At 35.0% G+C, this 72,089-nt stretch overlaps 8 protein-coding genes and 1 pseudogene across 9 annotated transcripts in view; 6 read left to right on the top strand and 3 right to left on the bottom strand.

The window, feature by feature from the left end:
• Positions 1–244: 244 nt before the first annotated feature.
• LOC132547311 (uncharacterized) lies at positions 245–2,094 on the bottom strand (annotated as a pseudogene).
• A 74-nt stretch (positions 2,095–2,168) lies between these two features.
• On the top strand, positions 2,169–6,183 carry LOC132547282 (zinc finger protein 239-like). Its single transcript, XM_060211048.1, has 2 exons — positions 2,169–2,219; positions 4,270–6,183. Exon 2 carries the CDS (start codon positions 4,888–4,890, stop codon positions 6,043–6,045), a length of 1,158 nt encoding a protein of 385 aa, XP_060067031.1. The 5' UTR covers positions 2,169–2,219; positions 4,270–4,887; the 3' UTR covers positions 6,046–6,183.
• Positions 6,184–8,399: 2,216 nt separating this feature from the next.
• On the top strand, positions 8,400–11,287 carry LOC132547312 (perlucin-like protein). The gene is made up of 5 exons (XM_060211079.1): positions 8,400–8,500; positions 9,326–9,344; positions 9,687–9,776; positions 10,151–10,377; positions 11,255–11,287. Exons 1-5 carry the CDS (start codon positions 8,405–8,407, stop codon positions 11,285–11,287), a joined length of 465 nt encoding a protein of 154 aa, XP_060067062.1. The 5' UTR covers positions 8,400–8,404.
• Positions 11,288–16,506: 5,219 nt separating this feature from the next.
• Positions 16,507–19,161, bottom strand: LOC132547330 (perlucin-like protein). Its single transcript, XM_060211097.1, has 5 exons — positions 19,110–19,161; positions 18,431–18,522; positions 18,074–18,171; positions 17,480–17,702; positions 16,507–16,539 (listed from the first exon to the last, which is right to left on the bottom strand). The coding sequence occupies exons 1-5, from the start codon at positions 19,159–19,161 to the stop codon at positions 16,507–16,509; spliced, it is 498 nt and encodes a 165-aa protein (XP_060067080.1).
• Positions 19,162–20,556: 1,395 nt separating this feature from the next.
• Positions 20,557–23,309, top strand: LOC132547313 (uncharacterized). The gene is made up of 3 exons (XM_060211080.1): positions 20,557–20,718; positions 22,172–22,535; positions 22,849–23,309. Exons 1-3 carry the CDS (start codon positions 20,557–20,559, stop codon positions 23,307–23,309), a joined length of 987 nt encoding a protein of 328 aa, XP_060067063.1.
• Positions 23,310–27,239: 3,930 nt separating this feature from the next.
• LOC132547283 (gastrula zinc finger protein XlCGF8.2DB-like) lies at positions 27,240–31,501 on the top strand. The gene is made up of 2 exons (XM_060211049.1): positions 27,240–27,292; positions 28,218–31,501. Exon 2 carries the CDS (start codon positions 28,237–28,239, stop codon positions 29,155–29,157), a length of 921 nt encoding a protein of 306 aa, XP_060067032.1. The 5' UTR covers positions 27,240–27,292; positions 28,218–28,236; the 3' UTR covers positions 29,158–31,501.
• A 4,230-nt stretch (positions 31,502–35,731) lies between these two features.
• LOC132547285 (guanine nucleotide-binding protein G(i) subunit alpha-like) lies at positions 35,732–46,040 on the bottom strand. The gene is made up of 8 exons (XM_060211050.1): positions 45,598–46,040; positions 41,125–41,167; positions 40,465–40,606; positions 39,833–39,984; positions 39,012–39,140; positions 38,473–38,602; positions 37,271–37,424; positions 35,732–36,477 (listed from the first exon to the last, which is right to left on the bottom strand). Exons 1-8 carry the CDS (start codon positions 45,713–45,715, stop codon positions 36,290–36,292), a joined length of 1,056 nt encoding a protein of 351 aa, XP_060067033.1. The 5' UTR covers positions 45,716–46,040; the 3' UTR covers positions 35,732–36,289.
• Positions 46,041–46,454: 414 nt separating this feature from the next.
• LOC132547292 (MOB-like protein phocein) lies at positions 46,455–60,445 on the top strand. 2 transcript variants are annotated; one of them, XM_060211057.1, is made up of 8 exons: positions 46,455–46,813; positions 55,059–55,121; positions 56,491–56,591; positions 56,997–57,045; positions 57,415–57,501; positions 58,545–58,624; positions 58,797–58,908; positions 59,141–60,445. In XM_060211057.1, exons 1-8 carry the CDS (start codon positions 46,811–46,813, stop codon positions 59,264–59,266), a joined length of 621 nt encoding a protein of 206 aa, XP_060067040.1. In that variant the 5' UTR covers positions 46,455–46,810; the 3' UTR covers positions 59,267–60,445. The 2 variants fall into 2 exon arrangements, with proteins under 2 accessions (XP_060067040.1, XP_060067039.1); XM_060211056.1 differs by lacking the exon at positions 46,455–46,813 and adding an exon at positions 54,531–54,599.
• Positions 60,446–65,170: 4,725 nt separating this feature from the next.
• Positions 65,171–72,089, top strand: part of LOC132547331 (monocarboxylate transporter 12-like) — a 7,772-nt gene continuing 853 nt past the window's right edge. Inside the window, exons 1-6 of the mRNA XM_060211098.1 lie at positions 65,171–65,237; positions 67,699–67,803; positions 68,361–68,504; positions 69,298–69,441; positions 70,235–71,053; positions 71,556–72,089. The exon at positions 71,556–72,089 is cut by the window's right edge and continues 853 nt beyond it. Of these exons, the coding sequence (XP_060067081.1) occupies positions 67,743–67,803; positions 68,361–68,504; positions 69,298–69,441; positions 70,235–71,053; positions 71,556–71,890 (1,503 nt within the window). The 5' untranslated portion in view covers positions 65,171–65,237; positions 67,699–67,742 and the 3' untranslated portion in view covers positions 71,891–72,089. The remainder of the gene's footprint in view (positions 65,238–67,698; positions 67,804–68,360; positions 68,505–69,297; positions 69,442–70,234; positions 71,054–71,555) is intronic.

Raw genomic sequence — 72,089 nt, forward strand, 5'->3', positions numbered from 1 at the left:
ACACACACACACACACACACACACACACTCACCATATATATATATATATATATATATATAAAACATACAGAGAGAGAGAGAGAGAGAGAGAGAGAGAGAGAGAGAGAGAGAGAGAGAGAGAGAGAGAGAGAGAGAGGATGGCATAATAATTAAAATACTAAAAACAAAACAAACAAATTATTTTCAAAATACTGTATATAGTTTATCGGCACTTCATTAGTGGGTCAGTATATTTTTCTTGAAATCACAAATTACAAACTTTCTCCCATTTTTTCCATTTCTTTTTGAAATTTTCCATGGCAATTTCACCTTGACTATTAGCAGTGTATTTTTGTGAATTATAATGGTATTTTATTGTGATAATAAGACTATTAATGTTCAGAGAGTTGTGAAGGCATCGCATCTTGTATATATATTGTTTGATTAGAAGAAGTGTTTCATTGTCAACTTTGTGTATATTGAGATTTGGTGATGTCAGTCCAAAAATGAAAGATTGTTTATTGAAATCAAATGGAATGAATAGAGCTTCTAGTAAAATTTTAAAGCTATCAAGTATTTTTTTAACTTCTTTACACTCCCACAAAGTATGTATTATTGTTTCAGTTTCTGCATTACATAAAGTACACAACGGAGAAATAACAAGATGTTATTTGAAAAGAAAGAATTTCTTGTTAAGATATGGTGGTCAACTCTGTACTGAAACCATTGTAGCTTTGTGCTTCTAGTAACAGAGAAAGGAATTTTGTATATTTGATCCCAAGTTAAATCATTCAGATCAAAAACTTTGTTCCATTTCCTTTTCCCTGTTGGTATAGTGTTGTTTTTTTTATCAAAATGTTGTAAAAATCTTTGGAGCCTTTTCTTTTCATCATAAATATTTCTAAATTTGTTGGTATAAAAGGATATGGGGGTTTTGAGTTTGGGATTTCATTGGAAGATAGAAACTTTTTCACAGCTCATAAAATGCTGTGGTAATGAAGGAAGTTTGTTGTCACATCATATGTGTGAAGAATTTCCTGATAACTGTAAAAACTCCCTAATTCATGATTTTTTATCAAGTCATTTATGACAATAATATTTTTTTCAAAAAGATTTTTAGAGAAAACTGATTTCTTACCAACAGTTATATTTCTGTTGTACCAAATAGGTGTTTTTAAAATAGAATCTCCTTTTGGGGTATTTTTTTTCATTAATCAATGTTAATTTGTTCCAGGCTTTAAAAACATCAATCCAAAACTTACTTTTAATTTTTTGCTGTACAAAGTCAACACTACAGTTTGCTAATAGGTCTATATTAACAGTATTTTTCAGAATTACTTGCCATTTAGCTGTGGTCTGAAAAAGCCTTCAAATCCAACCTAGTTTTAAAGAAGTCTGCAAAGTTACAAATGAAATATATAACTTATGAGTACAAATGAATAGACTGTAATTCTAATGAAAATATCAGAATGTAGATTTAAATAAATGACATTCAAGAAGATCCAAATAGATTAATTTGAAATAACGCAACATCGTAAAGATATGAAAATACAGGTAAGTATAATCGTAATGTTTACAATACCTAGATCATAGTGCCCATACTAATGATCAAATACAATAACATTAGGTGGGAGTGTAAAGGATATTAGAATAACAAAACTTACTTTACTGACTTGCAGGTATTTCACGATTACTATTACCAAAGCGTCCGATCCATCCGTCGGTCAGTCAAACAATGACCGGAACTTACAAAAACCGTGAAATCAAAAGAACCAATAAAATAAGGCATAAGACTGTGACGTACGACAAAATTAAGCTGACCAATGACCACACGACACTATTTAAAAAGGCAATAACGAGACTAACCACTTAAGTCTACACGTGACGAATGAACAAGATACAGTATAGACGTAAACTAATGAATAAGATTTATTAGTTACGGAGACAATACAATTCACATTATATTAAAAGTCGGTCCTGCCACACAATCTTTGTTTTATGCGTGCCATTGCAATAAGATAATTAGAACTCTGAGACCTGTCCAGCATTTGTTTTGATAGAAAATGCAGCTCTTCGAACGCGCCCTATACAAACTATTTCCACACGAATGCGCATAATTGTATCAACATCCGGTACGAGAGAAAGCGAACAAAAGGAAGAAGATATGCGATAATCCGGAGATAAACGCGTGTATGAAGGCTAAATCAGGGTACGAATGTGATCAGATGATTTGCATCACGGTAAGTTTGCCATACGTTGTGTTATATGATACATTAAATCCGTTATTGAGGCCTAGCTACTACATGAACTTTTTAGGAGATGGACAAACCGTGTATATCCGTCTTTATAAAGCTACAGCAAATATGTTAAAATGATCAAGCCGGCTATATCTTAGCATCGTCCCATTTGGGAAAGTTAAAACATACATCGAAAATGCTAAAATGTGTCCCTCGTAAGTTCCATATGAATTTATAAATGTTTTAGAGGAAATAACTCTTATATAAATCATAGACCGGACTAGAGCTCTACCGTAGTATTTTGGTGTCATCATTTATTAATAATTATTATCATTATTAATGTCATTCATGTACAACGTGCACCATGAGTGTTTTAAATTATATTTTTAAGAAAATTGTTTATAGAAAGTATAGTTTAGTCTGACAATTGCGGGTCCGAGTGATATATAGAGCGACGATAATTCATTGTATAGTGGGGCATTATATAGTACGATACACTTATATATTTCTTTAGTACTATTTTGATTTACGTTATGAAAGGGTTTCTTTGGGAAAATCAACAAGGAAAAGGGGGTTAGGGACATCTTTAGGGGGACACATACAGAAATAAAGATTTTTTAGTGGGACGATGGTCGGAGTAGAGCGACGACCATTCGTGGTATAATTCACAGAACATAATTATGATAATTGGCGCTATATTTGATTCTATAACCCCTGCAAGTAATGGTATGTTACATGTCCATTAACAAATCGAATATCATGTACTATTAAAACCACTGTCCCACTAAAAATCTCTATGTGAGATTGTCGTTGTGTGATAAGTCTACAGATCAATTTAACATTTGTTCAGTCAAATAACTTATCAACAATGTAAGTATGAAAAAATGTCTATTCTATGAAGAGAAACTGAGTTTTATTTCGTCAACCATATTCGCAATATAGAATGAAGCAATAAATACTACTCCGACCATTGTCCCACTAAAACAAATTTTTGCCTTCCCCCCTCCGCTTTCCCTCAAAAATATGTTCCTAGCCTCAATTTCCTTGTCGATACCCCCAAAAGTAAGACCTTTCAAATTGTAGAATGAGAAAAGAAAGTAAAGAAATATTGAACTGTATCGTAGTATAGAATGAAGCGTATAAAAAGCAATGATTGTCGCTCTGTATACTACTCCGACCATTGTCCAACTAAAAAAATCACTATAAGATTGTCATACTGTGAAAAGTCTTTTGCATAGTACCATTTATGGACTGATCCTTGAAAAAACATAGCCAAAAGGCGGCCATCTTGGATTTTTACAATAATAGTTATCACAATTTTCATATGTAGATTTCCTTTGGTTCTTAGTTGTGTGTCACTATCGGCTGCATTACCAGAAATAAATAGGTCGGTTTTTGACGAGTAATTGCTGCAATACATAAATAAAAAATATTCAGTTCTAGAATTAGTTTATTGAAAAATAGTATACGAATAATAATAACAATGTGTTGTCAATAACTAAGATAGACCGTAGGACCCATGAAATAGACCGTGCGACCCCATGAAGTAGACCGTGCGACCCCATGAAAATACGACTGATGTCACCTGTGCTATAGACTCTTGTGTAGCATTCATTGACATTTAATTAAAACTTACCGATGGAATGCATCAGCTGGTAACATTGTTGGTCCAATTCGATTTTTTATCTCTGTATCAGCGCACGGTTATAGTTATTTTTGAGGATAGGACTGAAGTTTTTCCGATCTTACTAAATTAAGTACAGCTTCCCAAAAGTTGGTAAATGTGTACGCTGTGTGCCAAAATTGCATCTGAAGCCTGAGAAACCCTATGTTTTTAGTGCATATTGCTCAAATTAACAACTTTGATGGTATGTAAATATCAACATCTGACACATATCTGTTAATATGATTTGGATATAACTCTTTGAAATTACCCATCCAAATTATTTGTCACTTTTTGGTTGAATCAGGCGTTTACACGCATACCCTTTTCACATCTTTAACGAAGTTCAGAGTGTTTCAATAATAACATCATGTATTTCTTTTGTTTCAGCACATACGTATATACGTCTGGCATCGACGTTAAGGAGCAAATACTCGACGACAGAGATAAGGAGACGTGCCCCATTATATTTACAATATCTGAATTATTGTTCCAGGAACGTGAAATCTATAGCTTGAATCTTATAAATTAGAGTATCAAAACCTTTGCCGTAATCCCCATTATTCGGGAACATAGGAAACATTGTGAGCATCTGAATGCACATCATGCAAGAATTGACAATAAGAAATCAAAGACGCCAGCAGTACAAATAATAATTCAAAAATATATAAGCCTTATACAATAGGATATTTTTGTTGTAGAAATAAGTAAAATTGATGACAAATAATCGGGATTGACCAAAACATAATCGTGTTCCATGACGGGTTCGGTGAATAGACAGCCTGGGGCTGGGGCAATGATGAAACAAGTCAAGATTCATCGTATAACAGGGGTAGCACTGAAGTTACACAGCATCAGGACACACAAACAAATAAGAATTCGTATGATACTCAACCAAACGTAGGAGTGAACAGTCACAGAGACATATCTTTATCAGATAAAATTACGTCGACTGATTTAGGAAACGGAAGGACAAGGATTGAGTATACCGATGACGTTAATCCTAGTATGCTTGTTAATATGTCAAGACATGACTTACAAATTTCAACAATGAAAAACAATCCGATTGAAGATTTCCAGGAAAGAACAGATCTGATCAATAAACTACCAGACATTTTAGAAGCAAATACTAATGAATTACAGCAGTGTCCAAGTGATTTACATAGTGTCACAGGGAAGGTATGTCAACGACTTGAAACGTTGACCAGTGAAAGTCCAATCAAATGCAAAATTTGTGGAAAAGTTTTTACCAAGAAGAAGAGTTTAGAAACACACCTTAGGACACACACAGAAGAAACTCCCTTCAATTGTGATATATGTGGAAAAGGATTTAAGTTTTCTGCAGCTTTAAAGAGACATCTACGAGTTCACACAGGTGAAAAACCTCACGGATGTGATGTATGTGGGAAGAAATTTGGTAGCAAAGGACATCTAAAGGAACATTTGATAACCCATACGGGAATAAAACCTCATAAGTGTGAAGTGTGTGGCAAGGAATTCGGCCAAACAGGAGACTTAAAGAAACACGCCAAGATTCACACAGGGGAAAGACCATATGTATGTGAAATATGTGGAAGGGGTTTCGGTCGATCTGGGCATCTGAAAACACATCGCATTATACATACTGGAGAAAAACCATATACATGTGATTTTTGTGGAAAAAACTTCAGTCGAGCAAGTCATTTAAAAGGACATTTGACGATTCACACGGGTGAAAAACCATTTGTATGTAAAATTTGTGGGAAGGATTTCAACCAGTCTGAAAATCTTAATCAACACTTAAAGATACACACAGGCGAAAAACCCTTCAAGTGTGATGTTTGTGGAAAGGAAGTGAGTCAGAAAAATACACTGATTGCTCACCTTCGCATACATACAGGAGAAAAACCTTTCAAGTGTGATATTTGTGAAAAAGAATTCGCTTGGCAGGACAATTTGAAACGACACCTGATGGTACATGCTGAGGTGAAAACATTTAAGTGTGAAACATGTGGAAAAGGTTTCAACAGAAAGGAACATCTGAAACGACATATTGTTTGGAGACATCAGGGAAAGAAGATGTTTAAATGTGGTATCTGTCAGCAAGAGTTTACAGAAAGTGGAAACTTAAAACGACATCACATCAGAAAGCATTCTGCTAAGACACATAATGACATTGGACATTAGGAGCTATTGATGCAACCATTAAGATACCTCATAGATAATTTCACTTAATTCATAATAATGTATTATAATTTTCTGAATTGACCCTAAGAATTTATAACTCACGTTGAAGGCAGTAATATTTACGTAATGTTATCAACCCCTGGCATGAATGTTATAACATAATTACAAAATTCCACATATACATACAAGTAGGTAGATATGCATTTACTGATTTAGCTATCACTGCATGAGTCTGTTGTTAAGAATTTGCGTATAATATAATTTGAAAGTATTGATATTGGTCAATACAAATGAATTATTCATAACCCTTTAACAATTTTTTAAACTTGATAGGTATTTATGTAAGTGAAAGTTAAAAGAGAAGAGAAACATTGAATCGAAATACTAAGCATACATTCAACTTACTTTGCCAGGAACACAAAATTGATACATGTACATTAGAAGATCAGTGTTAAGGGTGGACTCCGCTGATGTTTAACAGGAAGTAGGACATAATTAAATGTAAAAAAATTCCAACGTAATATCCTGGCCTCTCGTTTTTAGGATTTTAGGATACGTTATCTATGGTTGTACTTACAAGTTGAAAACGGATGTTTTAAACGGCGTCTTAAAGAAATTTCGTTTGTATATTTTTGGCAAATACTGTTAGCAATGATTCTGGTAAATGTGTTCAATTTCCGTTTAGTACCTTATCGATTCTGTCAGGACCTAGCCATTAATACTTCAACGACGGAAGTTAATGATGGTCAGTTCACGATCATCAATTGCGTCTCTACCACCACTTAGTCTGAACTCCCCCCACCACCACCACACACAGAGTAAAACTCACGAAAAAAATATGCATGGCCTACACTTCATGTGGTTGTGTCCACATTTATTAGGTACAGTGTAATCCCCATTTAAGTGATTCAAGTTTTGTAACATTTGATATGATTATTTTCGTATGATTTACACTATACAGATAAAAACTACTAACAATGAAGTAGTTGTACACTGTATTTCATTAAGGTATATAGAGGGCACCTCTACAAATCAGCGAAAAACACACCATATGTGAGGTATTTGTCTTCATATGAACGATATCCACATAAAATATCGTATCATACGTTTTAAATAAACTGTATCCATAAGTTTTGTTCTGTTTTCTACATTGCTCTTTTTATCTCATCACTCATTTCCACTCTTGGTGTTCCTCTTGACACTGTCCTTTTGTTCTGAAGGGGTATGCCATTTACAAGATGGATTTAAGAATAAATCACATCGCATTTAATATTAACGGTAAAGATGAAAATCTGAAATCGACGCCTGTCAAAATATATACATAAATAGGTGCGAAAGTACAGGTAGTATAAGTAAATCCCAGGAACAATCAGAACAATTAACAACTTCCATGGTATTACAAATAATGACAATAGGAAACAACTACGGAGCAGATAACAGATACATACAATCTTATAATCTTGTCTGAGTAAAAATCAATTAATGACAGTGAATTCTTGTATAAATTACAGAAATAAATCAATATTAAGTTCATGTGAATAGGGATACACACATATTTAAAAGTTTACAAAGTATAAATGAACTTCGACTATTTTCATGTTTTTTCTGTCGTTAATGCAGTGTAATATTTCCTGTAAATGTTACCAGACTCGAGATAAATATAAAAATAACTATTGAATAAACATGAGGACAATGATAAAAGTACATTTAAGATTATGTATTAAAAAAAAAAAGATATTTAATGTATTTTATAAACATTGTTATTTTATGAAATGCTAATTTAACTAGTACATGGGTATGCTCTAATGCATGCCAATGTCGGGACAAATTAAAACATGGCATGCAAGTCCACCAGCAGTATCCACCACCTGGATATAGAAAATTGTATAAAAGACAAGAGAAGGGCATCTTTCACTATATATTGATAGTTTACTACAGCAGAGCCAAATAATGAATTAAACTGCATCACACAGCAGTCTTTGCAGGCTCATCAATGAAGTGCTCCAATGTTACAGATTTAGCAAGGTTTTCCTTCAGAAATGTATATTTTCGATATTTGATCGAATAGTTACACATGAAAAAATAAGTTTGACAAGTAAATAATAAGTACGGGTAACAGGTGTAGTTATGTACACAGGGAATTACAACTCTACTACACGTCACCTTTGTAGTTCGTGAGTTGTAAATGATAAAACCTATTTAGGTATTAAGGAAATGACATGATTTATATATACTTGGAAGCACATTTACATGTAATAATGCCGCCCACAGATGTAAGAACGCAATCGCAAGACTATGAAATAGGTTCCCTGTGTGTTTACATTGCATTCCTCTGGACAGCATCTAGATACATTCAAAGATGAACGTCGTGTTGATTTCTTTGCTGTTTGGTGCCGTATTGTACACAGAAGGTATGATAAATATCATAGAAACCAAACAGACAAATGGAACTTTTGTAACCTATTTTACATTGTAGATATGTAGGGTAATGAAAAATTGATTAACACGATTCAGGAAAGGTTTTGACGGATAAAAGTAGTATGTTACATAGTTGTAACCTACATATAGGTTTTCTCCTGAATTTTATCTTCCACTTTACGGAAAGTCACACATCCAATCTAGAGTATTTCGACATCTTCTATAGACCCAGTGGTTTCCTTTTTCTTTTGATTCCCTTTTTTCTATAGTCTGTGTAGTTTGTCCCTTTTATCAGCGACTATTTTGGTCTTTTTGTTTGCTAGTTTTTGACATGTCCTTTCCTTGGGTTTTAGTATAGTATTTGTTTCAAAGTGACAAGAAAGGACTTTGAAATGTATTTGTTATCTGTTCTGATAAATTCTACATATTTTGCTATCAGACTCAACACAAAGATAATGACAACTCGAAATGCCATCATTTTGCATGGCTTTGGACGTACAAATCACATCTGTCATGTAGATATGTGCAAACTTAACATGACTTTACATGCCTGTGCTTAACTGACTGCAATTGGTCAGCATTGCGTTTGTGGTGCAACAGGAATCATTTTCCTCTTCAAGAATATATCATTTCTTCAGAAGAATCTTGTGTTATGACTTTCATTGTGCTTTTTGCTATTACCCCAAATGTTATAGCTGTCACATCAATATTGCACAAATGCGAGTAATTAATAAAAGGAGATGATTAATTATGTTGAAAATTTCATTTTCATTTATATTAATGAAAAACCCAAAGTGAAAAATATGTCTTGGTTTCGTAACCTTTAAGCTATATAGGCTTGTTGACACGCTTTCCATTTCAGTGGCTGGCTGGCAGACACCGTGAAAAAATCCTGGTATGAAGCAACGGTAAGATAATTTCACGCTGAAGGAAATGTTCATGGTGCTGTGAATTTTGATTACTAAACTAAGCTTGTAATATAATTGACAAAGGAAAATATCAATTAAATCAATTGTTCGTGTAATTGCGGATTTATGCACGAATTATAATAATTACAAACATGTGCAAAAAAAAGAGTAAATGCCTATGTTTCTGTGATGAAATAAAATGAAAATCTGCATTTAAATTCTTTTCGTATTATATAATATGTTTAAGCGACGTTACGAGTTTTTCCGGTCAAAAACATTCTTTTACAAAGTGATCTTTTTTTATTACACAGTAAGAATGTGCCAGACTCGGAGGAGCTCTTGTCTCCTTTAACTCTCAAAAGGAGTTATGGTGGGTCAAAGGTTACGTCAAAGAGCTATGTAATAGTAAATATTTTACCAAGACCACGATTTTTAAATATATTTTATACATTGATGATGGTTCTACAAACCCTACAAACTCAACGTGAAAAGTTTATCACTATTGAAAATTGAAGATATAACTTAATGCAATGAGACAACCATCAGTAATTTGATTTTCTTGGAATGGGATTGGGGTTGAATGGATGTTGGTGGCTGGATGATAAGTAGTAATTGGTGGTACAATAACAAGGACGTCGTAAAACAGATCTTATGGAAAACGTATTAGGTATTTTCTCAAGGGTTTCCATCAAGATCTGCTAAGTATAAGTGAGGCGTATCGAGTGGAAATTACCTTGCTTTAACAAATCCATTAAATAACACTTGGTACTTATATCTAGAAAGAAATTACTGGTTCAGTGGAAATGACGTCAGACATGAAGGGATATGGTCGTGGAACCCTAACACTGGAGAAATAAACCGAGACTGTAGAGACTGGGCACATGGCGAGCCAAACAGCTGGAGAGGACTCGAACAGGACTGCGCTCTAATGTGGGCTAGCAGGGGCTACAGTTGGGACGACGAACAGTGTCATCTACCTAAGGAGTACATCTGTGAACGACACATGGTAAATATACTAAAACTAACATATTCTTGGTGTTTGTAATATACCGAGAGAATTGGTCATACGTTTTCTTTGTGAACTGAACCGAATACTCATACAGTCGTTGGTTAGGTTTGGTTGGCTGTTTACATGTTTACAGCCTATTCATTTTCACGGCCGACACACGTCAGTGTCCAGGCTTCATGCGATTATATGTGATTCTCATCATAGTGTGAAACCGTCTTACCGATGTACCAATATAGAGTAGATTTTGCAATTGATTCCAGCCCTTATGTGGCTATATCCTGATAAATACTGGAAATCTTAGGTAGCCTCGTCACATCCACGTCTAGATTTCCCGGAAAGGGAGTCAAAGGATTGGGCGTGGTCTTAACAATTTGAAACAATCAAAATAAATTTTGAAGTCCATCTTATTTCCTAATAACAAATATATATTATTTGTATATCGGGCCTATCCCTTTTAATGTGCTCACTTACGTCACATTTTATGACTGTGTATATGCAGCAGTGTAAACATACATGATTCTTTGGTTGTTCTGGAAGATAAGATAGGATGATTTAAGATAATACTGGATAATTGAGATTACTTACGGATTACGGTAAAGTGTGTTAGATTATGTTATTATATTAACTCTTAGCAGTTGTTTTAATAAGTTTCAACCAAATTCTCAAGCATTTTTACGTTTTTGTCTCAAATTTTTGTCATATTCTTTTGTCAACTTTCATCATTCTATTATTTTATTTGTACTTGAGAAAATGAGTCTGAAAATCACAAATATAATTGTTATCAAAAATCTACATATCAGTATTCCTAGTAAGTCACTTCCTTAATTTAGTAATGTTTTCACACCACGTAATAAACCAATCCGTTGTTTTTCAGTTTTCAGAGACAGTATGCTCCTGTCGGATCTAAAAGGACTGCAATTTCCTTCAGATGTACAAACACAAATGTGTCAGGGAAACAGATTAAACTGTCACCATTTTTTACTTTGTTGTAGTTTATTTCTCAAGTCATTATCATTACCAATCACTCACGATGACGTTAATCATACATATTATACTGTAATATACTACGGATTTCGTAACAAATATGGACACTTTTGATTTGGAATCACCACCTCAGAATTTAGTAGAATAAACAAATTTAACTTGTAGATGACTTCCGTCGAATTATCATATAAGCGATTTACAATTCTGCCTGGTCGTGTTTCCTTTTTCATTTTACCAGTCTGAAATTTGCTGACCCACCTGAAAACAGTTTTCCGAAACGGTAAAAGTGTCAAGTGTATTGCGCAACTCTGCTTGTGTCTTTTTTTAATGTACATGGACAAGGCGGGTATTTAATTTAATATCAGTCTCAGTGGAGAAGTGCCTTACTTGTTCAATTCATAGCGATTTTTGTGTTAAAGATTTCACACGTGTATTGCTATTACTGCCTTTGTGATATGTTTATCATTGCCTGTTTGTACCACGTAACAATGACTACTTATTGAATTTCCCTTTTACACACAAACAAATGAAAATATTATCCTTTGCAGGTCAAAGGCCATAAAACTCCTTGGCACATATAGATGTTATGAACATGCCCATTCCATAATGATTCCGTCCTCAAAGGCAACGTCATTATAACCATGGATATTGAAGGGGAACGATTTACACATAAGACTCCTGGAAAATTATTAAGAGAATAAGCATCTTCTGCTTCATCGACGACATCACCATATAAAGTTTGGTCAATCCAATCTCAAATGGGAACAAGGTATACAACAACGGAATCAACAGGCAAATTAATGAGCATCAAATTCCCCAAGCTTCATTTCACGAAGAACTGAGAGAATATTTCTCAATGAGATCACTATGGCGACAATAAAACTTTCCCATAATTTTCATTAACCTGCATCTCCATCAATTGACGACTTCTTGCACGAAAATCATGATAATGGGAACAGATCCTTGAATATCGAATCGGAAATGGAAAATTCACAATAGAGGATTTGAAATCACCACGCTTATCATACAGCTTGATGAAAAGCTGTCCATGTTGGTTTCGTTGTAATAAATAATCGATGTAGAAGGGACTATGGTATCCTTGATTTTCCTTTAATTTGAATTTGCAAGATCTTTGTGAGTGTTTTGATAAGCTCTTCAATAAACTCAGCCTCGTGAGAAAACAAGTCAGCCAACAGAGGGGCGCAGTTAGTTTCCAGGTATGCCAATAGTCTGTTGGAAGATCTTTCCACCAATCTCGACGAAGATGTTGTCGACCAGAAACTCCTCCGTATATTCCTTCTTTGATTTGGACGGTTTTTTTCCCAAGAAATACGCTTAAGTATAGTTCACAATTATATATTCATATAGCCGTTCATCTTTCTTCGAGAATAAATGCCCATAACAAGAGAAAAATGACGTTCTTTTTGTATGGTGGCGTACATGGTGAAAAAGATTAGTCAAAAACTCTTGGGAGTTCTTCAAAATCCATATACTATTAATTCCGCTTCTTGAGTAAACAGTATCACTACTAAGGCTAATCCAGATTTCATAGTGCGTACAATGGTATATATTAGTTTTGGTAAAGGCTAGGTAGTTGTGAAGTTTAGGAATCCAATATAAACGAGGGATGTCCGTATCCTTATCACTAATACTAATTTTGTGAATACCTAATAAAGACTATAATAAAGATATCGTCAGGTGTCTAACACATTTGAACTATTTCGCATTTGCCCGTGTGACGAAAACTACAAGTGAATTATGCTTTAATTCTTCCTGATGACAATTGTGAACTGATATTATTGATAATGAGACTTCAACATGTACGAAACTCAGTCGCCCGAAATATTTCAATTTTTTGAAAGGTCATATGCCAGAAAGTAATCTGAGGCAAAAATATAGAAATAATATATATGTTGCTTCAATGTTTTCATTGCTATAGGTGGCTTATCTTGCGTATTATTTTCGAGGCGAACTTTGTTTTTAACAAATTTCAGATAAAATAATATGCTAATGGGATAATGGGATAAGAAGCAAAAAATGATTTCAAAAATACAAATCTCCATGCCTATCAAAAATGTAAATATTCAAAGAAATCGTTTAATAATCGAGTCCCTGTGCATATTTTTGTATTTTTTTAAAATTAATGACCATACTGAAATATTTAATTTTGTATCATAAAATTCTTGAAAAATTGTACACCAAGTCACCCTTCACGTATTTCAAATCAATAACTTGTGGTGATAATTCATTTATAAGGGGAGCAAGTACCCTCACAACAGAAAACATTGTTGACTCTAAAAACAGAATCACAGAATATAGTCCCCAGAAATATAATTCATTTCATACCAAACTTTGTCGATTCTGGAAACAAGATAGCTGATACAATTAATACATTATTATCATTATACTTTTCTTTAACGAAGCATCTCTAACTTACAGAAATGCATCTGCCATTTCTTAAGTCAAGTTATTCATCTCAACCCTTTTTCAATCACCAACAAACGCTGTTGTGAATTAATTTAGATTATCTAAAAATACGACTCCTCATCACTGGCTGGACACATGTATACCGGAGATCTAAACTTTATCAAAATAATTAGCTTTGGATGTTAAAGCAGGATCCAAAATATCAAGAAATTCTTGCAATAGATCTTACTGTGATTTTCAAGAAACAAATGGAAAACAAACGAATTTAAATAGAAGGTGAAAGGAGAACATAATGAGTTGGATTAACTTTCAGAATGGATTAAAATTCCTTTTGGTCGTCCATTCTCTAAAAAAAAAAGTTTAAAATCTGAAAAGAATCAATGCAGAATATGTGGATGTGTATGCTTATGGTAAGGCTGATAACTTGATATTAAATTTCCTGGCAAATAAGCAAATTTACACGATATACTTGGAAACCCAACCTACACATTATAGAATATTTCGTAAGACAAAGCACGTGCTAGCTAATAATACTTCATTCAAATGAATTGTTCATGATAAGGACCTTCCTCGTTTATATTGGATTCATTCAACGAGTTGCTTAACCAAACAATTATCCATCTTCTTACAACTTTTCTTGTCAGCATTTAGTGTGATGGTTAAGTTATTCTACAAACAACTGACATATCCACGGGAACTAATTGTGTCCGTTTCTTGGCCGAATTAGTTTTCATTTTCATACGAGGTTTAATTTAACAAGCGATTATCAAAATTTTGATTTGTCCATGACGATATATCGATGGCATCTTGTTTCAAATAACAAGAAATGTTGTTATTATGTAATTCATTTTTACTCACAAGATTTGGAAATCAACAAAACAACAAATATATTTACCTACTGTTGTACAATGCAGTCAATGAAAACTTATTTCCGCTACCTTTTGATAATAACGATTCCCTTATTGTGATTTATTTATTTTAGAAAATTCAACGATCGCTCCTTAAAGTCCTTAAAGCAGAAATAATTATGAAAAAACAATGTTACGGGCATTCTCCAAAAGCTTTCCAATTTTATTTATATAGATATTACAATGATTAATTAATTGACTAAAGATATTTCCGGCGTGCACCAAAACAAATTACTAAATGTAATCTCAGATAGATAAGCTCATGTCTAGACAAATTTTACGAAAGAAAAATGGTTATTTTACTTCAATCTACAAAAGTTTATAAGGATCTTGAACGACCCATTTTAATGAGATAAGTATCGTGTTATTATAGGAAGTTGCACATATTTTCTTCTTTTTAAATTGACCCGAAAACGCTTTCATACTTTGTCCAGAAATTTTTTCAACCTCATCATTATCTAACATTATGCATCGGTTAGCTTGTAATAAAATGACATGTAACAGATATCAGAGGTGCCATCCGCAAGTAACATATATAATGACACCTGTTGATTTTTTTAATAATTATTAAATAAGAAAAATATCAAATGATGATCACGACCCAAGCAAAAAGAACTCCAATAATGATAAACATTGTTCATATTTTGTATTTGAATTGTGAAAATGTAATACTATTGTATTACACTAAAAAGATAAGTAAAAAATGTAGACTGTACATTTTTTTTTATATAAATCACTGCAAACTCAAACGTACAAGTTTGCTGGTGTATTTATGTTTGAAACAAAAGAAAGTACGCCAAGTTGACTGTCATTCTGTTATGTTCTTAAATTCGAATTTACAGACACGATATCAACAGCAAATAGTTAAAAAATTAAAATAAAGCTAGAAGTGATATAGATGACAAGATAGTACGCTGAGCCAATGGGCTTCATTGCAATTGTAGGAATGTTTGTCACAATCGTTAATATTTCCGTTGAATATTTTTTTCGACTACCGATTTGGTATAACTGAAGATACATCTATTCATATGTCTGTCTGTATGTTATACGAGTTTGAGTTTTTGTCGCTTTTCTTCTCTTAGAAGCATATCATATACTTAGAAGCCATCAATATATACGATAATATTTCTAAAATTCTCTGATTTCTGTGATTAATCTATTAAAGCTGCGGTGATTCTAAATTAAAATTGCCCATATTTGGTACGGAAAACGCAGCCTACTTCTTCTACAAAATCTACATAGTATGATATATATGATTCACGTCGTCGTCGATAATGGACAATGATAATAAAATTAACATCTTAGTTATTACCAATCATTTCATAAATGGCGATTGATACCAAACTTCAGTTAATAAAATCTAAATGAATACTGTATACAGGGGAATTTTCGCTTTAATTACCCCCCTTTTCGTCCAAGAACATGGAGGGCGAATTGAAGATGGGGCGAACATTTGTTGCACGTATGTAACTCTTTTATATAATCCTCAGAATTGAATGGGTTGAATTCGTATGTAATTGTGCAAGGACGAAAACAAACTGGGATGTATCCCGGTATACAGTAATAATCCGAATTCATCACTTACAATCAACTACGGATATAAAACATGAGTCCGGATTTTTTTTTTAAATGAATAGATTAATTAGGATCTATATCTGATAATCAGATCCATAAGATCTAAGGATACTGTTTTTTGAAAAGCAACTGCTTGAGCGACAAACAAACAAGAAGAAAATAAAATGGTGACATTTTAATTTGTTTCCATGATGAATTTCTATTTGCACAGTGAATGTATACTGCAATCCTCTTAGATCCGACAGGAGCATACTCTTTCTGAAAACTAGAAACAATCAATTAGTTAGATAAGTAAGGATAGTGTGAAAATATCACGAAGTGAAGCAGGTGGTTTTCTATGAAAGGCATATGGATAAGCAGATTATCATTAATTATTTTTGAAGACTCAATATAAATCGCCATTTGGCCATTTTATAAATTTGTGTTTCTTGTAAGTAAAATCCAGAATTATTAGTGGAGTTTGACAAAAGAACATGATAGTAAAGAACAATAACGTCGATTTTCATATTGAGTGAAAACACCTGAATATACTGAAACAGGAATGCGAGTTTTGATTCAAACAAATTATCCATAAGTTATGTCGTATGACAGATTCCTACCATTTCTTTACCAGAAATTCACGCTCCTACCTTCTTAATGAAAAGTCCTAACCATGCACAATTATATAACTGACATCATAATAACAAAGCGGCAGCTAAGTAAACACATGCATTGAGTCGGAAAGAAATGACATAACCATTAACACAGTAACATCTAGTCCTGTAGACGGAACTTTCACGAAGAAGGTCCATCCTCGCACGATAAAGAATTCTCTGTGGTTTGTAGAGGTAGACACGATATACAACGACATTGGAACGGAAGTGATAAATAAGATGGACATCAATAGTTATCTTTTTGAAAAAAAAAACCTCAGCTCCCTTCCAGGAATTCAAGAGATTTGTCTTTAGCGAGGCTACAAATGATACCCGATAAATAATAAGAATAAGGCCAAATTAAGGTCGAGAGAACCGTCTTGCGAAATTCTGCACGGACGGTATCACAATAGTAGGACGAATCAGGAATACCAAGTGATTGATAATCGCAGAACACATGTAACCGACCAACAAACCAACAAACTCACGTGATGATTCACTTCTTCACAAACAATAAATCTTGGAAATTATCTTACTAAAACACCAAGAATATGTTAGTTCTAGTATAATTACCATGTATCGTTCACAGATGTACTCCTTAGGTAGATGACACTGTTCGTCGTCCCAACTGTAGCCCCTGCTAGCCCACATTAGAGCGCAGTCCTGTTCGAGTCCTCTCCAGCTGTTTGGCTCGCCATGTGCCCAGTCTCTACAGTCTCGGTTTATTTCTCCAGTGTTAGGGTTCCACGACCATATCCCTTCATGTCTGATGTCATTTCCACTGAACCAGTAATTTCTTTCTAGAAATAAGTACCAAATGATATTTAATGGATTTGTAAAAGCAAGGTAATCTCCACTCGATACCAATTACTTATACTTAGCAGATCTTGATGGAAACCCTTGAGAAAATACCTAATACATTTTCCATAAGATCTGTTTTACGACGTCCTTGTTATTGTACCACTAACTACTACTTATCATCCAGCCACCAACACCCATCCAACCCCAATCCCATTCCAAGAAAATCAAATTACTGATGGTTGTCTCATTGCATTAAGTTATAACTTTAATTTTCAATAGTGATAAACTTTTCATCATGAATGTATAATATATATCTAAAAATTGTGGTCATGGTGAAGTTTCTATCATATTTATTGTCAAAAATACTTACTATTACATAGCTTTTTGACGTGATTTTTGACCCACCATAACTCCTTAGGAGAGTTAAAGGAGACAAGAGCTCCTCCGAGTCTGGCACATTCGTACTGTGTAATAAAAAAATCACTTTGTGAATGTTTTTTGAACGAGAAAATTCGTAACGTCATATAATCATTTTATTTCATCAAGGAAACATAAGCATTTCTTCTTTTTGTGCATATTTATACTTATTTCAATTGCAACATAAATCCGCAATAACGCGAACAAGTTATTTAATTGATATTTTCCTTTGTCAATTATATTACAAGCTTAATAATCAAAATTCACAGCACCATGAACATTTCCTTCAGCGTGAAATTATCTTACCGTTGCTTCATACCAGGATTTTTTCACGGTGCTGAAGAGATAGCAATGTCCACCATTTGGAACCCATCCTGGTGGACATGCCCAGCCAGCCACTGAAATAAAAAGCGTGTCAACAAGCCTATATATCTTAAAAGTTACGAAACCAAGACATGTTTTTCACTTTGGGTTTCTCATTGACATAACTGTAAATGAAAATTTCAACATAATAATCATCTCTTAGCATAAAATAACTGCATCCCTAGGCGACTCGTTTTAATTTTTATACGACACTGAATTGATCAGAACTGATAACAAATATCTTACCAAGTCCTTCCGTGTCACTTTTGAATAAATACTACACTAAAACACAAGGAAAGGACATTGACTCAAATGTCAAAAACTAACAAACAAAAAGACCAAAATAGTCGCTGACAAAAGGGACAAAGTACACAGACTATAGAAAAAGGGGAAGAAAAAGACCAGAAATACTCTAGATTGGATGTGTGACTTTCCGTAAAGTGAAAGGTAAAATTCAGGAGAAAACACATATATGTAGGTTACAGCTATGTAACATACTACTTTTATCCGTCAAAACCTCTCCTGAATCGTGTTAATCAATTGTTCATTACTCTACATATCTACAATGTAAAATAGGTTACAAAAGTTCCGTTTGTCTATTTGGTTTCTATATTTATCATACCTTCTGTGCACAATACGGCACCAAACAGCAGCGAAATCAACGCGACGTTCATCTTTGGATGTATCTAGATGCTGTCCAGAGGAATGCAATGTAACACAGACAAGGAAACTGTTTTATAGGCTTGAGATTACGTTCTTACATCTGTGGGCGGCAATATTACATGTAAATGTGCTTCTAAGTATATAAAAGTCTTGTTATCTCCTTAATACCTAAATAAGTTTATTACTTACAACTCACGAACTACCAAGGTAACGTGTAGTAGAGTTGTAATTCCTTGTGTACCTAACTACACCTGTTACCCATACTTGTTATTAACTTCAATAAGTGTCAATACCTTGTTACTTGACAATAAATCATGTCCACGTGAAATCAGACTTCCCAATTAAGATATCTGGATCATTTATACGAAACTCTTTAAGTTCATATTGATGACTAATTGGTAGGATTTTTTCGCCCATTTCGGTCACAAAAATAACAATTCAATGAAAGGCCTTTAGCAACTGACAGAACATCCATTGGATTACGTTCAACACGTACAACCATCTATATAGGATGTAAAGAGATATCATTTGCAGCTCTATATTGCGAACTACTACAATATCAACTACACTTCAACATTATAAAACATAATAACATAACAGACCGATCACTTGTTCGTATATCATACATAATGAAATAGGCACTGCCTAAAAGCGAGCACAAGTTGGTCAACAATATATTCATGCTCGAAACTTAACAGCCCAGACATGACTTTGCGATGAGTAAATTGGCACTTTTCAGTGGAAGGTTTTACGTGTTTTATTGTAGAATGGCTGCCCTCTCCACCCCCTCCCTCTTATTTTGGCAATGATGTATATAAAACTAATAATATGTTGATTTTAGTTTCTTTCTTGTAATTTCTGCACTTCACAAAACGTTATAGTTTTTGTACCACGTGAAAAGTACCACAGTACACTAAGGTCGGAAGAGGAGTAACGCGGTGCACACAGGATGTATACCCGACATCAACAACAACATCTGTGACAACAACATATGGTCAGATTGTAATAGGTTGTTTGTCGTCATCAACATCACACATATGTTAACATGTATATACATATAACAACTATTTGCCTAAAGCGATTGGTCATCTCACTTGGAAAACAATTCCACGTTTATCATTAGTAATGAAAACCTGACGAATACTGGTAAAACAGGTGCACGATTTTAATAAATCAATGTTACCTGTGTGCTGATTACAAGTATACGACGCACCTTTGTCAATTGCATCATTCTGTTTTCGGACATATGTACTTGTGCTGAATTAATTAAATCACATCGAGATTAAAATGGCTTGATTTTAATCTTTAGTTTGTTTGTTATCTTGAAACAGTAATTACCAATCAATTCAATCTCAATGTGTTATTGACTATAAAAGCAAGACTCCCTCTACTATCGTAAAGCCACGATGATTCGAGTTCTGTTATTGCTAGCCCTCTGTCAGTCGGTGCGGGGACATGGACGAATGTTGGAACCCCCACAGCGGTCCTCCCTGTGGCGCTTTTACCCAGGAGACGACCGTTTCATACCCAACTATAACGATAATCAACTGTTCTGTGGAGGATTCTCGGTAAGTTACTACCTGTAGTTAGTTGATCACAGGTGAAATTCACGTACTATTCACACCAAAGGGATAGAAGCTTAGACGGGAAAGAAAGATGGACTGTTCATCCCTCCCTTACCTATCCCCCTTCCCCTTTCAGAACCGAGGTCACTCAGCTCGGGTAACTTGAGTATTAAATCAAGGAGATACAGATAATGCTACTCATGGTATTACATAAAATGATTTCCCTTATAACAACCAGTCAAAATTTTGTGATATTCCACTTTTTTTTCATACAAAACCATTTTGTGTAATTACACAAAAGACAAAGCATCATTCTATAAAATTTTGACGGCTAGGTTTCTACCCAATACATATTTTCATTTAAAGTGGTGCTTGTTTATCAAAGAGGATTTCCCAGGATTTCACTTCCAAAATTTCCTGCGCACAGCCCACGGACTCCACGATATCTGTATCCCGCCTTTTGAAAGCTAGCTTTATTTTTCTTTACATGAATGTTGTATGTGCTGTTGTTTCATTTCTGAGTTTCTGCATATAGAAAAACAAAACACCGACTCTGAAAACAAATCATATATGGTACTGTGACGGTATATACTCTGTTATAGTACAGCTTTTTCTTAGTACAGTTTCGTAATCTATTAATGTATCCATGCCTTTGTTAATGTAACTAGTCGGCAGATGTAACAAACGAATTACAAATACCTACCTTCCGGAAAATATTCCGATTTGTGTAAATGTCCAAATAGGTAACTGATGTCATTCCAGAGTGAAACCAGCGACACTTACTACTATGCTGTTTTAAAACTGAATTTGATATTTATAGAATAAAAATATTACATGTTTAAAGAATAATTGGTTTATTTTTAAATTTGAATCCAATGAAAGTTTAGCTATCTATCTAAATCTGTTACGGGTAAAAGTCATCCAACTTCGACTTTTCGATTTTGGCTGTCGCCTCAGTGGAATTATGTGCTCTTTGTATCACGAAAATAGAAACAAAATTTCTTAAAATGGTTGTCCTTGTAGAATTACATATACTTCTATTTCTCTAAAACAAAAACAACACGAAAAAACGCATATTTTGGCAAATCAAGTGGTCATTTATTCAAAGAACAATGTATATTATTATTGAACGTGTATCTTCATTAACATATAACATAATTTATATACTTATATCTGTATAACGGTAGATATACAAGGGCTTTGATAGGTCTCTATCTTTTTCGCGATTTCTTATATCTTAATGAGATTTATATTATCAAAGTGTTAATAAGATATTTCATAAAACAAATAAGATATCTTATATTGCTTCATTATCTAATGAATAACAACATGGCTTACCATACATATGGTCACGTCAATCACATCTCAACGGCTGAAAATCAGTGCCACGATTCGTTATACATCTTATGTTATAATTAAGAAACTCTGTAAGTACATTTTCAAATCGATCTTTCAGGTTATGCAAAGTAACGGCGGGAAATGTGGTGCATGTGGTGACCCGTATGACGGGGTACGGGAAAATGAGGCTGGCGGCAAATACGCAACAGGTTTCATCGCTCGAAACTACAACAAGGGGCAGATAATTGACGTCACGATCGATCTAACAACCTCACACATGGGGTTCTTCCAATTTAAAATATGTCCTCATGATGACGTGACGACACCAGTTACTCAGACCTGTTTGGACGACCATGTTCTTAAATTTACAAATGGTGATTCGAAATGGCCGGCTACCATCACCGGGGTTTATGATCTCCAGCTTCAGCTTCCGTCGGATATGACCTGTGACCAATGCGTCATTCAGTGGTACTACAGAGCAGGTAATGCAATGGTTTATGACATATGTAGGCTTTAGGACATAGTATAACAAGTGATTTAAGGCTGGGTTGTTCATTTATGTATCTATTCATTTTAATGGGCAATACGTAACTAGGGCATATTTATTAAAATGGTCTGTTTTCCTTAAATTATCTTATTTTCACCTTATCTTGGATCCATTTCAAAATAATTTTTTTCAGTCGTTATATGGTTTATTTACGAACAGTGATGCCAATAATGAATTATTGACAGATTAAACGATTATACAATTTGTTTACGTTACATAAATGAAGTTGCCATCATATGTGTTTCCAGGAAATAACTGGGGCGTTGACCAAATAACCGGAGAAGCATGTCTCGGATGTGGTGAACAGGAAACATTCATCAATTGTGCTGATGTCAGCATATCCGGAACGGGCCCATCGGCACTACCAACAGCACCACCAACGGCACCACCAACAGCACCACCAACACAAGGTCCCCCTTATACTCCAGCACCGTTGACGACAAAAATGCCAAGTGATGATGGTACGTGTCCAGATGGGTACAGAACACGATGTCGAGGAAACGGAGTGTTAGACGGGTGTTGTAACATCATATGTCAGAACCAGGCCTGTGACTCGAACTTTTGCACGTGCGACTGCTTTCCGGATATGACGTGTGAAGGCATAGGTCCTTTGAAGGATGTGATATATGCAGCGGAGTACTGCTTCTACCACTGTTTGGATGGATGTCCTGGGTTAAGTAACAGTTGTTTATGTCACTCTAGTATGTGAAAAGAATACCTTTTAACATGCCTAACAAGACGATAGTAATGCCATGTTACTACAGAACTACAAATGAATAGTAATTATAAAATGGATTCTTTCACATTACGTGATCTTGATCGACTGCCAGACTGTGTTAATCCGAATGTATTTCTAACCTCTAATTGATTATCAATTCAGACGAGTTTTTCGACTATCTTGCACTCTTGCACAATGTGTGGGTCATACTTATCGATATTCCATTCTATTTCTCGAAACTCCGGGAAAAACAACTTGTATGAATAAACACTACGACATACCAGACAACTCCTTGTTTTTTCTTGCTTTTTTACGAATACGTATTATTTATTCCAATAGGCACTATCACTTCAGAACAAAACATCTCTGATAAAACAACAGTACTTCTTACTCGGTTAGGTTAGTTTAGGTAACGTTAAATATGTTCAACATAACTGTCAAATTTTCGCAGGTGACGAACATGCATACAATGTGATGATAACAAAAAGGGTAAGATCGATTTCACACATCCACCCACAGTTACCAATATTGGTATTGTGACTGTTGCTAGCTACTTGATTGATTGATTGATTGATTGATTGATTGATTGATTGATTATACTAGTATTAAACTCCGTACCAGACGCTGCCAACTCATGACTTCTGGTATAACTGTCTGGACCTTGACTGGACCTTTCGTGTTCCCTTATTTTATCACTAGCCTGGACATTGCCTTGACTGTCTGGACCTTGACTGGACCTTTCGTGTTCCCTTATTTTATCACTAGCCTGGACATTGTCTTGACTGTCTGGACCTTGACTGAACCTTTCGTGTTCCCTTATTTTATCACTAGCCTGGACATTGCCTTGACTGTCTGGACCTTGACTGGACCTTTCGTATTCCCTTATTTTATCACTAGCCTGGACATTGCCTTGACTGTCTAGACCTTGACTGGACCTTTGGTGTTCCCTTACTTTACCACCAGCCTGGATCTTTACTGGACTCCCTGGACATGGACTGGCTGGACTTTTTAAATTCCGTTACTTTAACACTAGCCTTGACCTTGCCGGGACCAACTGGGAGCCCAATATACACCTGTTATCTTTATTTACCACTTTAATTCTTTACGTTCATCAAGAACGGAAAGTAGTGGAGTGGTAAATTAAGACCTGTATTTTAATCACATTGGAGCTTGGTTTAAACAAATTTGTTTTCCAGGCTTAGGAATATTAAAACTTTATGCTATATGTCTATAGCATGTATGATATCAGGAGATGTAGATATATATCATGTACCGGAAACAAATAGGTCACCAATATGTGACCAAACAGAGAATTATACAGTGTATATCAGTATTTCTCATACCAGCAAAATAATTAGTGAATTAAAAATAAATAGACAGTCTGTAACTACGGACCATCTACAAGTTGAGCTCAATACCGTCATGATTTATATCAATACTACGGACGTTATCTTGGATAAGAAAAGTAGTTAGGGGTTATGATGAGATCGATAAAAATGTTTCACCTTCCTTCTTTTCCTCTTGTCCGCGTGTTTCCATACCGGGTTTGGGATACAAAGATTCGATGTTAAGTGAAGGGAAATACCAGTGACGAATCTCACTGCTTCACGTTGTGCTTTTTCTGTCAAAAGGAGACGTTCTTATTTATGTCACTGATACGATTAAAACCCTACACAAACACAATTGCACAAAATAATAGCACTATTTGTAGGTAAGATACAATAGCGCCAAACAATAAATTTAACTGCATCATACAGCTGCCTCGTCTTTCTCTTGTCAGTGATGCAAAGGGCTCTATTATATCTCGTTCTGATTTCGCATGAAAGTATGTTATTCAATCTGTTGTTGTACAATTTTACTGAAAACGAAATTTCTGACATTCTCATCTATTCTTGATATAGAAAATGCAACTGATCCTGATAGGACAGTGTGTGCTGCTGGCTATGGTCAGAACAGTATGGTCGCTCTACCTTTTTATTGTGTTGTTTAATAGCTCGATTAGAGAAGCTGCTTTCCTTTCTGATCGAAAAAAAAGTGAAAAAGTATTAGTATCTTAACATTACTTAGAAAAATGATATGCCCAAACTCTCTCCAACTGCAGACCTATATGTTTACTTAGTTGTCTGTAGTATATGTCTTTAAAATCATGGAAAGATATATTTTTCAACTTTGCCAGAGAGAATTAATCTAGATAACTTTGCGAACATTTCACAGTAAACCAGTTAATATAATTGTACCATAACATTGTCGCTGCTGTTAATGATAATGATGCTGTATTGTGTTCTGTGACTTGTCAATGGTTTATGACAAAGACATAGAGGTATTTTGTTTAATCTATATCGACGACAAGTGAAACATGAAACTTCCTATCGCACAAAGAGGTCAAAGAGTGAGTGAAGTCACTCTGCAATATATCTAATAGAAGACATTAAGTGTATTTCAATTATTTTTTAAAGTTATCCAAAATTACTTATGTGTTTCAATTATCGTGGAAATATTTGTCGTATCCTATGGCTTTTATTAGGATTGGGTGCAGGTTTACATCGAATAGCACTGGTCCGCAACAGGCCTTTTTACAACCAAGCGCAGCAGTTCAAACAACATTGCAGGGAAATCAAAGAAAACACTACATCTCAACAGATTCCACTATTCAAACTCAAAGTCGATGACACTAGGCCAAACATGAACAAAAGAAAGTTTACACGGAGACTCGTGGAAAAGTAATAAGCGACCATACTCATGCGCACATGTTTGGTGATATAAATCTGATAACTGAATTAAAACATGTTCAATGATTTGAAATAATTTCGGAAAAAAAGTGCGAGTGATATTTTATTTTTGAACGTTCAGGTTTTTCTTTAACACGGAGATTTCAATTATTTAAGCGATGGTTTCCTGTTGAGCATGACTTCATAGATACGGATCCTGAGGTGTTCATTACAATATTGGACACAAAAATCCCACATGAAGGAAGTTCATACCAAACGTATAGACATCTATATAGAAAATACATGGTCAGTATCTTAAAAGTCTTAAAATCGGGACAGATGCTCGTGAATTTTGTCTTTCTTCACCCTCGCCAAAATACAGCTTATATTTTTAAGACACTGACCATGTATTCTCTGTTTATATATATATGAAAAATGACAGATTATAGAAAGTTCTGGATGGTACATAAAACAAATATTATCGGACATACAGTCAGCAAATGTGGTCAGTACAGCTTATTTCAGAAACCAGTTAAGTCGCCAACACATGTTGTATAAAGGCAAAGATTTGACCTGTGGGTTTCTTGTGGTAAAAAAAGTCAGTTATCAATACTAGCCTTGCTTTAAAACATAGGCTGATATATGAATAAATGAATAAATGAAAGCAATTTCCGTACGTAACACATCTGATAAGTTCTAAGAAAACATTAAACAGATTAGTTTGTTCTGGGCGTGTGTTCACCGTTGGTAGCCTATCCACAAAATGCTATCCGCCTTACGGGTCCGTTCTTAGCAGAGCGCATCCAAATTACAATTGTGCCCAACCGAAGGTTTTTTTATACGGTTAAATAAGTGAAGTCTATACATAGATACTCGTAACAAGTATTAATTGTTAGTGTATGTAGTCTACTGGCATGAAGACTTATAGTGCGTTAGGCATGAACTAATTGTGCACAGTCGCATCCTATGCTTAAAAATGTAAGCCCTTATCATCGCTGATGAATGCTAGAAGGTCGAAACAGATGCAGTTTAATTCATTGATTGGCTCCACTGGGTCTAACTTAATTTGTAAGAGGTGTCATTTTCCTAATCTGTATTACTTTACACCAAGTTGTGTTTCTTGATTCCAATTCTGTATTCGAACCAGCCATATATGTACTCAATATGAATCTGTACGAACGCGCCTTTTCATGATAATTTCGAGTTCCGGTTGAAGACTGGCCTAATAATAGCTGAACACGACCAGAGAATTACAGTTTTATGAAGGTATAAAGAAAGAACTGGGCCTCTTATTAAAAAACTGTTGTTTAACTGTAAACAACAAAATATTCCTTGAATGCTTTACGGTGATATCACCTCAGTAGAACTTTCCACAACACTGTTTCCGTTGTCAGATTCCACTAAGTCAATGGTCTGATGGTTGTTTTTGTTTCACATTATGTTTTCAGAATGGTGATATAACAGATAGTATCTTTATTAAAGGCATAGGGGGTTACTTACTAGATGCATTGCTTCTAATTAGATTATCTAAATGTCATATAATCAGGATTTTTCATAAGAGCGGATCGCCGGCCAATTTGACCCGTTACTTTGATCATTTGGCTGCCTACACCAATCCAGTTCCGTAATAATGTTCTGTACACAACTACACGTACACGGCAGGCCAGCCTCCTACTTTCACTACACAGCCTACTACTAACAAAATTATGGAAAACCCTGTATAATGCATTATTCGATGAAAGGTTCGGCAGGGGAAACAACCCTGTTTATGCTTATGCATTTGAGGGAAGTTATAACATTTGCACTGCGTTGAGTAATCAATTAGTTGCTCAATAAAAGGTATTCTGCCACAATTCCTGCTAATTACCAGGTAAATATGAAAAATGTTTTTATTTGGAAATTTGATAAAAATATGAATTATCAGGTATTATGGGGTATATATTTATATACATGTAAAAAACTGTATAGCTAAAGAATTGTAATGTGAGAAAAAAATGAAATTCAGTAATACGTACCCTTAGATATGGGTAATTGATATTTTATGAAAGGTCACAGATTAGCATTTTCAATGGATCAGTTAAAGATTTTGATAGAGTGCTTTATATTGTTATATGAATGAACCCTATACATATGTAGAAACAGGTATATGAAATATCTAAGTATCATTTTTGCCAATTTTTTTTTATTCTAGACACTGATTTTCTTACAAGATGGAGTTCCAGTTGAATGAAGAGGGCACATTTCCATCAACGCAGATGATAACAGAGTTGGCTAGACAACAGCTCACCGCAGAGTTGTTGTGTACCAATTCTACAGAGGTGTCCTCCTCCTCAAGTACAACACAAGAGACTTGTACAACACAAACAATTGTACACAAAGCCATCAAGTCTAATAATAAAGAAATTGTTTGTGATATATGTGGTAAGATCTTTAGTACACCACGGAAACATAAACTTCATATTAAGACACATTCTACAGAAAAGCCATTTAAATGTGGGGTTTGTGGAAATGGATTTAAGTCCTCAGGAGACCTCAAGAAACATCTCATGATTCACACTGGAGAACGCCCGTTCACGTGTGATATCTGTGGGAAGAGTTTCTCAAGGAAGGGCACTTTGCAGAGTCATGAGATGACCCATGGAACATATAGAGCGTACAAGTGTGACATTTGCGGCAGAGGATTTGGACAGAAACGGGCATTACTGGTGCATAACAGAATTCACACTGGGGAGATGCCATTCAAGTGTGACATTTGTGGAAAAGGATTCCGACAGTCAGAGTGTATGAAGCGACATATTATGATCCATACAGGAGAACGTCCCTATGATTGTGACATATGTGGAAAGAGTTTTACTCAGGCTGGACACATACGATCTCATCGAAGGACACATACTGGTGAGAAACCCTATCAGTGTGAACATTGTGGCAGGGGATTCAACCATAAAGATGGGCTTAAGCGCCATGTGCGAATTCACACCGGTGAGAAACCTTACGCATGCCATATTTGTGGGCGTGCTTTCACTCAGACTGGGAGTCTAAACACACATTACAAGGTACACAGAGACAAACCAAAACCTACTAAACCAGACCTACTTGTACCTATAATGTACTTACAAAAGGAATCCTCTTAGTTACAGAAAAGTATAAAAATCAGTGTTGTAACTTGTTTTGACAAAATCTGAATGGTAATTTGGTATCTAATATTAAAGATATTATTTCTGCTTCTCGGTAGTATGACATTGTGATATTGTATAGACATAATGCATTATAGATATATACTGTATAATTACCACAATAAGCATTTACCACCAAATTTTATTTTACAATGAAATGGTGGAGTACCATATTTTCGTAGGTTATAAGTCATACCTGTATATAGGCTGCAGAGCCATGTTTTAGCAATTTTTTTTCCATTTGATCCACATATTAGACACAAGAATATGAGCTTCATCCTTTCTGATGATATGGTAACCATTATTTTGACCAAAATTTGTTGATAAAACAGACAACGGAAGGTAATTAAACAAGAGCATCGGTCAAATTAATGAAGTTTGCAAATGATTTATGCACAAATAAGCCGCTCATAAAATAAGCAAACATGGTGGTCCTTCTACAAGTTGACCTATCACTCGATGACCTGTCTGTCCAAGGTGCAATAGTCTATTGTAAACTTCTACCATACCTTCAAGATGTTATTGTGATTCATATTAAAAGGTACATTGTATAAAAATATTAAATACACTAGAACGTTATATTTTTTGCAATCTTCAAAACTTCCTGTATACAATCACAAAGGACAGTTGTACACAATCCATCTCATTCACAAACACATGATGGGCAGGTACTTGTACAAAAGCTTTAGTCTTGTAGTGGTACAAAATTTTATATTTTTTCATCCACATATAAGCAGCACCGGTATATCAGTCGCACGCTTGACTGGCGTTGAAAAAAGTTGTGACTTATAATCTGGAAAATATAATATCCAAGTTGTAAAGGTTGTAGTTTACTTTACTTTTGATATACATATATATATATATATATATATATATTCAGTCAGGTTCTAGGATTAGATACATTATAGTAATCTAGATTGTAAAAATCTTACTTGGAGTATTTACATGATGTATTTCACAAATTAATTGATATTTACCCATGAAATCAACAATAATAAATCCACCATAAAAGTGAATGATTTTACAGTATTCTCAGATTTACGTTTCACACCGATAACAAGATGTACCATTTATATACATTATTTGTGTAACTAGTCTGATTTGTGTAACATATGTGCCACATTTTGTACAGCCAAAAAGACCATAATTCTGGTTCCTAACATAACCTATCCTGACTGTGTTCTTTCAGTAGATTTCAAGGAGTTTTAATGGACTCAATAATTGACAAGGTTATTAGTTCCCTACCCTATAAAAAACAAACTATTTTTTTGCATACTTTCTTAAAAAAGATAATGCCAAACAGCACCATCTATATAAATCCAGACAGTGTAATAGCTTGCTGGGGCTGGTAGAAGGCATGTATTGCTTTATTATCATGCTTGTTGTAAATATTTCATAAAAAATACATAAGGTTGTTGGTTTTTGTTTTTTCTCTAGATAAAGTGACTTCCTTAATTGATATCTTTTGTTCTGGTTGGGTTGATTAGAGACCTAGATAGAAATTTTCTATTAAGGTCTCTGGTTTGATTAGCCAAATAATGCTAAATACTTGTGTTCAATCTTTGTCGGTGGCATTAAAGTTTAAATTATACTAAATACTTGTGATAATTTTTTGTCTGTGGCATCAAAGTTTAAATTACACCGGATACTTGTGTTAAATCTTTGCCTGTGGCATCAAAGTTTAAACTAAACAGAGGTCATTTAATTGTGAAGGTTTATTTTTTGATAAATTATCCTTATGACACACAGGTAAATGATCACAGAGAAAATTCCCAACCCCATGATTAATGAACAATATTTTGGAGTAGAATTTATGCCAAAATCATGTGTTTGTCTTCCTGTTTTACATTATAGAAATATTCAGATTGAATCGATGTCTGACTATTTCGGTATTAACTTTTGTAAGAGGGAGTTTATGTAGAAGTTTTGTTAATGAGTATATCTGATTGGTTTGTTATCTTGTTTACTTGATTCTTACAAGTATATTTTATGGTAAAATAAATTGTAAACTTTCATTTAAAACTGAAAAAATAATGAAATTTTGTGTTTAACAGAACATAAAGAAGTAGACAATAACTTTTAAATCATATATACTTTTGGTATCTGTAACTATCATGTGTATGTTTGGTTTCTGTGTCCATCAGCTGGCTTCTCACATGATTTTGATCACATTCCCCAATACCTGTTGTACTGTATCAATGTCTTACATTAAATTTCATATGTGTATGTACATATACACACTAGTGTAATGATATGTGTCTTTGTTTGTACTTGTGTTGTAATGAAATAAATATTAATATAATTTTTGTGTTTGGTATACATGTATCTATATACGTTGTGTTTCATTCATTCATTAGGATACCTACAATGTATTACATGATTTTCCATTATTAGGCCAAAACAGTTAATAGATCATGTACACTAGGTCTTATAAACAGCCAGTGTCATTTAAGAACATGGCAGGTGTAAGTGTAAGGGGAAAGCCAAAAGCTCTATAGAAAAAAAACAACTGGCCAACGACTCCGTGACATGAAGAAAGAAGCTATATAGTGATAAAAACAGATGCCTAAACCATCGAGCACTGACGCCCCTACAGCAAGAACAAGAACTGGACAGATATATATAAAACAATGACTGCTGACGTCACGTTATTACAACAATGATAACAAGCAATGGTGTGAGACAATGACTGCTGACGTCACATAACCACAACAATGATAACAAGTTAGGACACAGAACAATGACTGCTGACGTCACATAACCACAACAATGATAACAAGTAAGGACAAAGAACAATGATTGCTGACGTCACATAACCACAACAATGATAAGTTAGGACATAGAACAATGACTGCTGACGTCACGTTATTACAACAATGATAACGAGCAATGATGTGAAAAAATTACTACTGACGTCACATAACCACAACAATGATAACAAGTTAGGACACAGAACAATGATTGCTGACGTCACATAACCACAACAATGATAAGTTAGGACATAGAACAATGACTGCAGACGTCATATAACCACAACAATGAGAACAAGCAATGGTGTCAGACAATGACTACTGACGTCACATAACCACAACAATGAAAACAAATGATGGTGTAAGACAATGACTTCTGACGTCACAATACCACAACAATGATAACAAGTTATGACATAGAACAATGACTGCTGACGTCACAATACCACAGTAATGAGAACAAACAATGGTGTAAGACAATGACGAATGACGTCACAAAACCAAAATAACGAGAACAAACATGGATATAAAAACCAATGACGACTCCCAGATTAACTTCGGTTGGTGGCGCACATTCATTAATGCCAATTTTCATGTCGCTTACGATGTATCGAGATAAGGGGCTAAAACATCGATTTAGCAAATCATTTGAACTGGACACGGTAACATGCAAGATTGGTGTCAACGTACCGTCCAGACCCCTATATACTACTGGACACTGCTGTATTTTCATTTTGCCGGTGAGCGAGACGGACAGTTTTTCTTGTAACAGCTGTATTTTTTTAAATTTCTTTGTTACTCAGCTAAAAGCACGACATTGGGCTACAAGGCAGTTCTCAATAAGATTACTTTTTTGTAGCATTAATACTTTATTCTGGCAGTGATAAGAAATAGTAAATAACGTGTTACGATGAAAAGACATGCTAATTAACAATATTCTAGCAAGTTCCTAATGATTTTGAGGAGTTTCCTTTATATCCAAGTCAGGGTTCTTTTCTTAAACTCACTACCTGACAATGGTTGGCTGCTCAAATTGTCATGCAGTTTCTTAAGTACTAGGTGGAAGTTTCTCAAAAACATATAAAGATGCATTTTTGAGTCGGATTTAAAAGATAATTGTGACAAGTGGCAATCTTGGATTTTGACAACAAAAGTTTGTTACTGCTTGTGGAGTACTCGCTAGGCCTTTCTCAAATTTTATATGTAGACTCCCACTAGTTCCCTGTGGTGCTGTCTAACTTCTGATTGAAAATCTTGAATGTTTTATTATTTCTTCTGTGTAAATCGTTCTCTGTTTCCGGATGTAGGCTATCCTTGGTCCCTTCTTTTGCAATTCATTTTGTGTCTGATCAGAAAGGTCTCGGTTTTTTGTTTTTGTTTCTATATGGGGGTCACCTATCTCTACTTTTCAAATTCGGTAGCCTTTGTCCCAATTACACGAAGTTGTACATTTTTTCCTCTTTTGCACGGGACTTCCGCATATTATTCCGCCTGTTCTAGTTTCAGTTAGTTTTTTAATCAGTTTAAGTATCTTGTGAACGATATATTTTAGAAAAATTCAGAGTATTATTAGTATAGCTGTAGATGAACTTGTACTTCCAAATATCACAATATTCGTAATGGAAGTCGGCAGCTAGAAGGACGAAAAACCTATAGGATGTAGTTTGTGTTTTATTTTAACATATAATAATTGGTTTGTATTGAAAGTTGTTATTATATTCACCTTGTGTCTTTCCTTCCTTCCTTTTCAAGGATACTGGTATATGAAGACTATGAGATAATTGTCTCACGATTTTCACGGCATGGAGGGAGTTTCCTTATTTAATATTAATATCAGTTTGGACTGGCGAGGATTAACCAGGCGGTTGTCGTCGATAAGGACAATTACTCAAATGGAATTACTGTATTTATTCTTTAATACGTGTTCAAGGATCTTGTAAAATTTTCTTTACTGATGTTTTGTTCTCGTTTTATACTGACTTTGATGCAGTGTTGGTATATGTACATAACCTGATTTTTTTATAACGTTATGAGTCAAATCCAGCATACATTCACTGTAATATGCCGACAGAACAGCAATCTTTTGGACGGGATAGTACATCTATACAACCTAATTTAAAGGCCAAAGTTTTCAATTTCAGTACACCACATACAATGGGCCCTTTGTACGTCAACTTAGCCAGAATAAAGCGGATAAGGATGTCCTGTGTGACACATAGCGACGGTTATATAATTACGACAAATGATACAGTTAGTGGTATTAATTTGACCATATTAACATCCCCACTAACCTCGGTCACATCGTGTACTGTGTGTCTTTCCGCTCACTCCTTATGTGTATATTTAGTTTCTGGGAAGTATCTCATTGTTGTCGGTATTCATTTATTCTGTATACATTGAAAGTTGTACAGTGCCAATTTTCATCACATTTTTTGACTAGCGTGGTATTTTTTTTTACTTTTCGGTGTCCTTGTCAATATCAAAACATTTTTGTCAGTGATTTGCCAGGGCATATACCTTTTGCGAACCACGCATTCTTGGAACTATTTCATCAGGATCGATTTTATGTGGATCTTGTCCCTTCTTCTTTTTGTGACACTGTTTTCCAAAGAAATATGATTAATGGTGTGTAGATTTAAAAAATCCAAAGAGCTTTCGACCAATCTTGAGCACATTCTTCAAAACATAATTCTACTACAACAGATGATTTTCCCACTGTGTACACAACCTTACACTATACAAAGCTAAAGGAATGCTTTTGCCCCCTTTTTGAGTTTTGTGACGGACAAACTCGTAAAACGATTTCGAAAGACGTAGGTTGGTGATAATTATGGGAAAGGTTTACGATCGTCATAGAAATCTTCTCATTGAGAAATGTTCCGCTTCTTTGTATAATATGAAGCTAGACGTATATGATGCTCGTTAGTTTGCCTGCTGGTTCCGTTGTTATATACCCTGTTCTCATTTGAGAACGTGACATAACTTACATGGATTGACCAAGGTTTACATGGCGGGTGTCGTCGATGAAGCAAAAGACGTTTACTCTTCCGGAATACCTGGTCTTCTTCTCTTTATATTTTTCAGGACTCCAGGCTTCTCCGTGTAAATATTTCTTTTGTTTATATTATGCCCTAGTTTCATCAAATTTTAGTTTATATTGTGATCCTGTTGACTTGTTGGTATTTTCTTGTTGTTTTTCAAAGAACGGTGATGGACAGTACAAGTATATGGTTGTGAATTGTACTGACATTTATTTCGTGAAAATACATCTAAATCAAAGAAGAATAATTAAATTTCTGGTTGACAATATTTTCGTTGAGTTTGTTAACAAGGTCTTCCAACAGGCTGTTGGTATACCTTGGGAACTCACTGTCCCCTTCTATTGGCTGACTTGTTCTTGTTTTCACGCGAGGCTGAATTTATCGAAGAGCTTATCAAAAGAGGTCACACAGACCTTGAGCATTCCTTCAGTTTCACATTGCAAATGTACTGAATACTTAATCACTGCATATCATTCCTTCAGTTTCACTAACGTTGCAAAAGTACTGAATACTTAATCACTGCATATAACACCTATTTTAATATATAAACTAGCTTAATGTTAGCTATGTGTCTCTAAAGCTGTGATATTTTGTGTGGAGATCTTGATATTTCAGTAGCTGGAAAAAAGTAATGCTTTGTTAATCAATGCCTACAAAAATTCTTTCACAAAAATTATATTTTTTTATCTAGAAGTATTTTATTCGTCACTAAACAAAATGGATAGGGACAAATTATCCCAACATAAAATCACTTTTTCAAAATTATTTCATTAAACATGTTATATGACAGCAATAAAAGTACAATCAATGAAATATTTTAAACAGAGGATTAAGGAGAAAGGAAAACGACAAGGATGTTCCGGATAAGGGGTTGAAAAGATTGGAGAAGTTCTAAACTCTTAACATCTCCATGGAGACGGCCACCAAAATAAAACATCAACAAAATATCAATTTTTGATTTTCTTACAGGACCTTGCTTGGGATTCTTACGACACGTTTCAAGTCATCATCAGTCAATCTCCTTTTTACGATGACTTGGTCACATGACAGAATCGTATGACGTCACAATAATGTATTCATAATGTAATGAAGAATCAATTACATGAGGATAACGCCCTTCGTAGGTGTGTTGGAGTGATCCTGTCTCGCAAACGCGAGAGGGGCCTTCTATATCTTCGTGTGAGGAGCGCCGACGAGATCAGTGACGCCACAATCTCGTTACTCTTTCGAGAGGGGAGTCCTTGAACAAGGTAGACATACGAGATAAGCGGTCTTGAAGTACGAGCTTTAGTCCTATTCTCACATGAGCGAGACGTCTTTTAATTGAATTTGTAATATGATATCAATAGCTGCACTGAACACCACCTGAATGTTGTTTGTGTCGGTAGCGCACGTGAAGTGAGTGTACACCTCCTTGTCTTTGTTTCGGTTTAGCTTCTCGTACTTTTTTCTCACAAAACTAGCGGCCTGCTCGAACACATTTTCACCTGTGAAATATAGTAATGAAATCACTTTTCATTGAGAAAACATTAGGCAACATGATAATGTGATAATCGATATTCCAACAATAATAAATACATTGACTAGAAATTTGCTTTAGTGACAAAAACACGTCTCCCTACATTAACTAGAAATTTATTTTAGTCACAAAAGCTCGTCTCCCTATATTAACTAGAAATCTGTTTAGTCACAAAAGCTCGTCTCCCTATATTAACTAGACATTTGTCGTAACAAAAGCAGGGGTCCCTCCATTAACTAGAAATTTGTTTGAGTAGCAAAATACGTCTCCCTCCATTAACTAGAAATTTGTTTTAGTAACAAAACGACCTCTCCTTTCATTAGCGAATTACGTAATTTTTTTGTAGTGGTTTGCATTTACAAGAATGAAAATAAAATTTTTTTACTGTTCTTATTTATTGATTATAGAGAAATTCACATTTATTTTCCAGTGACCCTGACGACAGTGTAACTAAGTAACGACTTTGTTGATACACTGCCCCATTTAAAATGACTTTACCAATATAAAACATATATCAGCTTCATAAACGTCCGGAAGTTAAAACAAAAACTACTTTTTAAAAAATCTATATATCGGTTTTATTACTGAAAATTTAATGTTATTTCTTCAATTTATAATGATAATACAGTGTTATGTATATATATAATTACTGTTCTTTCTTTGGGATAAAATGACCACAAAACGACGAATCTATCTTTGCGAAAATATCAATATGACTCCCAACGATCAACTATCCACAAACGAATGAGTAAGTAAACTACCTGTGTACTCGGGGAAGCAGACAATAAGGGGAGACGATTCCAACTTGACCTCGAACAGATCTTTCTTGTTGAGGAAGAGTATGATAGAAGTGTCCATAAACCACTTGTTGTTACAGATAGACTCAAACAGCTTCATACTCTCTACCATACGGTTCTTTATATAAATAAAGATAAAATAGATTAGTATCAAGGAGTGGCAAAGCGTGACATAATCCTCCGCCCCCTGGTGTTCATGTGAACATACAAATAGACATATATATATCTACCTTAATGTTGATATTTTAATGTAGCTTATCTGTGCAAGCTCAGCTAAACAATAGGCAGCTAGGAAAGATTTACAAATAGTAACTTTTTGCTTTCTTTGTTTCCATGGTAACAGAGAGAAAAACTATCGCGACTAGAGCACAAGTCTGGTATTTATACAATGTGTCGTAGATATAGATTGCATGGTTTTCAAGTTATATCACAGAAAAGTTTGCAAAAAGTAAATTTTTGACCTTGTTTCCAAGTAACAAAAAATATAATAATTGAAAACTCGCCAATAGCAAAAGGCACAACATGGGCGTAACCTGAAATACATGTATAGAGTGTATGCGAAGTTTTGTAGACGGTCTTACTTATGGCAATTATACACTTACACTAAACATTGATTGGATGGACAGTGTTACTTATGGCAGTTATACAGTTACACTAAACATTGATTGGATGGACAGTGTTACTTATGGCAGTTATACACTTACACTAAACATTGATTGGATGGACAGTGTTACTTATGGCAGTTATACAGTTACACTAAACATTGATTGGATGGACAGTGTTACCTGTGGCAGTTATACACTTACACTAAACATTGATTGGATGGACAGTGTTACCTATGGCAGTTATACAGTTACACTAAACATTGAATGGATGGACAGTGTTACTTATGGCAGTTATACACTTACACTAAACATTGATTGGATGGACAGTGTTACTTATGGCAGTTATACAGTCACACTGAACATTGATGGGGTGGACAGTGTTACTAATGGCAGTTATACAGTTACACTAAACATTGATGGGATGGACAGTGTTACTTATGGCAGTTATACAGTTACACTAAACATTGATGGAATGGACAGTGTTAGTAATGTAGCAGATTACTGTTAATCATAATTTAGAAATGCACAGAACAATCATAAAGTAGGGTGTAAGATCCTTACCACAGACTCGTCTTCGCGAAGGAAAAGGTCGTACTCGTTCATAGCAACAATGAAAAAGATAGCTGTTACGCCTTCAAAACAGTTGATCCATTTTTTTCTTTCCGACCTCTGACCTCCGACGTCTATCAAACTGAAAGAGAAGATAGTTGAGGTATATCCTGTTCTATAAGAGAGCTGTATTTTTTTTTCTCTTTTTGTGCGAACACATTTCTTCATATTGTTTTAATACATACGAGATATCTTTTTGAAACAGAACAAAAGAATTCGGAATGATATTAGGTGACAAAATCTTCAAATTTGAACGTGGTCGCAAAAGGACTTAAATGTGTACATACGCTATATTTCAAACGTGTGTAAATTTATGCGTGATTGCATTTATTGGGAGTAATATCAATGCCTCCTGTTTTACTTAAACTTGTCGCAAATAAATCGAAAATACAATCTTTATAATCTTTATAAAAGATGACAAATGTTGACAGTAATTGCTCTTCAATAAGAGTTATATGTGAGTTTGATGGTCACCAATATTAAATACGTACCGGAAATGGAAATACCGAAAACTGAATAATGTCTCGACGATTCCGGTGGTTGTCACTCTGGTCCGCAGGACATCCTGTTCCGTTGGGACGTACCCAGCCATGGAAATCCGGTCAAGAGCGTCCAGGTAACTGTGGTGAAAGTGGTGTAGATATTTTACTTCAGTAGTTGTCAGTTTAACGTGGAACAAAATATCAAACTATGATTCATCATAAGTAAAAAAGAATAACAACAAAAAATACAAAAAACACAAAAAAGAGAAATAGCGACAGGAAAACAAGTACAACATCATTTCCGCCAAAGGACAAATAACCAGGAAATCGAAAGGGGGAACTGTTATTGTTATTCATTTTTATGCCCCCGGATCGAAAGACTAGGGGCATACTGTTTTTGTTTGTCTGTTGTCTACTTTAACCTTACATCGTAAGAAGTAGGGCTTTCATATTTGGTATACGTGTTCTTAAGGGTGGTACCAAAATGTTTCACCATGTGATTTTGACCGTGACCTTTGACCTACAATTGAAAAAACATTAAGACTGGCCATAACTATTGTACCATAAAATATATGGCTTTCATATTTTAAACATGTGTTCCTTCTAACAATACCTTTGTTTTGGTACCAACATTTACGACCGGGGGCATATTGTTTCATAAACACATTTTGTTGCTTTTACGCTTTCTTTGTGATGATATATTAAATAAGAGAATTATTCAGAATACCCCCATCTACTTGGATTCATCCCTGATATCGAATGAGATTTCCAGCTCTGTCTTGATGCATATTCAACACTAATCAGCATTGTTTATCTTTCCTCAGACTTACTATTCCGCGGAATCGTTGAGTTGGTATTCTCTTGCCCGACTGAAGCAGTCCTGGACACCTGAATCATTCCAGAGTCTTTTAAACGCCCCACACAACTCTAAAAAACGGTCTTCTTCGTCTGCCATATAGGTCATTACCTGTCTCGCGTCATCCTGCAAACCAGTTCAAAGGCAGTAAAATACTACACGGGGTCTATATATGTCTAGGACTACGTTTTAACAAAGCATTCCCCAACAGTTAAGTTATAGGATGTCGTATACCCTGTCTTTGTCATAAGAAATGTTTAAACATTTAACTATATTGTATATCGAAAGTGATAATCCTGTTCTATTTCATGTTATTATCATCTTTTGGGGTGGGTAGGGGTCGGTGGGGGTAGGAGGGGTAGGGTGGTGATGGAGTGGGTTCTGGATAAGTAATGACATCACCCTTCCAAACCCAAGTGTGATGGTTTGGCTTTTGTTACAATGAGCGCATTCAAAAATATGTGTTGATAATGAGATTTTTGTCAGTAGTATTCATCAGATTAGTTAGCCTCGGTCCTTAAGAAATTATATCACTTATACTAATCTACTTACACAGTCTTATAGACGTTTTAAATTATTATACTTAAGATTTGTTTTGAAAGATACCTCTCTATCGGAGTTGGCGAAGCTGATTCCCAGCTCGCCCATAGCCTTGATAATAGCTATGAGGGAAACACACGTGTTGCTGTATACAACGGGCTTATAAAGGAGACATTCTTCTTTGGAGTAACCATCATCGTGAATAATCCTGAAATACGGACAGTATAAGGATGACCATCCACAGGCCATATAATAACTACTTACTGAATCTATGGTAACGAGATGAAACCATAAAACACATCCGATATATAATACATTAATAAGTAAACCAGACAGGTACTTAATCACTAACGACACTCTCTATAACGATTAAAGACAAATGGATACAAAGTTTAACAAAACACTGATTCATGACACGGTACACATGACACGGTACACATGACACGGTAAACATGACACGGTACACATGACACGGTAAACATGACACGGTACACATGACACGGTAAACATGACAACAGGTCACGTCCTGTTATTTGAATAAAAAATTTAAAAAGAAATTAAAAGCAAAAATTATTTTGTGGCTTATAGCGCCTAACTCACATTAATGAAATATTAAAGATAACAACGAATTTAAATAATATATGAAGGGGTGTTGAAAAGTTGTCCGACATGAGGTAATAAACCACCTGAACCACAATGGGTCCATGATCAACATACATTACTTACTTCATCTGTTTCACAATCGTGCTTTTCCCAGATTCTCCGGCTCCTGAAAAAGGGACTCTGATAAAATGATTTGATTCCCTTTTATGAGGTTCCAGAATATACCGATACAATTTTAATTAAAACTCATATTTAATGACAATAAGATCAAAATATGAATAAACGAAAGCTGGAGACTTCTCAAAAACATTAAGGAGAATAAAACCAAGTGTTCCAAAAAAAGGCTTGGTCAATCCCTGTGTTAGTAATGTCATGTTCCCAAATGGCACAAGGTAAACAACAACCGACTTATCAAGCATACTTATGACAATTATATTATCATGATGACCATAAAACTTCCCTATAATTTCAATTCCAGTGTTTTGAGTTTGTCTGTCAAGTGCCGACATTTTACACTAAAATTGTGGTATTGGCAAGAAACCCTCGAATATGGAATCAGCTGCGACATATAAACAACATAGCTTGGAGATGTAGGTAAGCTGCTCTACAGAAATGGAAAATTCACAATAGGGAACTGAAATCATCACGATTATTATACAGTTTGGAAAATTGTTGTTGTAGAAAACGGTCTGATGTAAGAGTTTGTCTTGTCTTTGGTTTCCAATTCCGGTGTGTATATACATTTCTTCTTATTTAAAGACATGTCAAAATAATCGAGTTCAATAAGATTTCAATGGGAAAATGGTCATTTTCACGACCCATAGGATACTGATAACAGATTAACGTTCAGTCAGGACATGTACACCAGGTACATGTTCTTTCCGGATACTGATAACAGATTAACGTTCAGTCAGGACATGTACACCAGGTACATGTTCTTTCCGGATACTGATAACAGATTAACGTTCAGTCAGGACATGTACACCAGGTACATGTTCTTTCCGGATACTGATAACAGATTAACGTTCAGTCAGGACATGTACACCAGGTACATGTTCTTTCCGGATACTGATAACAGATTAACGTTTTTCCGGATATTGATTACGTGATGTTTTCTTCTGACATGTACATCCGGCATAATTTCCTTCCTGATAATTGTAAAACTATTTAAACTTGTTACTGTGTAGCTTAGATAGGATGCATGAAAGCCTCATCGTGACACTCCACAACTGAAGCACGAGAAAGCAGGCGTTCTACCCGAACACCTGACTCAAAACATGATGGTAAAAATGAAATAAGTACGTAACTCCTCGGCGAATGATCGCAACAGTGAGAATTTCCGTAGAACTAGTGGAGACTTCCGCTGATGTTAGGGATGTTGTTAAAATTTGCTGTGCTAATTTGTCAACATTTATTTTGTATTTTGTCAACCGCTTGCAAGATTTGATATCACATACACGCTGTTCATTTTAAACATAATTAAAATGATTGAACGAGACAATGGCGGAAGTTAGTTTTAAATCACATTCAGTATAAACCCCTATGGTGATAGTACTGCTGGTACCTAATGCATAAACATATCCGGATTGTACCTAACTTTTAAAAAGTAAACAAGGCGAACAATCGCCAAAGTCAGCCTCTTGTTTAGCAATATAGAAGTGATTCAGTTTAATATACTTGATAAGCAATGAAATATCTACATGTTATTACAAATACAAGCCATACCTACATTCTGACCCTGTTACCGTAATTATCAACCAATTGATGATGATGTCTGACCCAGTTACCGTAATTATCAACCAATTGTTGATGATGTCTGACCCAGTTACCGTAATTATCAACCAATTGATGATGATGTCTGACCCTGTTACCGTAATTATCAACCAATTGATGATGATGTCTGACCCAGTTAGAGTAATTATCAACCAATTGATGATGATGTCTGACTCTGTTACAGTAATTATTAATCAGTTGATGATGTCTTATCTAGTTACAGTAATTATTAATCAGTTGATGATGTCTTATCCAGTTACAGTAATTATTAATCAGTTGTAATTATTAATCAGTTGATGATGTCTGACCCTGTTACAGTAATTATTAATCAGTTGATGATGATGTCTGACCCTGTTACAGTAATTATTAATCAGTTGATGATGTCTTATCCAGTTACAGTAATTATTAATCAGTTGATGATGTCTTATCCAGTTACAGTAATTATTAATCAGTTGATGATGTCTTATCCAGTTACAGTAATTATTAATCAGTTGATGATGATGTCTGACCCTGTTACAGTAATTATTAATCAGTTGATGATGATGTCTGACCCTGTTACAATAATTATTAATCAGTTGATGATGATGTCTGACCCTGTTACAGTAATTATTAATCAGTTGATGATGATGTCTGACCCTGTTACAGTAATTATTAATCAGTTGATGATGATGTCTGACCCTGTTACAGTAATTATTAATCAGTTGATGATGATGTCTGACCCTGTTACAGTAATTATTAATCAGTTGATGATGATGTCTGACCCTGTTACAGTAATTATTAATCAGTTGATGATGATGTCTGACCCTGTTACAGTAATTATTAATCAGTTGATGATGTCTGACCCTGTTACAGTAATTATTAATCAGTTGATGATGATGTTACAGTAATTATTAATCAGTTGATGATGATGTCTGACCCTGTTACAGTAATTATTAATCAGTTGATGATGTCTTATCCAGTTACAGTAATTATTAATCAGTTGATGATGTCTTATCCAGTTACAATAATTATTAATCAGTTGATGATGATGTCTGACCCTGTTACAGTAATTATTAATCAGTTGATGATGATGTCTGACCCTGTTACAGTAATTATTAATCAGTTGATGATGATGTCTGGCCCTGTTACAGTAATTATTAATCAGTTGATGATGATGTCTGACCCTGTTACAGTAATTATTAATCAGTTGATGATGATGTCTGACCCTGTTACAGTAATTATTAATCAGTTGATGATGTCTGACCCTGTTACAGTAATTATTAATCAGTTGATGATGATGTCTGACCCTGTTACAGTAATTATTAATCAGTTGATGATGTCTGACCCTGTTACAGTAATTATTAATCAGTTGATGATGATGTCTGACCCTGTTACAGTAATTATTAATCAGTTGATGATGATGTCTGACCCTGTTACAGTAATTATTAATCAGTTGATGATGTCTGACCCTGTTACAGTAATTATTAATCAGTTGATGATGATGTCTGACCCTGTTACAGTAATTATTAATCAGTTGATGATGATGTCTGACCCTGTTACAGTAATTATTAATCAGTTGATGATGATGTCTGACCCTGTTACAGTAATTATTAATCAGTTGATGATGTCTGACCCTGTTACAGTAATTATTAATCAGTTGATGATGATGTCTGACCCAGTAACAGTAATTATTAATCAGTTGATGATGTCTGACCCTGTTACAGTAATTATCATTCAGTTTGATGATAATGTCTAACCCTGTTACTGTAATTATCAAGCAATTGATGATGATGTCAGACCCTGTTACAGTAATTATCAACCAATTGATGATGATGTCAGACCCTGTTGTTAACAGGGTCAGGATGTTTAGGATTTAACGTCGTACCCAAGTTACAGAGCATTTTGTTTAAAATTTAACGTCGTACCAAGTTACAGGGCAGTATGTTAAGGATTTAACGTTTTACCGAGTTACAGGGCAGTTAGTTGAGGATTTAACGTTTTACCGAGTTACACCGAGTTACAGGGCAGTTAGTTGAGGATTTAACGTCGTACCGAGTTACAGGGCAGTATGTTTATGATTTAAAGTCTTACCGAGTTACAGGACAAAGTGTTTAGGATTTAACGTCGTGCCAAGTTACAGGACAAAGTGTTTAGGATTTAACGTCTTACCAAGTCACAAGGTAGTATGTTTAGGATTTAACGTCGTACCAAGTTACAGGGCAGTATGTTAAGGATTTAACGTTTTACCGAGTTACAGGGCAGTTAGTTGAGGATTTAACGTTTTACCGAGTTACAGGACAGTTAGTTGAGGATTTAACGTTTTACCGAGTTACAGGGCAGTTAGTTGAGGATTTAACGTCGTACCGAGTTACAGGGCAGTATGTTTATGATTTAAAGTCTTACCGAGTTACAGGACAAAGTGTTTAGGATTTAACGTCGTGCCAAGTTACAGGACAAAGTGTTTAGGATTTAACGTCTTACCAAGTCACAAGGTAGTATGTTTAGAATTTAACGGCTTACCAAGTTACAGGGTAAAGTGTATAGGTTTTAATGTCTTACCAAGTTACAGGGTAAAGTGTATAGGTTTTAATGTCTTACCAAGTTACAGGGTAAAGTGTTTAGGATTTAATGTCTTACCAAGTTACAGGGTAAAGTGTTTAGGATTTAATGTCTTACCAAGTTACAGGGTAAAGTGTTTAGGATTTAATGTCTTACCAAGTTACAGGGTAAAGTGTTTAGGATTACACGTCGTACCAAGTTGCTTACTTGTCCATTTACTATAAAAACATGATCATGCTAAAGTTTGTTTTAAAATCATCACGTCAGTTGTAATCAATGTCTTACCCAGCAATAAAAGTTTGATTTCTTGTTGAGACTTTTCACGATCCTCTCGAAGTTTTTTGTCAATTTTCTTAGATTCCATCAGAGATTCTGTTTGCTGTGCAGACATCGCACAACCCATGGTGAGAGGCAAGCATGGACGGAATTCACCAACTAATTAAATACACCACAACCGAAAACGGTCAAAAGGGATCCTCATCGATGTTCACATCCAACGTAGGACTTGTGGGAATGTGCCACTTACAAAACATCCAGGTCCAACCAATTCATCTTTTATATATCCATGGTTTTTTTCTTTGTTTGCACTCACTATCTTCTTATGGAAATTTAAAATTTAATCTAAAATTCGTCCCAGTCATCAAAGTCTTCGAATGTATTCACGTGCTTCCTCTTGTAAACAGTAGTGTTAATTACCACATGGGCCTACAAACTCGTTCAACGCCGCGGAACATTTTATTACCCATTACACACCAAGCCGTTGACAAAACAATGATAAATTCGACGAATACTGTTGTACTTCCGTCAAACCGGAACTAACGTCATTTGAAGAGGCTGCTTCAACACCATCCGGGATCGAGATCATTTCAAGTATAGCAGCTTGGTAGATTTGGGGAAATTTGTATGCTGAGTGATATCTGTGGTACAGGTACAAGTACCAGTAAAGTGAGACCAAGTGTTTGCTGCAAACATACAGTTTGTAAGAAACTTAAATGAGCTACATTGCCCTTTCCTTACATGAGAGTATTTGCCTGTATCCACATATGAATATCGATGTCCGTTAGGAGCAGAAAGATATTGTTTAGGAATGGATGTAAACTGCTTCTTTGTTCGATATGGAGTGCAGTGTGTTCAATCTTCAAGAGTTCTCTTCTTGATTTTGTATAAACTGTTCAGTTTCTAGTTTTAAGACGTATACCGAGTATCGTCGACGAAGTAAAGATCGCCTACTCTTGCGGAACACCTGGTTATTGATTTGTATGTAATTCAATCTTAGTTTATACTCTCGAGAGTTGGTGAAGACTATGGGAAACTGTCATTCCCATTATGACATATCCTATATAACTATGCTTTGTGATTTCATTATTGTCAACCCGTCCTCGTTTTGAGAATGTTCAACAACTTGGATTAGCCTAGAAACACTTGGCCTTATGCTCTCAGTGCTGCGGACAAAATCACAAAAATGAAGAGTTTCTGATCGACACCTTCGTCGAGATTGATGGTAAGATGTTCCAACAGACTTTTGATATACTTGCATGTATGTGAACCAATCGTACCCCTCTCTTGACTGACTTGTTTTTGTTTTCATAGGAGGCTGAATATATCGAATAGTTTATCAAAACAAGCGACAAAGACTTGCAAAGTCGTTCGATTTTACTTTCATGTATATCGATGTCGTCTTGTCTTTAAATAACACGAAAAATATTGACCACGTCCATCGTATATACCCACCAATTTGGCCGATCGACAACGCAGAGATAACCACGCCTACCGAAAATAAAGGGAGGCTACTCTCACCATCTCCGACAAACATAGTGTCGTCAGCATTGAACGTCATTCCCAATGATATCGGACTTAATTATACTTCTAACGTGTCGTTGAAGAAAAAATTAAAAGCAAACGGTTTCGTGTCTGGGTCATACTTTCAACGAGCGTCCTTCCAAACAAGAGACGATGATACAGTTGAAATTAGTGGCCATGTTTTCCCCAGTCAGCGGAAAAATTTGGGGATATACCCGTTTTCAGTCGAATATTTATGAGGTTTTCCTTTTCAAATAAAGTTAACATGGCAAATCACTGCATTTATTCAATATATATACCAGTCAATAGGGAATTCAAAACACTAAATTTGTATCTATGAATTACAGCCCTTTCCGTTATTGAAGGAGTAAAAACTGTCTTTTTCATTTGACGCATATTGCCAGGACTCAGTAAGTCGCCACATTACTACGATCCGTTTTTCAGACGAGTATTTCTGAGACGGGATTTTTACTTTTTAAACTAATTTTATATGTGGTAGCAGTGCAATAATTAAATAAAGAAATATACCGGTCGTTAGGGAATTTAATAACCTAAAATTATGTATATATATTTTTTAGCCCCTTTCCTCCTTGAATGACTTAAAACAGTCCATTTAAGTAGTCACGTACTTTCATTTCCCTATACTCGCCATGTTAAATCGAGTCGATTTCAGTCTCTTTTGGTACACAGTGACGTCACTGGTCACTTATTGGGTTTTCAGACAACAGTTTCCGTGAAATCGATAATTTTGCCATTTTAACAGTCAATGTCGCTTTTATGGTTCATCTTTGAAAATTTTTATTTCTTGTAAAGTGGTCACAGTAACCTATATTTTCATATATAAAAAAATATTTTTCGCTGAAGATACCCTTTAAACACCACACAATGTTGAATCTGTTTATGTTTTTTTCCTCTTTACATTTTTGCTAATAATTAAAAACAAAACAAAGTTCAAGTGGTGTGATTGTTTTCTATGGAGCAGAATTAATGAAATAAAAATAAAAACAGTCGCCATGCAGGGTTAGCTCAGTTGGTAGAGCATAGGCTCCACGACCAGAAGGGTGCAGAGGACCGGGTGGGTTTGAATCCCCCCCGGCAGCAGCAATTTCTTTCACCTCTGTTTCAAGTGGGAAGGAAGTGGTAAACCCCAAAGAAACAAACAAAACAAGTTTGCTTTTACAGTCATATAAAGTCTTTATAAAATGGCCACCAAGATACATCACTGATATAATGGTTACTTTCTAAACTGGCATTAAATTCTTAAATTTTTGGGTTTTTTTTTTTATTTATATCATGTTAATGGGTTTTTTTTTCATCAAGAATATTAATACCTTATTGGAAGACTTTAAGATTTTATTTCAACTGTTTAACCATAACAGTAAACATTCATTTTATCACAGACCATTCACAAAGTAAAACTTTGTAAAAGAGCAGAAACATGTCCAGATAATTTCATTTCCCTTCAGTCAATAAATATCCGAAAATGGTCAGTCCGAAATCAAGCTTGTTTATAAACACACACATTAACATGCGGCTTATTAGCACATGAGAGAGGATTATAAAACTTATGCTAGCAAAATTTTGAGTGAAAAACAAATACTGATGTTCATTGCAATATTGTACACGTGAGTCTGGGAATATTTACGCACTTTTGAGCAGACATAAATAAAAAATGCTTTCCTTTAGAAGGACACCACAGGATCTCCTCGTTAAGTTGATACTTAGGCCGTCCGCACAATCCAGAGACGTATATATCACATATATGTGATATATACGTCTCTGGCACAATCGGAGCCAAGATTTGCACTTCTCATGCTTCATCTGAGATTTGGGAAACGGTATGAACACAACACCTCCCTATAATCGCTCGGGGTAGCGAAATCGGTGTTGCAAGTTCCCCAGCAGCAGAGTATCACCATTGTCGGAGAATGTCGGAGTAGCGAAATGTAAACAAAGAGGCGAATACTACCCGCGATCTGATTGGCTAAACCGCGCTGTCAATCAAAAGCTGTCGATCGGCCAATTGGAAATCAAAGATTGTATTTGTTTATGGGTGTCAGTATATATGTTTCATTTGTTCATATTTTGCGTCAATTTGAAAATTGAACAACAATTTATTGTTTTGTTTTTTAATTTAATTTTTAAAGAACAATTTTGTCGTGCCCTCTATAGTCCGTTTTTCATCATGAAGTATGATTGTGTTGTATCCACGATTTGAAGTTTGAAGTTTACAGTATAATACAACTGGAACAGCAATGGGTGTAGGTAGGTTATTACGGTGTAGGTAGGTTATTACAGTATAATTCAACTGGAACAGCAATGGGTGTAGGTAGGTTATTACAGTGTACTTCAACTGGAACAGCAATGGGTGTAGGTAGGTTATTACAGTGTACTTCAACTGGAACAGCAATGGGTGTAGGTAGGTTATTACAGTATAATTCAACTGGAACAGCAATGGGTGTAGGTAGGTCATTACAGTATAATTCAACTGGAACAGCAAGGTTTATAGGTAGGTATGTTCCTGGTTATCGTCTGTATTCTGTATCAGACAATGTTCCTGGTTATCGTCTGTATTCTGTATCAGACAATGTTCCTGGTTATCGTCTGTATTCTGTATCAGACAATGTTTGTGACCTGGTTATCGTCTGTATTCTGTATCAGACAATGTTTGTGACCTGGTTATCGTCAGTATTCTGTATCAGACAATGTTCCTGGTTATCGTCTGTATTCTGTATCAGACAATGTTTGTGACCTGGTTATCGTCTGTATTCTGTATCAGACAATGTTCCTGGTTATCGTCTGTATTCTGTATCAGACAATGTTCCTGGTTATCGTCTGTATCAGACAATGTTCCTGGTTATCGTCTGTATTCTGTATCAGACAATGTTTGTGACCTGGTTATCGTCTGTATTCTGTATCAGACAATGTTCCTGGTTATCGTCTGTATTCTGTATCAGACAACGTTCCTGGTTATCGTCTGTATTCTGTATCAGACAACGTTCCTGGTTATCGTCTGTATTCTGTATCAGACAACGTTCCTGGTTATCGTCTGTATTCTGTATCAGACAACGTTCCTGGTTATCGTCTGTATTCTGTATCAGACAACGTTCCTGGTTATCGTCTGTATTCTGTATCAGACAATGTTTGTGGCCTGGTTATCGTCTGTATTCTGTATCAGACAACGTTCCTGGTTATCGTCTGTATTCTGTATCAGACAATGTTTGTGACCTGGTTATCGTCTGTATTCTGTATCAGACAATGTTCCTGGTTATCGTCTGTATTCTGTATCAGACAACGTTCCTGGTTATCGTCTGTATTCTGTATCAGACAACGTTCCTGGTTATCGTCTGTATTTTGTATCAGACAACGTTCCTGGTTATCGTCTGTATTCTGTATCAGACAACGTTCCTGGTTATCGTCTGTATTCTGTATCAGACAATGTTTGTGGCCTGGTTATCGTCTGTATTCTGTATCAGACAACGTTCCTGGTTATCGTCTGTATTCTGTATCAGACAATGTTTGTGACCTGGTTATCGTCTGTATTCTGTATCAGACAATGTTCCTGGTTATCGTCTGTATCAGACAATGTTCCTGGTTATCGTCTGTATTCTGTATCAGACAATGTTCCTGGTTATCGTCTGTATTCTGTATCAGACAACGTTCCTGGTTATCGTCTGTATCAGACAATGTTCCTGGTTATCGTCTGTATTCTGTATCAGACAATGTTCCTGGTTATCGTCTGTATCAGACAATGTTCCTGGTTATCGTCTGTATTCTGTATCAGACAATGTTCCTGGTTATCGTCTGTATTCTGTATCAGACAATGTTCCTGGTTATCGTCTGTATTCTGTATCAGACAATGTTCCTGGTTATCGTCTGTATTCTGTATCAGACAATGTTTGTGACCTGGTTATCGTCTGTATTCTGTATCAGACAATGTTCCTGGTTATCGTCTGTATTCTGTATCAGACAATGTTTGTGACCTGGTTATCGTCTGTATTCTGTATCAGACAATGTTCCTGGTTATCGTCTGTATTCTGTATCAGACAATGTTCCTGGTTATCGTCTGTATTCTGTATCAGACAATGTTTGTGGCCTGGTTATCGTCTGTATTCTGTATCAGACAACGTTCCTGGTTATCGTCTGTATTCTGTATCAGACAATGTTTGTGACCTGGTTATCGTCTGTATTCTGTATCAGACAATGTTCCTGGTTATCGTCTGTATCAGACAATGTTCCTGGTTATCGTCTGTATCAGACAATGTTCCTGGTTATCGTCTGTATTCTGTATCAGACAATGTTTGTGACCTGGTTATCGTCTGTATTCTGTATCAGACAATGTTCCTGGTTATCGTCTGTATTCTGTATCAGACAATGTTCCTGGTTATCGTCTGTATTCTGTATCAGACAATGTTCCTGGTTATCGTCTGTATTCTGTATCAGACAATGTTTGTGACCTGGTTGATATGATAAGTTTGGAACTGAATATTTGTCAGCGATGGTCTTAATTATACAGCATCTTTCTTTCTTTGTCTTATAAAAAGTGGGCAAACCACAAGCCTCCATTGCTGGTATGATTGTGTCCATAGCCAATTCGACACAAATTGCTCTAGGTGGCATGCCATGGACCTCCTGTATGTTGTTCAATAAGGTAGCTGCCATCTACTACAAGGATACTTCTCCTCTAAATGGTTCTGGCTATCAAACAATCAAGTTAGTTTATAGCCCATCTCAGTGTTAACTCCACGTACATTAGTCTCTATACACAGAGTCAACACGTAATACATCATATTTAACAAAGGGTCAATACACAATTACATTAGATTCAACACGGGGTCAACACAAAATTACGTCAGATTCAACACAAGGTCAACACAAAATCACATCAGATTCAACACAAGGTCAACACATAATTACATCAGCTTCAACACAAGGTCAACACAAAATTACATCAGATTCAACACAAGATCAATACACATTACATCAGATTCAACATAAGGTCAATACTCAATTACATCATATTCAACATAAGGTATATACACTATTACATCAGATTCATCACAGGGCCAACACAGAATGCACCAGATTCAACGCAGGGTCAACACTCAATTACATCAGATTCAACACAGGGTCAACTCTCTCAATTTCATCAGATTCAACAAAGGGTCAACAAACAATTACATCAGATTCAACATAAGGTCAACACACAGTTACATCAGATTCAACACAAGGTCAACACACCATTACATCAGATTCAACACAAGGTCAACACAAAATTACATCAGATTCAACACAGGGTCAACACATAATTACATCAGATTCAACACAAGATCAATACACAATTACATCATATACAACATAAGGTAAATGCACTATTACATCAGATTCATCACAGGGCCAACACAGAATATATCAGATCCAAAACAGGGTCAACACTTAATTACATCAGATTCAAAACAAGGTCAACATATAATTACATCAGATTCAACACTTGGTCAATACACAATTACATCAGATTCAACACGGGGTCAACACAAAAGTACGTCAGATTCAACAAAGGGTCAACAAACAATTACATCAGATTCAACAAAGGGTCAACAAACAATTACATCAGATTCAAAACAAGGTCAACACATAATTACATCAGATTCCACACGGGGTCAATACACAATAACGTCAGATTCAACACAAGGTTAACAAACAATTACATAAGATTCAACACAGGATCAACACTCAATTACATCAGATCCAACACAAGGTCAACACACCATTACATCAGATTCAACATAGGGTCAACAAACAATTACATCAGATTCAACACAGAGCCAACACAGAATACATCAGATTCAACAAAGGGTCAACAAACAATTACATCAGATTTAGACAGAGCCAACACAGAATACATCAGATTCAACACAGTGCCGCCAACATAAAATTACATCAGATTCAACACAGGGTCAACACAAAATTACATCAGATTCAACACAGGGCCAACACAGAATACATCAGATTCAACACAGGGCCAACACAGAATACATCAGATTCAACACAAGGTCTACACAATAACATCAGATTCAACATAAGGTAAATACACAGTTACATCAGATTCAACACAGGGCCAACACAGAATACATCAGATTCAACACAAGGTCAATACACAGTAACATCAGATTCAACTTAAGGTAAATACACAATTACATCAGATTCAACACAGGGCCAACACAGAATACATCAGATTCAACACAGGGTCAACACTCAATTACATCAGATTCAACACAGGGTCAACACTCAATTTCATCAGATTCAACATAAGGTCAATACTCAATTACATCATATTCAACACTTGGTCAATACACTATTACATCAGATTCATCACAGGGCCAACACAGTATACATCAGATTCAACAAAGGGTCAACAAACAATTACATCAGATTCAACACAGGGCCAACACAGAATACATCTTATTCAACACAGGGTCAACACTTAATTACATCAGATTCAACACAATGTCAACACATAATTACATCAGATTCAACAAAGGGTCAACAAACAATTACATCAGATTCAACACAGGGCCAACACAGAATACATCTTATTCAACACAGGGTCAACACTCAATTACATCAGAATCAACACAAGGTTAACACACCATTACATCAGATTCAACAAAGGGTCAACAAACAATTACATCAGATTCAACACAATGTCAAAACACAATTATATCAGATTCAATTCAGGGGCAACACACACTCACATCAGATTCATCACCGAGTCAAATGCATTTACATCGGATTCAACACTTGGTCAATGCACAATCACGGCAGATTCAACATAGGGTCAACACACAATTACATCAGATTCAACACAGGGCCAACACACAATTACTTCAGATTCAACACGGGGTCAACACACAATTTCATCAGATTCAACAAAGGTTCAACACACAATTACATTGGATTAAACATTTGGATTCAACACAGGTTCAACATATCATGACATCAGATTCAACGTAGGGTCAACATACAAGACGTCATATTCAGCACTTTTCTATACCTTTTAACATCATTTATGATGTTGGTGATGATGATGATGATGATGATGATGATGATGATGATGATGATGATGATGATGATGATGATGAATAATGAAATATATTTGAAAAACTTATGTCTACGTAAAAAATCTTTCAAATTTCACAGTATTGACTTTAACTAATCTCTGTATGGTTTTATTTGTGACTTATTTTCATTATAAGGTAAATCTTATCTTTCCAAAGTGTTTTAAATTTCACATGCGTTTGCTTAAATTTTGGATGTAATTACACTACGTAATGATCAACTAATGTGACGAGACGTCATCCTTAAGATATGTGATAGAAAATCGTAGTTACCTCCCATGACAAAGAGGGCACTGTGAAATGAAGATGAAAATGGCCGACGGGAGTACAGCGGTTCTCCGCCGAAACAGGCCAGGAACCAAATCAGAGGCAATATATCGATAAATTAACTGTAGCAATAATATCTTTGAAATATATCGCATGTTCTTAGGGAGGGTTGGTGTTGAGTGAGGCGTTGATTTTACGAAGCCAGGCAATGTTTACTCTCTAACTTCAGTCACTTCCGGTTTTCTTTGCCTATTTGGGCACGGAATCGGACGTTCTATATGTGAAATATAACTATTATGCTATGACAATCGCTGAGGTTATTTATTTCCTGTGGTTGGAGAATGTATGCAATGTGTATCAAATAATACTGTTCTGTTGCATTATGTTATTTACACATATATAAGTCTTTGTAGTGTTCGTGAAATATGAGTGAGACTGCATAGACAAAAATAAGCATTTTAAGTTGTGTAAATACTATAATGAATATTAAAACGGTTTAAATGAATTCCAGTTTGGCGAAAGACAAATAAAATTGATTGATATCGTAACTTTGTATTATAGAACTGGTGCAGTTGGAGTGATGAGTCATTTGAAGAGATGGATAGCACTCTTGCTGTACAACAGGTACGAGTATACACAAATATGATAAATCTATGCCAATATTGACGTTCTAAAATGTAAGTCGAGCACTTCCTGATAAAATTGCATTTATCCAGTTAGCATTGTATAAGTGCTTGAATGTCAATCTGAACCCGTTCAGTATATGTTTTTGTTGATGATTTTTATTCCTTCACTGGTAGTAGTTGATAACCAACAATTTCTTTACAACAGATACATATACCCTGGTATATATACTGTCAGTAGTTGGTAAATATATAAAAAGGTTATAACAGTATATCTAAGAAATCATTTTTATAAGACATGGACATTATATTGAAGTGCATTCCATTTTTTACCCCTCAGCTTGGTTGTGCATATTTTACAAGGCACCAATAAATTGGTGCTATTCAGTGGTCAGGTGATTCAATATTGTAACATGCTCACCTTTCCAGATCATCTGGGGTTCTGTTCCCAAAACAAACGTGAAAAGGTATTGGGGTCACATGTCCGACCATATGGATTTCAACTGAATACTCTGGTTTCCTGCCTCTATAAGACCCCTCATGTGACCCTATTCAGGCCATCAAGAGAGAAATATAAACTAACAGCTTGTTTTGAATTTGTTGTAAAATGGTTAAGATTTACATGTAAATTAGTGCTATCAATAGGTAGTTATTCACACACAAAAGATGGATTCATATACAAACCAGACTGTTGAGAAATGTGAGCAGACAACAATGCACTGTTCACCGATATTGTGGATTTGAGAGATTATATAGGCATATTGGAACATTTAACCATTGATTATCAGTCATATTGTGTGTATTATCAAGACATGTACAAGTGCAATCTGGGTGACATCATCAATATTTATCTGGTGCCCAAATTTCATTCATGTTGACAATAAATTCAATCTGACATCAATCTGACAAGACTTCAAATACACATATTTACATTTTGATATAATTTAAAACATAACCATGTCTTTTTGTCTAATTTGAAAGTTTTTCTTTGCTATATGTTAACATACGGAAAAAGTGTTTTTAAAAATCATACACAGCAAAATGATAAAGATGAAGCTGTAAGGCAATGAGGTAAAGTGTAAAATGTTGACGAATCGTTTGTCAACTTGACAACAAAAATGATGTCATGTTTTTGCTCAGTGAATACAATATAGATTAAGAGTTAGTTAATGGGAGGTCATCATGCAAAATGTAAGCATATCGTGATGTCTAAAAGTCTAGATACAATGTTGTGGCAATTAAAATTTGGTTGGATTTGACTTCAATTGTGTCATAAGAGTGATAAGACATGTGTAACCTTAAGGTAGGATGTATACAGATTTTTACATGTATGTTTTATGATAAAGTGAAAGACAGTATTTCCCTTACAGTTTATACAACAGGCCATTAGGAAAGACTTTACAAATGTTGAGGAGATTTTAACTCCCCCAGAAGGGCAGGATGAAGGTGTTTGGAAGTATGAACATCTTAGGTAGGTGAAACAATTTACTATTTTTTTTTATACCAGCTGTGATTAGGTAAAAAAAAATTGTATTACACCCATGTGTTAGACCACCTTTTCTAAACCAGATGAGTCTAGTTATCATGTAGATTGGACTGACAGTTTTCAGTCTTCACAGAAAGTTAAATAAAATGATAGATGCCTGTTGCAACATTCAAGTAATTTTTAACAGTGTGCTATATACCCTAGCCATAAAGTATTTATGTTGTGAAAGGAAACTAGCAATAAGTGATGGTTAATGTGACAATATGTAAATGTAGCCTTGTATATATGAATGGCGTATATCTGTCGGAAAATAATTAAAAAAATCATTAATCTTATATCTTTTTTTGTACTTTACATTGTTCCTCCACCAATGTCTTTTATATTTCACAGACAGTTTTGTATGGAGCTGAATGGCTTGGCAGTGAAACTACAAATAAATGTATGTAAACATTTATTATCTTTTTATATGTTATGTACATTTTCAACAATGTAATGTTATACATATATAGCTTTGATTTTGATAATTGGAAGAGAACATCTAGTTTCTGAATAGAAGTAAACCACAGGAGGTAATCAATGGACAACAATGGCAGACAATTAACCTCATTTATTGTCTCAAGATTTCTGGCTCAAATTCTGCAAACCTATGTAGAATGTTCATATTCCATACATACATGCATACAGATGGTTGACTCTTTTGGTCCTAAGCTTTCAGTAATTTTACAGCCGCATATAAAAAAGATACTTTTTGCTAAACCTGATATATCTAGTGTGGAAATGAATTGCCTAATGTATGTTATCTCATCAGAATGAATGTAACCCAGAGACCTGTACCCAGATGACAGCCACAGAACAATGGATCTTCCTGTGTGCTGCCCACAAGACTCCAAAAGAGGTATTTTTCTACGATAGTATGAGTGTGTAATAAGAGGTTACACTTTACTTTTGCTGTTGTAAAAAGTATCACTGTAAAGCATTCTAGCAGGGTTATTGCTATTTATTTAGTGATACACATTGTAGCTGTAGTATTTATTTAGTGAGACACATCGTAGCTTGGGTACTTATTCAGTTAGACACATTGTAGCTGTGGTATGTATTCAGTGAGACACATTGTAGCTGTGGTATGTATTCAGTGAGACACATTGTAGCTGGGGTATTTATTCAGTGATACACATTGTAGCTGGGGTATTTATTCAGTGAGACACATTGTAGCTGGGGTATTTATTCAGTGATACACATTGTAGCTGGGGTATTTATTTAGTGATACACATTGTAGCTGGGGTATGTATTCAGTGAGACACATTGTAGCTGTGGTATGTATTCTGTGAGACACATTGTAGCTGGGGTATTTATTCAGTGATACACATTGTAGCTGGGGTATTTATTCAGTGAGACACATTGTAGCTGGGGTATTTATTCAGTGTGACACATTGTAGCTGGGGTATTTATTCAGTGAGACACATCGTAGCTTGGGTACTTATTCAGTTAGACACATTGTAGCTGTGGTATGTATTCAGTGAGACACATTGTAGCTGTGGTATGTATTCAGTGAGACACATTGTAGCTGGGGTATTTATTCAGTGATACACATTGTAGCTGGGGTATTTATTCATTGTAGCTGGGGTATTTATTCAGTGTGACACATTGTAGCTGGGGTATTTATTCAGTGTGACACATTGTAGCTGGGGTATTTATTTAGTGATACACATTGTAGCTGGGGTATTTATTCAGTGTGACACATTGTAGTAGGGATCATATCTTGAAAACTTCAAAAGAAATTTTGTTCATATTTATCCCAAATTATTATAACATCAATTTCTACATCTATTCTTTTCAAGGTAGTCAAGTTTAAAGGATCAAAGGTTGCATTTGACAACATTCTGCAAATTATCATAAAGTGCATAGATCAGAGGTATTTTTAACATTTTTTTTCTTTAGTGTCCAGCAATCGACTACACAAGACACACTCTAGATGGAGCTGCTTGTCTTCTTAATAGCAACAAATACTTCCCAAGCAGGTAAGCATCGTAACATTGTAATGATTTTAGAATACTTTGTGAGCCAGCATTTATTCAAATAGTGCTGCAATAAAGGGTGATAATGCTTGTTTTTTTAAAATAAAAATGCTGGAAAATGTATACAAGTGATAGCATTATGATGGTTAATATCAACAGGTTACTTTTTTTTCAGAGTTAGTATAAAGGAATCGTCAGTAGCCAAACTTGGATCTGTTTGTCGGCGTGTGTACAGGATCTTCTCTCATGCTTACTTCCACCATAGGACACTCTTTGATGAATATGAGGTAAGATCTGTTGATTGTTTTTATTTAAACTGAATTTTAGATAAAATTATTTGAAGTTTGATTTGTGTGTTTTAGAAAAAAATAAACTAATAAAATAATCTACTGCAACATGTGTGCAAAATATTTTGTGAACATGAATGACTTGGGGAAAACAGATGGCATGTAATGAACACGAGCAGCAGTGATATTTTTATGAATACTTTTGTACTTCTATTTTGTTTTTTGTTTTCAGAATGAAACCTACCTCTGTAGAAGATTTACAAATTTTGTGACCAAATATAACTTGATGTCCAAAGACAACTTGATAGTTCCAATTCTAGAGGACCAACAAGGAATTGAGGGAGAGAGTGAAGCTTAGTGAGAGATAACTCTTTAGTTTTTCATATTCTGCAAGACTACAATTATGGCATACACTATGAAGAATTATGCTTTGGTTAAGGGACATAACTCCATGATCACTTATAGGACCTAAAGTCATCCTGTCTCGAAACAGTGTCTGTCCTTAGAAGTGGACAGACCAAAAAAGTTTCTCATCGAACAAAATTGTTTTCTATTCAACAAATGGTTTAGTTGTCTCTGTGTCAGTACAAACTTCAGTGGAATGGCTTCAGTGTTGTAGTATTAGGGGCTTAGTCAAGACTTAGAGATAACATTAAAATGTAAGGGAGACAACTATTACAGGGAGACAACTCAGGGTAGATTTGTGTCAACACCGTGAATGTAAATGTTCACTTGAGATGGATCTCTTTGTTGACTTTATAGAGCCAGGTCACATCCAGTTGATCATTCATTGTGTCATATATTTGTCACACATGTTTAAGTCCCACATTCATTTGTCTGAATCCATTAACACATGAATCTCCAACAATATGACTATCATTGGTGCAATATCTTGTAGATTCTACAGTAGTCCTGCTGAATTTTGAAAAAGTTATTCTATGGAATATCTAGATAAAATTATAGCACATAAATAGTTCAAATAAGAATTAATGTATGGATTAGGCTGTAGTTTCACATGAACACAAAGAATATGTATATATATATATATATATAACTGATGCCATCAAGAACATCAATATTGATACATTTTTGCTACCTGGATTTTAATGATAATCTGCAAGTGTAATATGTGAATATAAGTTATTACAAAATTTGTTCGTTTTTGGAACTTAATCATTTTAGGTAGGGAAATGCCTGTTTTGTCTGTAAAATAGGGCAAAAATTCCAAGTAAATTTCTCTGTATGTAGAATTATGTATTCTTTTCTTGGTGAAACATGGTGATTTTGATGACTGTACACAAGAAATGACAATTAATTAGCTGCAGAATGTGTGCATTGTATTTTGTCTTCACTAAAAATCAGGAGATGAAAAATCACGGACAACTGAGGTTGAGAGAGTGCTTTAACTTATATATAGTTTGTGATGAGAAGGATGTGTGTGATAATAATATTAGAGATTACAATTAACCCATTTATTATGTATTGTTTATTTACATATTTGTATCAAGTCGTAATAAATTGTCATTTTGAAAAGTAAGGAGTGATTTTGTTGTAGATGTTGTATTGTTGTTGTGACTTGAGCATGGCACATGTAACCATTACAAAAAATGTTGTCTCCCATTTTGATTTTGAATATTGATTCTTGAACATCAGATGAAGGGAGATAATCAAGACGATAAAGGAAGTTACTGTAATTGAGATGAAGGAAGATAAATTAGTTTTATACTGAAGTGATCTTTGTTTTCCCTATGGAGTCATGTTATCCAAAAGGAAAGAAAAAATGTCCTTGATCCCTCACATTTAAATGATTTGACTCAAATAAAAACGGAATTCATAAGACTTGGATGAAAAGGATTGAACTTGGTGAGGAATTGAAATGGGTTCTGTCATCCTGGTTACAATGAATTGTACAACAGGGAATACACTCATGAATGATAAAGAGTCATCCTATAGAATGTATGTTGAAGATATTTTTGTTTCACGTTTAGGAGTCCATGTCTGGAAACCACCAGTGCTTAACTGTACATTATATGTACATGCCATTTAGGTTAAACAAAGTGACAACAATATTGTCCAGTGTATTGTTAAATATCACTGTAAGGCCATTTTCATTTACCTAGTCCAAAATATTCTGACCAGTGAGATGACCGATATAGTTATAAGGTCGCCTGACCCGAAGGGTCAGGATGACCTATAGCAATCGTGCTTTGCCCCTCGTCATCGTGTGTTGTGCGCTGTCCTCTGCATTAAATTTCCATTCCAATAATTTTTCTCAATAACCAAATGGTCCAGGGTGGTGATATAAGTGGGTACCATTTTCTTGATATGAATTACTTTGACCCACTTTCAAGGTCAAAGGTGTCAAATATGTCCAAAACTTTGAACAACATTTTCTCAATTTGCAAAAGGTCCATGGTACAGATATTGGGTATTTAGCATGCTGGGATAAAGGGCTACTAAGTTTGTTAAAATTAATTATGTTGACCCACTGTCAAGGTCACAGGGGTAAAATGTGTTGAAATATTCAAATGACATCTCATTTACCAAAAGGTCAATGGTGCTGATATTGGTCTTGTAGCATGCTGGGATAAAGGGCTACCAAGTTTATTCACCTTGACCTACTGTCAAGGTCACAGGGGTCAAATGTTTTGAAATGTTTAAGCAACTTCTCGAAAACCAAAGGGCCACTTTCGCGCTTCTCATACAGTATTTTATATAATACCGTCACTCGGTTAACAGCGGACATAGCACACAGTGTTATCGTGTCGCGGGTATAAACTTGCCCATGCCCAGAGTCTTGATATTGGGCATGTAGCATACTTTTACAACAAGCAATATGTTCGGAGTAATGGCATTTGTATAATGTATGTATAAAGAATATGATTTCAAGTTTACAGAAAATGTCTTTATGAACCAGCCAATGTCTTCGATGTAAGCTGTAGTGCAAATGGGTAATCTATTTTACGCCTATTTGTCCTCTTTCATACATAGGTCTGTTTAGTCCGATGGCCCTTAAATCCCGCGGGCCTCTTGTCTAAATTTGCTGTATGGTAAGCCTTGACCAAGATTTTTAAGGCCTATCTCAACCACGGGCTTAGGATAGATACTAGGATCTGTGTCTTAACATCAGCAGAACTGTAACGGTATATGTCCAAAAGTTACAAAACTAATTTGATCCATCCCATCTATGTTGGTTTTGTTTCTTTGACTGTGCTATTTGTGTATGAAAACATTCAGCGGACTCGGGACACATCAGGACTTGCGATGAGTTAAAAACGTTATGCTGAGAGTATCACTGATGGAGCGATAAACATGTCTTATACAAAGAGGTCCAATATGGACATCGTTTACCGTGTTACCAGACTAGTAACTACCAGAGCGTGACTCCTTCTTAAAAATATATGTTCCGACTGACCGTATTAAAGAAAATATTACGATTAGAAGTGGTGCAGCGATATGGGTCCATGGATGTCCTGCATTGAGGGAGTAACTGATTTATTTAATCAGAAAAACTCAATATCTTTGTTATTGAAATATCATGCTTGAAGTAGATGTATATCGTTTCGTGTTCTTATTAACAAACCTACCAAAAGGAGTTGTATTTATGAGACTATAAATGCATTGCCGCTTTGACGTCATTCCTGCAATGTATATTCATGGAGACGGCGATCATTAGTACATATTGTCGACTCGGAATCGGACCGTAAAAAAAACATACAAGTGAATAGTAAATTTCACTAGATTCAGAATTACATACATTAATCCAAAAGTAAGGAATTGGAATGCATTGCATATAGTTGTATTTTCAGTGATGTCAAAAGCCTGAAACTTTTGATGTAAATGAGAACAGTTCATACTGGCTGAAATAAATGTCAAAAAGTAGATGATGTGAAAACGTAAACATCGAATTGTCGTGAAATGGCAGATATTCATCATATAAATGACACGCATAATGACGGATGTCGCTGTTGTAATGCTGTGTCATTCATGAGATATATCAATGTCATATGAAGCTTAAGATTTTATAATGTCTTTGTGCTGACAAGTTGATGGGACCCTAACGTGTCCAATTTCACATGCTGACGGTTAACTTCATGCAATCATCAGCGTCATTCTCACCTGCACGTGGTAGATTACCTATAAACAGAATCACAATTATAGTAATATCTTCTCCCAGTGTTCATGGAAATAGTGTTAATGAGATAACATAAAACCCTAAATTGACCATATAGTCTCACTTAATATCCCTTTTGTGACGATTCAGTACTTATGACGCCATGAAATTACGACGTCACAAAATAGTAGCAAAGTGGACCTTCAGCCAATCATCCTTCCGATGGGTGTTACTACGCGTGTGGTCACGACGCATTATGCCTACGTAGAGGAACTTAAACGAGTTTCCATTTTCTATGAGATTTATGTAATGCGTGTTGAATTTGTCACATTTTGCGAACATACGGAACTATAGGATCTGGTTCCCAATCCTATTTTTCTTAAACGTAACTGGAGCCAGGTTCCCGCTTCTCTTTTTTCTTACACGGAACTCATGGTCTGGTTCACAGAAATGTTTTCTTAAATCGAGAGTCGTGTTTTAAAAGATCTTCAAATGTTGAATATAGTGAAAAATGGTGATTTTGCCCCTTTTTGATGAAGTTTCCGGTTGACGTCTTCGTCGAGTTTTGCTGTAAGATCTTCCAACAGACTATTGGCATAACTACGTACGGGAACTAGCCGTGCCTCTCTGTTGGCTGACCTTTTTTGTTCGCATACGTGGATGAAGTTATCGAAGAGCTTATCAAAACAGGTCATAAAGACCTTTCAAGGTTCTTCAGTGTCACTCAATCCAGATATACTGATGACGTCTTGTTTAAAAAACAACAGATATAAGGACCATGTTCATTTTATATACTCAGCTGAACTGGACACCATGGACACGAAAGACTCATCTACAGCAGCCACTTATCTCGTCTTTACCTACAAACCAACACGGACAGTTTCCTACCAAGCTGCGTGTTCCCAAAATCGCGACTTTCGTCAATTGGCAAACTCATAACACAGGGTTTCCAAAGATGCAGGTTGATGAACATTATTGAAAAACATTTTTTGCGGTCGTCATAGTGATCTCACTGAGTACTGAAATATTCTATGTCTTTGCGCGATATGAAGCTGGACGTGGTTTTTGCTCGTTGATTTGCCGTTTGATTCCATATTCTCATTTGAGAACGTGGCATTATATACTTGGATTGATCAAAATTTACAAGCAGAAGACGCTTATTCTTCCGGAGTACCTAGTCTAATTCTCTATGTACTTTTTCTAGGTATCTCCGTGTAACTTTCTTTGGTCACATTCTGTCCTAGTTTTATTAAACTTGAGTTTAGTTTATGATTCTATTTATATGTTGATATGTTCTTGATGATAGTCATTTCAACTATAATTTTGTTGTATGATATAAGGTATATGTTGATATGTTCTTGATGATAGTCATTTCAACTATAATTTTGTTGTATGATATAAGGTATATTTTGATATGTTCTTGATGATAGTCATTTCAACTATAATTTTGTTGTATGATATAAGGTATATTTTGATATGTTCTTGATGATAGTCATTTCAACTATAATTTTGTTGTATGATATAAGGTATATTTTGATATGTTCTTGATGATAGTCATTTCAACTATAATTTTGTTGTATGATATAAGGTATATTTTGATATGTTCTTGATGATAGTCATTTCAACTATAATTTTGTTGTATGTTATAAGGTATATTTTGATATTGATGATAGTCATTTCAACTATAATTTTGTTGTATGATATAAGGTATATGTTGATATGTTCTTGATGATAGTCATTTCAACTATAATTTTGTTGTATGATATAAGGTATATTTTGATATGTTCTTGCATAAATTTGTAATATGATTTTCAAGTTTAAAGGTTAATAATAACCGGATATACTAAAAATTGCAGTTTTCATTCATGAAAAATGATTTATATGAAATGGTAGCGTTTGTTCTACATTTGGATGTGTAATATCATAACACTGCAGATACGTTTGAAATTGTTCGTGAAGTAATAACAAACACATCTTTTTGCAGACCCAAAACCATATCTGACAGAAAAATCTCTGACAATGAAAGGCACAGATCAATATTATGTTGGCATAGCTATGTACATATCCGATTGACCAGTCGCTAAAATACTCGGCTATTAATTTGTATGAACACCGGTCATAACAGGCATTGGTCTTTGCCACGGGATATATTAAATTTAGGCACGGACTTCCATATCAAAGTCCGTGATTGGATTTTCGGCATGCTCGATATAGGGTAAGTTTAAAATGCCTCGAGCTCGCTACCACCGTCGTAACGGTGTAATGTTTTGACACTGAACATCACATAAATCGTAATTTTAATGCCACTGACTAAACAGTTCGTGTGGTGTTGGGTGAATTTTCTTCCTGTAGATAAATATTTCCGAAGATTTTTTCTTAGATTTTGGATTATATCATACAAGATGTAAAATATAAGAATCGTGTTTTGAAGTCAGCTTTAAATCTGTGGAGCTAGCCTTACGTCTGTTAACGCCAGTACTATAATATCACAACATATCACAATGAAATCGTGCATCACAGATAGCTGAATATATAGTAAAAAAAACCCACATTTTTCTAAAGGTCATGCAAACAGAGCACTTGTGTAGCATAGATTTATGAAAAAGCATTTTAGAAATGACGATGTAAAAGTTTTACGACAGGCATAAAAAGATAAAAAAAAACCCAAAAAGCAGCGGTAAAAATGATAAAAGAATTAACAGTAACCAAAGGTAAGGCCACACCAATTATTAAAAGTAGTTCTTTGGGAATTACCTCTCTTAAAAGAGCAGAGAGAAAAAAAAAATTAATAAAATCTCTGCTCCTGAAAAAAAACCCAGGAAAGAATATGTGTTGGGAGATAAATGTTTGATGATTAGAAAGGTGTTTATTGCATGCTAAGACACATCCCAGAGTTGAACAGAATTTGTCATTCCATGACACTATCATGTCTTATGTCAGTGAAAAGAAATCTGGGTAGTCTCAGGTAGGCCTTTATTATTCAACTTTTCCAGGTTGATCAATGCCAGCCACATTTTAATGATAATTTTTTTTTTTTTTTGCAGACTTATGGAAATAGTTTTCGGGACCATTGATTATTGACAAATTATTAAAATTTCTGACGTTCTGTATCAACTTTTATATATTGGTGTAGTGGAGTCATGACATTCATCTGTAGAAGTTGAGAGTACAGGTCGCCTTACTAGCCTTGGCTAGTGGGAATTTCCTTGTAGTCAAGCAGTAGAGTGTCCGGCTAGAGACTGAAGGGTGGCTAGTTCGAACAACAGTGGTGGCAGTGTTTTTCATTACTCCTTCCTATTACACATCAACTCTTAAGTCAATTAAATTTGGACTAAATATAGTAATACATTCAACACTAATTAACTTTACATGAGGACATAATTCACAAATAATTCCTCTGAAATACTCTGTGCTTGATACAGTATGATGTATTAATGACGAGTATAGTTTTCATAAATTCCACTACTGATATCAACAAGATAATTCATTAGACATTTCCAATTCTACACTGACTACCTATAGACTTATACTGGAATACAATATATTAGAGTGATAGTGATAGCTATGATAGGTGAATTATAAGATTGAAGGAGTCTGGAATTATTGTATAGCGATATGTAAACTTTATCAAAGTGACAGGAGCTGTAGAGAGTGCACATAACTTTGGATACTTTATGAAAGTGACAGGACCTGCAGAGAGTGCAAATAACTTTGGATACTTTATCAAAGTGACAGGAGCTGCAGAAACTGCACATAACTTTGGACACTTTATCAAAGTGACAGGAGCTTCAGAGAATGCACATAACTTCGTATACTTTATCAGATGAATAAATGAAAAAGACATCTTCAGTACCACAATATTAGATAAAGTGATATATCTATCTGATACTAAGAATATCACTTTGCATTGTTACATTTGACAAGAAGAAAGGGAACTGATTCTGAATAGGAAGAGTCAAAGAGACAGAAAATCTGTAACCAACCATTCAAATAAAGGTTACAGGACAAAATCTTAATTAACACAGCACTTGACACTCTATACCGCACACCATAGATGACAGTATTACTCATGACTTAGTACATAAAACATGGTATGATCAATTATGATAATGAAACATCTTTTTAAGAAACAAGTAATTCAGTATGAATATCTAATCAGGCTGTCACACTTAGATGAAGATTTATTTTTTCCTAGACAGTGGGTCCGACTATTGATCCGAAGCGGGTTTTTTTATAGGTTGTGGTCAACCAAAAATTTAATTGTGGATGCATGTATAGGGTGATGGAAGTATTTTGTATAAATGAAGGATCTAGATACCCGGGGGGTCCAATAGGAGATATATATATCAAAATTTATAGAAGTGTTTCCCCTCTTGTTGGAATCACGGAAATTTGTCCAAGTTTGGTCTGAAGCATCATTAAGTGAAGTTAATGCAATTTCCCAAGGGGAAAAGGACAGTGGCCAAATAGGTAAATTGATGTAGGTCTCTTTTCTTGTTTTATTTTACCTTTCTTGAGGACTGTGTTTGTCATCTTTTGTATACTTCATGCAATTGTCTGCAAATACATTCAGATTTTATTTGTGATCAAAACCTTGGGAAAGTAATTGCAGGTGTTTCCCATAGTATTCCTGAAGCAAATAAGTTTAAAAGAATAATAGTATTATACAATTACAGATAAGGCATCATGTGAGAGCACTTATAAAACGCAAACACTGAAGATGGCCAACCGAAGGGAGACAACTCCTGTTGACTCAGGCTATGCTTGGGTCATCCTTTTTGGTAAGTATGGACTCTAATATTCTGATATTTATTTTTTATTTTTTCATATTTTAAAGGAACATTTACAGAGAAATTAGTGTTATACATCCTGTTAAGTTTTAGTGTGAGTTCAGAATTGTAAAGTTTATTTTGTGAAACTTTCAAAAGGATCCTACAATGCAAAAATCAACACATTGTACAGGAAAAAATTCACAGTAAATATTAAAGTCAGTAGGAACAAATGGTATGGTTTTGATCTATGGACAAAATTGTGGTGTAAACATGTAGTTAGCCTTTGAATGAAATTTTATATTGAAAGGACAGGGAAGAAAATCACTTGTATGTTGGTTTATAAAATTGATTTGTTGGGCACATTGATTATTATCATTATTATATGAAAAATATATAACATTTTCTTAAACAAACTTGATTTCAAAAGCACACAAATTACAAAAGTGATTGATATCTGTGAATTTTGTTTTATTTGGATAATAAAACTGTGAGGAATATCCTTACTAATATCTGAATTTACGCTTACATCAAAAATCATCTGATTGATTTATGAATTTTCTTCTCAGCCTGTTCTTTACTATACATGATGCTGTCAGGACTGACAAAGGCTTTTGGAATCCTCTATACTGAATTCTTGGAGGCTTATGATGCTGGGGCTGGTAATACAGCCTGGATTGGCAGTGTCAAGCTATTTCTCTTCTTTGGTTTGGGTAAGTTATCGTCTGTTGATATTATTACAATACTGCACTTGTCCTATCATTGTGAATTAAAACCCTCACATTTATTTGATACTGTTTATCCATGTTGATACACAAGCAGAACGGATAAGCTTTGTGGTGAACTTTTATATTTAATTTCTTTATTCAGATTTCTTATAGAACAATTTGATATCTTCGTATCTATGTAAAATTTTCCAGTACTGTACAGTTGGTAATATTTATGAGGGATTTAATTTTGCTGTTTTGCTGTGCATGTATATGAGTAAATACAGTAAATCACAGAAAATATCTGTTTTGCTGGTATACATGACCAACAGTTCATAGACATGAACAAAATTTAATACTTGTGACCAAGCCCATATCAGGACAACCACAAATTATCAACCCCAAAAAATTACCAACTTTGTAATACATAAAATCATGTGTCTCTCATGAACACATTTTCATATTTTCATAAAGAGGACAAACACCATTATATTACAATGCAATTAAACTTTTTTGCAGCCATTATGTCTGAGAATCTTCGCATTTTAAGGCACATCATGTGGAGCTTTAGAATTCTTGATAGGGTATGTCTGTTGTAAAAACTACTTAAAAATCTGTGTAAGTTTGAGCTCTTGTTCTTTTTTAATTCTCATAAAATAGGTCAGATAAAGATCTTTTCAGTACGTTGTAGTCGTAAAGTAATCATTTTAGACGTAAATTGTAGGTATTTATTCTGTGTAATTTATGACTGTAAAATCAAAACTTAAGCGAGATTTCAACAATTGTTTTAATGTTACAGGCCCCCTTGCTAACCACTTGTGTGAGATTTTTTCGTTCCGGAGGGTAGTGATGACAGGAGGACTACTAATATTTGTCGGATACTTGGCCAGTGTGTTTGTCACACAGATGGAGCTGATGTACCTCACCATTGGTGTCATGGCTGGTATGTGTGGACAGGGGAAGTAACCCATTGATATCTCAATCATCATTATCTTTGTATCATGTATAGACAGGGGAAGTAACTCATTGATATCACAATCATCAATTATCTCTGTATCATGTATAGACAGGGGAAGTAATCCATTGATATCTCAATCATCATTATCTCTGTATCATGTCTAGACAGGGGAAGTAACACATTGATATCATAATCATCATTATCTCTGTATAATGTATAGACAGGGGAAGAAACCCATTGATATCTCAATCATCATTATCTTTGTATCATGTATAGACAGGGGAAATAACTCATTGATATCACAATCATCAATTATCTCTGTGTCATGTATAGACAGGGGAAGTAATCCATTGATATCTCAATCATCATTATCTCTGTATCATGTCTAGACAGGGGAAGTAACACATTGATATCATAATCATCATTATCTCTGTATAATGTATAGACAGGGGAAGTAGCCCATTGATATCTCAATCATCATTATCTCTGTATCATGTATAGACAGGGGAAGTAACCCATTGATATCTCAATCATCATTATCTCTGTATCATGTATAGACAGAGGAAGTAGCCCATTGATATCTCAATCATCATTATCTTTGTATCATGTATAGACAGGGGAAGTAACTCATTGATATCCCAATCATCATTATCTCTGTATCATTTGTAGGCAGTGCTCCATATCTATTAAAGTTGAGTTTCAGCCAAATGTCTGATGTGTTTATATTCACATTTTTATATTGATTAAACAATGTCTTATATCAACTTTTCTGTTGTAGGTTTTGGTTGTGGCTTTGTTTTTGCACCTTGTACAACAATTGTGAGTTTTTATTTCAAGAAAAGACAAGCTCTTGCCAATGGCATTGTCATATCAGGAAGTGGACTTGGCAGCTTTATTTTCCCATACTTTTATCGATTCATTATAGATCAGTTTGGCTTGCAAGGAGCTTTGTTAATTATTAGTGGGGTTTCTCTAAACGTCTGTGTGGGAGGGGCTTTTTTACGTCAGCCACATCAACTCATCAAAATCAAACATTCTACAGACAAACTGAACAAAGAAACTACAGATTTGAATTGCCAGGACAACAACAAATCTATAGAAAAACCCTTAAAGCCAAAGTCAAAATTTTTGATAGATTTTACTTTATTTAAAATTCCAAGATTTTCAGTATATGTGGCAGCTTTTACGGTCAACATTATTGGATATGCTGGTAACTTTTCTGCCTTCCCAGCACATGTTAAATCGCTTGGATTTGGGGAACAAAAAGTGGCCATAGCTCTTTCCATGATAGGAGCCACCGAAATGTTTGCAAGGATCTTCTTTGGATGGTTTGCTGATAAGAAAATATTTGAAAAGAGAACCATCGTGATATTCTCCGCTGCGGTGAGTGGTGTAAGTGCAATCTTAATTCCATTTATGAGGAATTTTCCTGCTATGGTGATATATGGTTGTATTGTTGGAATATTTCCTGGTGCATTCTGGAGTCTGATGGCAGTCATGATGCTGGAGTGTGTCGAGCTCGAGAGACTCACGTCAGCTATGGGAGTTCTGTGCATGTTCATGTCTTTTGGAATTGTCATCAGCCAACCACTTATGGGTAGGTATCAAACGAGGACCAGGAATTCATTGTTGTTACATGTAACTTTATATAAGTACTTTAATTAAAGCATTCTTCAAAGCAATCAGTTGACTGTTGACATTTCGTAGATTCAGGAGTCAAATCATAAATCTTGGGGTCAAAACATCTGTGAAATAGACATGTTCCTTCAAATTCAAAAATTAAAACTCATCCCAGGGAGTTAAGAACATTCTCCCAAGGTTCTACTGAATGTCCTGTCTCCAATCCTAACATGACTACAACATGAACATTCTCCCAAGGTTCTACTGAATGTCCTGTCTTCAATCCTAACATGACTACAACATGACAAAGTTTATAGCTTGAAGTTGCTCTTAATCTAGGTTTTGGGTCTCCGATTCCAACAATTGATCTTTTTGTCGCGCAAAATACTTATGTATTCCATTACATTTATATTGTTTGTCTAAATGCTAAAATTGTAAAACTGAGTTGCTATTTTATGGACTTGATTTTTTTTATTAAGGTTGGATTGAGGATGCTACTGGATCCTGGGACATGTCTTTCAGGATAATGGGAATGTTCAATCTACTCTCTGGTGCATTATTTATGTTAGAACCAGTATTGAAGAAAACCTTATGTAGTGAAGTGATTCCAGCAAGCCATGCTACAGTGGACGTGAAAGAAATACCAGATCAAGCTATAGAGATGAAGGTTACTGACCCAGTGAAGGGAGGATCATCTCTAAAGACATCGCAGGAAAATGTATCTCTTCTTCACAGTGAGGCATCTCCACTTACAGAATCGGAGAGTAATAATGGAGATAATATGACTATTAATAATGTGAAAAATTCATGTTAAGAAGAAATTATATGTTGATATGTACAGTAAGAATGGAATTTAATTTTTTAAGTCCGTCATCATCATCTTGAGAAGTATTGGATAAATCTTTCTTCAATTTCATCTGTAGGCTCCTCTTGGTTCTTAGTTGTACCCATTTGATTTTTGGATTGATGAGATAAACAAAATGATAGACAGCCATCATGGATTTCGCCGAGAA

This window comes from Ylistrum balloti, unplaced genomic scaffold (assembly GCF_031769215.1).
Source record: "Ylistrum balloti isolate Yb309-2 unplaced genomic scaffold, AGI_CSIRO_Ybal_v1 Utg369946, whole genome shotgun sequence".
Taxonomy (NCBI): domain Eukaryota; kingdom Metazoa; phylum Mollusca; class Bivalvia; order Pectinida; family Pectinidae; genus Ylistrum; species Ylistrum balloti.

Bases quoted from the DNA above. Each gene is read 5' to 3' on its own strand.
- LOC132547282 (XM_060211048.1), top strand. From the start codon at position 4,888: ATGCTTGTTAATATGTCAAGACATGACTTACAAATTTCAACAATGAAA.
- LOC132547312 (XM_060211079.1), top strand. From the start codon at position 8,405: ATGAACGTCGTGTTGATTTCTTTGCTGTTTGGTGCCGTATTGTACACA. The intron at 9,777-10,150 runs GTAAATATTTTA...ACTTATATCTAG, and splicing joins CGTCAAAGAGCTATGTAATA to AAAGAAATTACTGGTTCAGT. The intron at 10,378-11,254 runs GTAAATATACTA...GTTGTTTTTCAG, and splicing joins ACATCTGTGAACGACACATG to TTTTCAGAGACAGTATGCTC.
- LOC132547330 (XM_060211097.1), bottom strand. From the start codon at position 19,161: ATGAACGTCGCGTTGATTTCGCTGCTGTTTGGTGCCGTATTGTGCACA. The intron at 18,523-19,109 runs GTATGATAAATA...TTTTTATTTCAG, and splicing joins TGCCGTATTGTGCACAGAAG to TGGCTGGCTGGGCATGTCCA. The intron at 18,172-18,430 runs GTAAGATAATTT...TTTATTACACAG, and splicing joins AATCCTGGTATGAAGCAACG to TACGAATGTGCCAGACTCGG.
- LOC132547313 (XM_060211080.1), top strand. From the start codon at position 20,557: ATGATTCGAGTTCTGTTATTGCTAGCCCTCTGTCAGTCGGTGCGGGGA. The intron at 20,719-22,171 runs GTAAGTTACTAC...TCGATCTTTCAG, and splicing joins TGTTCTGTGGAGGATTCTCG to GTTATGCAAAGTAACGGCGG. The intron at 22,536-22,848 runs GTAATGCAATGG...ATGTGTTTCCAG, and splicing joins TCAGTGGTACTACAGAGCAG to GAAATAACTGGGGCGTTGAC.
- LOC132547283 (XM_060211049.1), top strand. From the start codon at position 28,237: ATGGAGTTCCAGTTGAATGAAGAGGGCACATTTCCATCAACGCAGATG.
- LOC132547285 (XM_060211050.1), bottom strand. From the start codon at position 45,715: ATGGGTTGTGCGATGTCTGCACAGCAAACAGAATCTCTGATGGAATCT. The intron at 39,985-40,464 runs GTATCTTTCAAA...ACTGGTTTGCAG, and splicing joins TCGCCAACTCCGATAGAGAG to GATGACGCGAGACAGGTAAT. The intron at 37,425-38,472 runs GTAAGGATCTTA...ATTTATATAAAG, and splicing joins TTCGCGAAGACGAGTCTGTG to AACCGTATGGTAGAGAGTAT.
- LOC132547292 (XM_060211056.1), top strand. From the start codon at position 54,531: ATGAAGATGAAAATGGCCGACGGGAGTACAGCGGTTCTCCGCCGAAAC. The intron at 55,122-56,490 runs GTACGAGTATAC...TTTCCCTTACAG, and splicing joins GCACTCTTGCTGTACAACAG to TTTATACAACAGGCCATTAG. The intron at 56,592-56,996 runs GTAGGTGAAACA...TATATTTCACAG, and splicing joins TGGAAGTATGAACATCTTAG to ACAGTTTTGTATGGAGCTGA.